At 41.0% G+C, this 72,089-nt stretch overlaps 2 protein-coding genes across 2 annotated transcripts; both read right to left on the reverse strand.

Annotated features, from left to right (window-relative positions):
• Nucleotides 1–19,352: 19,352 nt before the first annotated feature.
• Nucleotides 19,353–23,615, reverse strand: IL22RA2 (interleukin 22 receptor subunit alpha 2). Its single transcript, XM_066546113.1, has 5 exons — nt 23,518–23,615; nt 22,356–22,506; nt 21,383–21,561; nt 19,963–20,132; nt 19,353–19,508 (listed from the first exon to the last, which is right to left on the reverse strand). The coding sequence occupies exons 1-5, from the start codon at nt 23,579–23,581 to the stop codon at nt 19,353–19,355; spliced, it is 720 nt and encodes a 239-aa protein (XP_066402210.1). The 5' UTR covers nt 23,582–23,615.
• A 6,397-nt stretch (nt 23,616–30,012) lies between these two features.
• On the reverse strand, nt 30,013–52,365 carry IFNGR1 (interferon gamma receptor 1). Its single transcript, XM_066546875.1, has 7 exons — nt 52,242–52,365; nt 45,477–45,591; nt 44,906–45,078; nt 43,329–43,477; nt 42,481–42,652; nt 41,335–41,450; nt 30,013–35,011 (listed from the first exon to the last, which is right to left on the reverse strand). The coding sequence occupies exons 1-7, from the start codon at nt 52,327–52,329 to the stop codon at nt 34,520–34,522; spliced, it is 1,305 nt and encodes a 434-aa protein (XP_066402972.1). The 5' UTR covers nt 52,330–52,365; the 3' UTR covers nt 30,013–34,519.
• Nucleotides 52,366–72,089: the final 19,724 nt, after the last annotated feature.

A 72,089-nucleotide genomic window follows, 5' to 3' on the forward strand; every position in this document is an offset into this window, starting at 1 on the left:
CACAGCAAAAATTTAATGAGGCTACCAACTAGAAATTATCTATAGGAATCACCTCCCTGTTTTTCAGAGGCTGGAGGATAAGTTTGCATTTATAGTAACAGCAACAACCTAACAGAAATTTTGCTTCCATTATAGTTGTTCAGAAAATGAGCAAATCCCATTGCTTCTGAATAAAGTTTCTGTTACTTTCATCTTTCCTGCTTAACTCCAGTATCAGACTATTAAGCCTTGAAATCAAGTTTTTACAAGTATTTGTTGCTTGACAAAATGGAATGAAGAAACAAATAGCCTATAAAGAAGCCATAATGGTATAATTTTGAAAGCATTAGCTATAACTCATACTGTTAACTTCTGAAGAAAGAAAGCATTGATGCTTTCTATGCAATGGTAAAGAAATCAATATGACCACATAAATGCTTGATAGCGTTAATACTTGAGTCACTATAAATTCTATTAAATCTATTTCCTAAAATGTCAACAATTCATCTCTGTAGAAAAATACAAAACACATTGGAGCATCTTAGCCTTAGAAAAATAAGTACTAAGTTTATATTTGCTGCAAGAATCTCAAAGAGTTTAAGGATAATTTTTATTTGTGTTTTCTTACTATACTAGCTCTAATTTAGAAAACCCTAATGAAAGAATACCTTTATTTTTGACTTAGAGCAGTGTTATTTAGAAAAGTTTTACTCAATGCATCAGCTTACATTTAAAATTAGGTACTAAACAAAGAGAAAATATACAGTCAAAGCTGAAGTTGTAGGTCTGAGTAAGATTAGTCTAAAAATTAATGTCCAGTTAGCGAATTGATGAGGATGTGCAAGCCCTTTGCAGGTCTCAGCAGTGGCCTGCCAAATAGATGGTAGTATTCATCTCTCTGAAAAAGCTAGAATAACTTAAATATAGAGAATGGATATGTGTTCTCAGTTGGCCTCTCTTCTTTGCTGTTATGATGTGAGGAACTATCCATTAATTTGTTTTTCATTTTTTCTTTTCCACATATAAGATGCTTTAATTTTTGACTAATAAGCTTCCTTCTCTTAAGAGTTTAAATGTCAATTTGAGAGTTATTCTTGATTTCTGCTGGATTTGCTGAAAGCCAGTGAATGTGTTGAGTTCACATCTGCCTTACTATGTGCATTTGTCTCTATGACAAAGTGTTGTTTTCCTGTTACCCACTCTATGACCACAGGCTATTTCTAAGCTTCTCCAGCTGTTTACTACTCATAGAGAGTTCACTCATCTGGGTCTTTCTGGGTGCAAATGTTGCAATAAACCTGTCCACAAAGATGTGTTGAAACTCCTTCTGGTGATCCCACATGATGCCATTTTATCAATTACTTTCATCTCATAAAATATTTATTCAGATGGTAGTGGATATGTAGTTAGAAATCATTATAAGAACACAGCAGGACTCCATCATTTATTTTTCCTTTAGAAGGCTCATGTCATAATGCTTCATAATTTTTTCTGGGATGGAATAATTTTCTCAGTCAGAAGGAGTGTTAGAGTAAAGGTTAGAGATTCTTACTTTGCTTAGATAGGTAAATCTTCCCAGGATGGACTTCCAATATGAAAGATTTTTCCCTCTATCAGTGCTCTTGCTCCTTTTCCTCTTTTTCCAAAATGTCCAAATGAATTTAAAAATTTACTAAAATAGCAACTGGATGTCAAAATTTCCTTTTTATATTTACTGCACATTTTACTGCAACTTTACAACTTTTGTGGATGGCCTATGAACCCAGGCTTGAAGTCAAGGCAGATCAAGATAGTGCATCCCTACCAATGAGGTCCTTGGGGGACTCACTTTGAAATTAAACTAAAGTCATTTTCAATATGGAATCATTTTATTGTGTGGGTGCATCTGCGCATGAAGTTTACATTGGGCTCTGAGCAGCATATAAAGGCTTGTGAGAGAAATTAGGCTAAGTAAAGCACTCATCATTAATCAGAGTACTAAACAAGCATGAGCCCTAGAGAATGACCGCAGCTGCCACTTCATTTATCTTGCTGTCAGAAGGTAACTGTCCTACAGAGAGAAGCTCAGAAGTGGTGGCTTAGGTTCTTTTGTGTCTCTCAGCTTGCAGAGAATATATATGCTCATATATCTGAAATGCACATCTACATTACCTACATAAATGTCTTTATATTCAAAAATATACCATATATAAGCACATTTTTCTACTGCTGTGTATACACTGATGTTTGTGTTCTCAGTAGTCCTAAACTCTACTTTGGAGCTAAAAGTGAGAGATATGCCAGTTTATTTCAATATTTATTACTGATTTTAGTATAGTCTGGGTTTAAGACTTAATAACAGAAATCTTTTCTACAGTCTCGCTTTTGAGTTACCTTCTGTGATAACTTTCATCAGTTCACCCCTCATGGAGATGCGATGTGTAAGTAGCTGATATGGTAAATCAGAGTATCTTATCATCCATTTCAGAGTGAATATGTAATGCTGGAAGGTGATAAAACCTATTTTCTCATTTTCTTTGGGAAAAAAACCCGGAAAAGTGAATTACAAGTTAGTAGTGAAAGTCTCCAAGTGTTATTTTTATAGTGGCTGTTTGTCAAAGGATGTTCTGAAGACAAACTAACAGACAGCTTGTCATATACTAAGTTTATAGGGCAACTGGGTGTCTGGTCTTCCTTAGTCTGACCTTTTGCATGACAGCAATAAATCAGTAGCCTTCCATGTCTCTCGTATTTTCCCAAGCTCTTGGGAAAAGGAGGACTGAATAGGAAGAATTAGTGCTGCTGCATAGGATTTAGCATAATGGATAGATCATTAACCTTTTAAGTCTGGTATCCTGGCTTCCAAACTGGCCTACCATGACTGCTTCAAGGAAGCAAAAATCTCCATACAATAGCAGGGGTGGTTTGTGCAACCAGAGTCATGAGAATGGGTTGCTGTGAGGCCGGGTGGCACTGCAGCCACAGTGGGACAGCACTGTGAGTTACACAGATCTCAGGAACATAGGCAGGGACGTGTCACATGTATGGCTTTCTCCACACAGCACAGCCAGAGCTAGGCACTCACTTTGACAGGGTTATGCTATCCTGTGGTGTCACCTAGACCTATATCAGAGGTAGCTGAGATGCCTATAGCAGTGTGTCTGCTATAGAGAATAGAAACTCTGTGTGGGCTGCAAGTAGTCAGGTGGTTTGCTTTTTGGGGCATTTTCATTACTACCTTGCTAAGAGCATCCAAATTAGGTAGTTTCAAGTCAGCCAAGGAGTGGACACCTAAACATTGATGCAGGATCTGCACTCATTTTGATTGCAGTTTTTAGTTTATGTGAAAGAGCGTGTGCAATTTGCTGCTCCTCAGTCAAGAACTTTCAGGAGAAAAATACATGACCACCTAAAAGGACAGAGATATCCATACACAGCACTCTATAGTTGATAATATCAGATACTCCAGTACCATTTCCTTGAGTGTCCAGGACACCTTCAAGAACAGGTATAGGGAGACCTATGTGTTACAGGGAGACCTGAAATCTCTTTTGCAGTGGCAGACGAAGACCAGGCATGATATCCTCACTACCTAAAATGTACCTGCTTCCCTGATTTAGGCAACTACATCCTGTCCCAGATATATGATTACAATGGAGTCCTATTAAAGTTGGAATTCAATGCTGAAAATAAACAAAGTTTCTCATCTTGTGTTGGATATTTGGTCTGAAAGAGCCTGCTCAAATTTATAGTTTCAATTCCATTTGATTTGAAGTTACTTCAGCATGTGCTGCAATGCTTGAAAACGTATGTCAGAGGACTCATCTTGAGAGGGCTTTCCATGAGAGAAAAGAGCTAGATGTAGAGAAAGCTAGATGGGTGACACATAATCAGATTAACCCCAAAAGTACCAGCTAAGCCTATTCTTAATTTCTGGTAATTTTGATGAGACCACACTGAAAATGTGCATCCATAATGCAGTACAAAATTATAAAATCTATTTTAAAAAAAGATTTTATGCTCCAGGAGCTTTAATTCATGTCTTAACAAGACCCCACCCTGGTCATTATAATGCTTTGTGTGTTGTCTTGCCATCTGCCTACAGAGAGAAGTTACAGTCCTATTACATTATACTGTTGGTACTGTGCTAAAGCATAGGAAAATATCTGAGAAGTTTTCAGCTTGGTTGATGCTGTGATATTTTCTAAAATAATGTCAAAGGTAGCAAGTGTGCCAGTTTGAGCTGACTTACACCTCACATTAACAATGCCATAGAAATCTAACTGTGGTATTTTGTACTTGCTCATCTCTTAACAGTGTGTTACTGACAAATGGCAGTAGCACAAGAGGTCAGAGCAACAATCTGACTTTAAAGGAACAGAGAAAAGGCATAAACTTGTTTCCAGTCATAGTAACACCTCCTTCCAGCAAATCACATGGGAAAGTGGGGAATTTACAGGTGGACCAAAGCTGGAGTCTGACTGCTGAGACTGCCTGCTTCACAGATGATCGAGTATTTAGCTAGTTGCTTGGCTACCTGGGTTGTGTGTGTGTACACGAAACTCTGTACGAAACCTCAGAGCATATATTAGGTAGAGATTTCTCTTTTAAGAATTGGCTATTCATGTTTAACCCTGCCCACCAAGTGTTTTACTATTATTGCCTTTATATGGTCCCCTGGGCTTTGCTGTCATTCCCGAGCAGGTATGCTGCCACTTGCCCACTGCCTGACTAATCTCACCTCAAGATACTTTTTCTTTCTTTTCAAGTACTATTTCTGTACTCTTCTCAATTCATGTCCTTACTGGTCTGATTTTCCTGCTGTGCAAAAGTTTTTATTAGTTTTATTTACAGAGTAAAAGCAAATTGTTTAAATAGCAGCAAGCATCACAAAGATCTGAGTTTCTACCAGTTATCTTCTGTCACTGGCATGTGTACTCACGTACACTTGTAACAGGCTTCACCCTTGGGAAATCAGATTTTCAACTTCTAGATTTGTTTTGTGCTCTGCTGATTTCAGCAGATCAGGTGAGGAGTGGGGAGCTAAGTTCGTCCTGTAAACACAAGTGAAAAAAGTCAGAGTGTAGAGCAAGCTGTATGGTGTTGCAATTCGTTTGAGGGTTCCTGGGAGTCCCGGGGGGCCCTAAGCTGTGTGTTCCCTGGTAGCAGCAGCAGGCAAGGAGACTCCACACGGCTTCTGAGGGTGCTCATTAGATGAGGGTTTATTGGGGGTCCCACCCCCGGGAGCAGCATGGTTTCTGAGGGAGAAGGGGGGACAGGGGAGACAGGGAGAGCCTGGGGAGAAAAGGGCCAAGAGAGGCCAGAGTCTCCCCCACGCAGCTTAACAGGGAGATTCCAAGTGGGCACGGAATAAGCCTTGGGCCAATGGGATTACAGATCCATGACACTGCAGGGGAGGATCACAGGCTTGGAGTAAACTGTACATTTCCAAGGGGTGAGACAGAGCATACCGTTTAAATAAAATGTAACACCACAAAGGCTGACCACCCGCGGTTCCACCGTGCCATCAGATCACCACCTGGAGAGGAATTCTGCAGAGTTACTTGGTGCGCCTTCTTTCTGGGCCATGAGAAATGTCTGAAACATGGGACATCTTTGCAGGACCATGCAGACCACAGTCATTGAAACAGCAAGGTAGCTAGAATAGCTCATCTTTCCTAGGCAAGAATAAACATGTTCCTGTGGGGAACACATCATTCAAAAACTGTTGACTTCAGTGGGAGTTAATCTTCTAAATACCCCTGCTTTCAGGGTGCCTTAAATACTTTCATGTACTTATGCTTGTGCTATCCATGTGAAACAGGGAAGGGCACTAATCCAGTTTGTAAAGGTATTCAGAGGTATTTGTAAAGATGTACAAGCAATCCCCTTTGAACTAAATGATTGCTAGGATTACACAGAAAACTTGTGGGCAATGCAGGGAACTGGATTTTGTTTTCTGTGACTTCAGGACCTCAAATACTAAACTGCTGTAACACTGCCTATCACACAAAAATGATTGTCAAAGTAATACATGAATGCCAAATTTGAACATAAGTCTTCCTTTGCAAGAAAGATAATGGCACAGTTTATATCACAGTCAACAGGTTCAGTGGTTAAAGATCAGCTGAGACTGTAAGTGCCAAGTTATTTTAAGGGGAAATATCTATTCTGGCAAGCTGTGTTTCAAAAGATGCAGGAAGTTACAGAACAGCTGGTTCAGCAACAGAAAGTCAGCCCTAGAATGACTAAAGACCATATAATTTTTTTTTTTTTTTTTGCTACTTGGAAGAAAACACCAAAATTAACTTAGTTGGTTGGAACATGGTGCCAATAATGCTAAGGTTGTGAGTTTGATCCCAGCATGGGCCATTCACTTGAGAGGTAGACTTGCTGATCCTTGTGGGTCCCTTCCAACTCAGAATATTCTGTGATTCTATTCTGTACTATTGGGAGAAAAAAGCAACAAGCTTTTTCAATTTTTATTTCCCAAAAAATGTATTCTGTGTTTCAGCAGAAAACATCAATTCATTTACTTCTCAGGCCTGCAAAAATGTAGACACTCAGCCTACAGTTTGAGATGTACTAACCACTGCTATGTCTTGACTTTCTTACTCCTACTGTAATTTAAAACCAGATTCCTATTAATGACACTACTACGTATGAAGACAATTGAATGAAGCAGCAGCACTTTAGACTGTGCTGAACTTTATGTTGAGGTGAAATTAGTTTTGTTTTTCCCTGTTACCTTGCGCAGTACTTGGCTCCTCAGGCACAGAGAATTACACAACTAAAGAAGAGCTGTGACTCCTGTAAAAAACCTGTAGTCCACAGAAAACATGTGGGAAATGCCTGCTGTGCCTACTGAGGAAATGTTTTCTGGAAGTGAATTATTTGTGGTATTATTATCTTTAGTATAAAGGATATCTATAGTAAAAGGAATAATTTTTCTCTGGCTGCTGGAACCTCATAATGTTGTTTCACATCCCTACCACTGTCTTGTGCATAATTCTCTCTGTCCTGACATAAATGTTAGTTATCAGAATAAATATAGACACAAATACCAAATGGCTTGAAATTTACTCACAAGAAAAATAAAAAGCATTGTCTGCAAAACACTCATAGTACACCAGTGGTAAGAAGGTTTAAATCAGTATTTCTTTATTATACTTACAATTTCCTTGGTCAGAGACAAGAAAGTTGAAAGAAGCTACTTCACAACTCAGTGCTTCTGGTGCTCACATGGCATTGGGCTTCCTTGCACTGGTAAACTTTTTTGTATTTTATGTTACTGCAGAGACAGGAGAGAGCCACTCCAGCCAACATGCTGGTTACCACGGCCCAATTTCACCCTCCCACTGTGGACATGCCACTGCCTACCTCCTGGAGAAGCGCATTGGAACACAGCAGGAGTGGCTACTCCTGTCTGGGCACAGCCCAGCAGGTCCTGGTGCAGCCCCTGGCACACACTGCAGTGCCAGCAGCCTGATTTTGGTGACACCCAGCTTTACCTCCCAAGGAGCTGCACAGCTGTCAGCAGTGCAGAGTCCCCTCTCAGACTGTCCCAAAGGCTGCACCTGTAAGGGAGCAGCAGCATCCCTCAAGCATCCATGGACTCCTGATCCTGCAGACAGCAGGGATGAGATGAAAGCCCAGCCCTGTCACCTTTTCCCTTCAATAACTCCATGCATAGACAGCTTCAGACTCCCTCCAGGCTCCCCAGCATGCCAGGAGGCAAAGGCAAGTCACGAAAGCAGCAGTCAGGGTGTGCCAGCAGTGCAAATTATAACAAGAGGCAAGACACAGAAAAATTCCAGTCTGGGATTATGGTAATAAGAAAGAGACTTCTCCCCAGCAATTCAGGCACTTCACTGAAGATTGTGCACTGCACTAAGCACAATGCCTAGAAACCACGTATTACAATACTGAGTGCTGCAGTGCTGAATGTTGCAGGACATGAATCCCATTTGCCTCTCTGTCCCATGGAGCCCTGTCAGAAGTGCAGAATTTTGCAGCCATGTGGTGACCAGCAACTCTTCTGCAGGAAGCAGACAGGAGAATAAAACAGACCACATCAGAGCATCTTGTGAGTTGCCAGAAGAATACATGTGCTTGAAAACAAGAACTTGTTTTGAAAAGCAAGTTCTTGTTCACAAGAACAAGATAAGTTGGAAAACTTGTCTTGTTTTTGAAACTTTGTTTTGTTTCTGTTGGCATTTCAAATGTGGCCATTAGATACCATATCCATGATCTTTCCAGAGAAACCTGAAGAGGCAAAAAAGCCTTGCTTTCCTCTTGAACTTTTTCATCTCCACAAGGTAAAGTCATGGAGAAACAATGTGACAGTCCTCTGGTTTCCTGAAACTCACACCTTGACCATGCAAGGAAGTCTCTGTGGGTGAACTGTGAATTTTAGACCGGATGAAGTTTTCCATACTGTGGTGTTACATTTTATTTAAACGGTATGCTCTGTCTCACCCCTCAGAAACGTACGGTTTACTCCAAGCCTGTGATCCTCCCCTGCAGTGTCATGGATCTGTAATCCCATTGGCCCAAGGCTTATTCCGCGCCCACTTGGAATCTCCCTGTTAAGCTGCGTGGGGGAGACTCTGGCCTCTCTTGGCCCTTTTCTCCCCAGGCTCTCCCTGTCTCCCCTGTCCCCCCCTTCTCCCTCAGAAACCATGCTGCTCCCGGGGGTGGGACCCCCAATAAACCCTCATCTAATGAGCACCCTCAGAAGCCGTGTGGAGTCTCCTTGCCTGCTGCTGCTACCAGGGAACACACAGCTTAGGGCCCCCTGGGACTCCCAGGAACCCTCAAACAAATTCCAACAAGCCTTGGCTCATGTCACCTTTTATCTCCCTACCACAACTATTCACTGGTTACGATGAGTTGGAGCTCTCTGGCACTAAGACTGATTCTTGTGACTCCATAGATGGAAAGGCTCTATAATTCCATGCTTGAGGAGCTTATTCACCGCCACAGTTCTACAGTTCTGTTAATTATTTTCTCTGCATGTCCCTTTTTCTCTGAAAATGTCATGTTTCAGGACACAGCCTGAACCTTTTTTTCCCAAAGTATCAGTGATATAGGAAAGATTATTCAACTGAATTATTCATGGATTTTTTTGATTTTTTTTTTTAACAGAGAACTTTCCAACTGGCTGAAAGCTCAGAGGTTGGAGGCCTCCAAATGCATATCTACAACTGGGTGGGATGAGGGTTTCCAGCTCTGCATTCAGACAGGGAAGCAATCTGCTTGCATCTCTCCATGCTAAGATGTGGAAATGACTTCACTGTTCCACATACTGTGGTTGGAAACATTGGAAGGCTCCAGTGATGATATCTTGCTCATATATTTTCTCAGTTTCCTTGTCCTTGTCTTTGGTCTGGGGCTGAGGACCCCAGACTTCTCTCTGCTCCTCAAGCAGAGGAAAGAGCACAGCATAGCAGCTGATGGTCACAGCTGTGATTAAGGCATTGCATTACTCCTGTCTTGCCACAACATGTCAGTATAATCCCACATATGGTTCACCCACACTTTTTATAGTTCCTTGGTTTACTTAGAGAACATTGCCTTGGGATTTGGGATTTAGCTGTTTTCTTTTCAGCTTTAATTTGTTTTCCAATCTGTGAAGTAACAGCTGCATGCACTAACTAGAAATGTATCTCTTCTGAGAAAAGTAATGCAGACTTGTTTCAGGAATAAATCCCTCCTTTTTATACTTTTCTTTTAAAAAGGAGAGTTCAAGTATTCATCAAAGGCTCAGTTCTGAAATGTACTTTTCCAGGACTGGTTCTGCCAAGCTAGGTACATTTATCAATGAAAAATGAAATTACACCCTATGACTGTGGCTTGATTTTTTTTTTTACTTGGAGTTTTTAAATTGGGATTTTCTTTACAAAGCAATTCTGATTTTTCTGTAGTAGTGAAATATTCACATCTGGTGTTCACATTGCCTGAAATTAAAAATTAAATTAATAACAATTTTCCTGATGTTCTTTTGTGGGTATAACAATTAGCACAATGGCTCTTCATTGTCATCCTGTTCGTGTGTTTAAAAGTAAGGATTCCTGAAGAGTCTGGTCTTCAGACCATGGCTAAAATGCTGTCCCTAATCAAGTGAATGATGATACAGTCATACATTGATGACCTGTATCATTGTGTGAAGTTAGCCTTTGGACTATGAAAGCTGGCTCTGATTTTGGCACAGCCTGTAGCAAGCAGGGAGTCTGTCCCTGCTTCTGCTTCACAGCCTCTCCTAATAGCTGTGATACCACCCCAGACCCACTATGTCCAGTACCACTCACCAGTACCTGCTCACAGCTTGCCTAAAACCATGAGTAATTTGCTTTGTGAGGGTTAAATTGCATTTACTATCTTGAGCCATGACAGTAAATGCAAAATGGCCAAGAGGGAAGAGTAAATCTCTCAATCTTTCCTCCCACTTTGCCACTAGGAAACTGAAACTAGTTTGGGGGAATTCTGTCTTCTCCAAATCCCAAGGATGCCCTAGGACTTGAACCCACTGGACCAGCTGTCCTTCACTAGTACAGTTTGTCCATGCTGTTCTCCAGCTAACTGAAATGCTTTAAGGCTGGAAGGACATGATCTGCAAAAATCTAGGTAAGTGCCTCAAAACTTGCTTCTACTTAAGGAATATTGCATTAATACAGTATGTTTAGTAATTTAAGCACCTAGTTTCACTGTTCTGTTGTGCCTGCTTGTAGCTTCCTACGTGCATAACGTGGGTGTAATGTCTTCCAGTGTCCTCTTTTGGCCTGCTGTTTGTGTCACTTCAGTCTTCAGCTTGCTCAAGTCTTGAAATTCATTAGAAATACTAGCACTGGTGTTTGGATAGTAAACATCAAACAGATGTTTTTAATCTTGGCTGGTTGTGGGAGTACATCATGTTCTGCACTGCTCACCAGCTGAAATGAAGTGCAGGGTGGGAGCTAATACTCAGTTTGCTGCACCCAAACCTCAGTGAGCTCTTTGGACCCTCATGCTTACACAGCAGAAGCTTCTTGGGTGTTGTTTTTTTTTTTTCTTTTCCAGCCAACACAGCAAGGAAACAAGGTGTTGTGAAGTGTAACTTGTGAAAGTTGCACATTGTGAGTAGGAGCAGAGCCTCTGGAGCAGGGAAGAGGCCTAATCCAAGGCAGAGGAGGGAGACTCCTTGTTCTGTTCTCTTGTCGCTGTAATGCTGATCTGTCAGTCTCTGTTGGTGAAATCACAGGGCCTCTTGTCATTTACGAGAAGCTGAGAGTGACTGGAACAACCTCAGCTCCTGAAGTAAGGCTGATGAGTGTGCAGAGCAATGTCCTCTTTTTGCCTCCTGTCTCGGATTACGTGGGATGCTGCACTCAGGCAGGATTGTTGAATATTATATATTGAATTATAATGCCTTCAGAGAAATAGCACCTCACTAAAGCATTCCCAAAGGTCACTGATTGCAGTATGAGCTCTGACTGGATGTGTTAGATAAAGATTGATCAGAGCTGTCAAGGACAATTTTCATTCCTGTCCTACTCCAGGAAATTTAGACATGTCATTGGAAATCTCACAGCCTGGAAAATTAAGGACACAAGGGAATTTTTCCCACAGAGAAGAGAATATTATTTTATTTTTTCACTCAAAAAACAAAATGCTGTCAATGATGTTTTAATACGTGGTACTTTTTCCTCTCAGCAAAATTCCAGTTTTTCATTAGAAGTACTTTTCTGGAAGTGTTTTCGTTGATACTCTCCACATGCAGGGCAGAGGCTTATAGAAAATCAGCTGAAGCTTCTATGCTCTTCAGTTGGCCCTCCCCTGTTTGGCTTATTTCCCCACCTTACACCATAACATAACTGGCTATCCTTGGACCTTGAGAGGTTCTGTTTCTTGCCACAGGTCATCAGCTGTTGGTAACACCAATGCATGGCTCTTCTGTTTGGTCAGATTGATGGCTTCACTCTGAAATATTACTTTTCCTACTTCATCTGGAAGTAGCAGAACCTTTTTTTTGTTGTAATGGTCAATCATGGTAAAAACATGAACAACATAATGTTCCTTTGGATGACTGATGGTAATTTGAGTTGGTTCTTTCAGCTGTCTTTAATATACAACAGGTATAATAATTAGGGAAAGTCCTAGCTGGCTTTCCTCCAAGGCATGACAAATACTGTGTTTGCACACACTGAAAGCATCACACAGCTGCAGTAGTCCTTGCTTGTTTGTGCCTCTGGTTCTTTTTTGAGGTCATAGCACAGCTTGTAGAGCAAGGAGGCCTATGACTGGAATATTCAGAATAACTGATTTAATCACATCTCCCAGATGGATTTCCTAGTTCTGGGCATGTCCTGCTCAGCTCTTCCCATTGCTTGTGCTTGACCCCAGTCTCTTGTGGTTTAAAATCTTAGGCATTCAAAGTACATTGCACTTTATGTCACCGTGTCTCCTGTTATTTCAGGGAATCTGTCTTTTTGTAGCAAACACCAGCAAGGAGCAAATTGGCAAGAAATAATGTCCTTGTGTGCTCAGGGATGGCATAATGATAGATCTTGTGCAGCTGAGAGGATTTTACTATTTATTTAGTAAGTTTCTGCACTTTTCGCATAAATTTTCATGAATGGAGAAATATTTCATTGAGCTGCAAGAAAGTATTCAGAATGAATGTAATAAAAAGAAGTACCAAACTGGGAACTCAGTCAGTTTTTTTTCTCCTCATGTTAATTTTCCAGAGTTTCACTCATTCTACTCCATTTTCCACAAGATATTCTAGTTCAAATTTAAAAGTGATCATTCAAATATAAATGTAATTATTCAAAGGCAAAGAGAAGGTCCTTGGCACTAGAAATGCTACTGTGCCCAAGTACCCTGCAACTCCAGTGTATATATCAGCATCATCTCATCTGTATTTCATCCCCATAACCAGGTCTTCTGCTCATATTTCTTAATGTAATCCTACAAATGAAATGCACATGACTTCAGGGTCCAGCTTATACCTGGTAAATATCCCATTAGTACATTACAGCAGTATTTCAGCGACTGGAGTAGAGCTTCATTCACCCAAGCACAGATGTTCTGTGCATGACTTCAGCTGCCACCCCCAGGATATGAGGATCTCATGCAAATCCCTCACTGTATCTGTCAACCAAACAGGAATTTCTCTCTCTGGCTATAGAAGTCTTCTCTGTAATGTCTTTTCTCCCTCTAAGGTTGCTGCTGAAATAGCTGAAATGGTCTTTCAGATCAGAAAACATCTATGTTGTGTCCTTATAGGTATATCTTCTCCTTGACTGTGGACACATGAAAGAGTTTTGCTCCATAGAAGTATAGGTCTCCTTTTCAAAGGCAGAAACTGCTTAATGTCTGCGTAATTCATCAACTTACTTTGCTCCCATTTTGTATGCTTGTTGAAATACACATTTCTGCTCTAATGCTGCTTCACAGCCCCTGTCTAGGTGCACTTTGTCTTCCTTCCTTTTCTGTCTTTTCCAGCATTTTCTTCTTCAGAGTCTCATTCCACCCAGGACATGATTTTACAGACCCTCTGGAAGTGTTTAGGTTTGATTTAACACAGACAACACTATTGTTTTTCTTTTTGCTGATATCTTTTAGGAGCTTTATTCTTCCAAATATAAGAATTTATATTAAGAAGTTAGCCTAGAAATAAGACCTTAGTCCTATAACAATCATGTTCTTGTCAGCTATTCAACAAACTCACTGTCACCTAACAAGCAATGTTAAAAAATACTCCTCTGCTGTAGAAAATGAAAACCAGGAGCTTTCTTGGAAAATTGTATGATTTGTGATTTCTTGCACCCAAAAAAGAAAAAAAAAAGCATTAGAAAGACATTGCCTGAAATAAATAAGTTAAAATAATAACAATATTCCTGATGCTCTTTTGTGGGTTTAACAATTAGCACAATAGCTCTTCGTTGTCATCCTGTTCCTGTGTTTAAAAGTAAGGACATTTCTGAAGAGTCTGGTCCTCAGTGTGATACTCCTGGGCTGCATTTTTTCATTATTAAGGATATTTAGGCAACTGAGCATCGGGGCCCCAATGCCTTAGAAAAGAGAAAAATGTTTAAAAATTTAACTGTTTTCAGTATTTACCTCAGATCATGGAACTTTTTCAGGTATTTCTTTCTTTGTAAGCATCAGGGATCAAGCTTCCTATTTTTCCCCCTCCCAAGCCAAAATTCTGGTAGCAATGACTCCTTTAACTGGGTTTTCAGTGGAATAAACACATAACAGAATAAAACAACCAGTGACTTCATAATTTGGGGAATTACATTTAAAAGGGTTTTTTTTTTCCCTTTGGAAACCTTTTACAAAAGATTCTGAAAACAAGTTGCAAAGGAGCAAAGGAGACTGTAACTTTCCTGATCATGAACACCAGTGTCATTTGTTTCCCTTCCCTTCTCTCCAGAAAGTACCCTTGTTTTGTGTCCTGTGTCCTTTGTCACAAACTTTTATTCAGGAGTTTGAGATTTCTTTCTTTTTTTTTTTTTTTAAGACAGGTTTTACTGATTAGTATCTTTGATCCTTGTAGCAAACATTGGAATCCAGAGAAATCCCCACCTATTTATGATTAATTTCCTGCAGTCTGGAGTACTTGCTAATGTCTAACAGATCTGTGGCAAAAGCCAAATGTCATTTCACAACAGAACCCCACCCTGGGCCACAAAGTGGTTCTCAGCTGAGATCAAGCCATGCAAGTGTGTAAGCCCCAGGTCCATATCTGATTAAAGCAGATGCACGGGAGGTGTGAATGGGACTGGCCAGATGCTGCACCATATGATAAACACTAAGGACCATGGCATCCTATAAAACTGGCCATTTATATGGTACAGCTGGCTGTGCATAATCTTCTCCTAATTTATAAGGCTGGAGCATCTGGTTCATTACTGGTGCTCTGTCAGCTTTTCTGGAGGCCTGTTCTTGAATTTCTGGTGGCTGAACATTGTTCTTTTGAGTGCTAGTGGAATGGGAAGTTAAATCCATTTATAGCAGGAGATCAGCTCTTATTCTCTCTGGCAGATCAGATATGTTCAAACAAAGTCATGGAAGACAGAAGGGTAGGCCCTTGTAGGATGGGTTCCACTTCGCAACAAAATCCTCAACTGCAAACTCTAAAAGAATAATATCTATTTCTCATTGGCAGGACCCTCAGATGAGGCCATTGTGACAGGCTGTGGCCGTCACTGCAGACATCCCTCAGCAATGTGGCCAGTGAGAGTTCACAGAATTGGACTCAAGTCCTGCTTTTGTTACTGCTTGATCTTTCCCTCCCAGTGCCATGGCCCTAGAAGTCAGCATTTCTCTCTTTCCTGAAACAGAAGCTGGCACTTGGTTAGAAAATACCTATTGTGTAAGTGACTAAAAAAACAAGAGATAAGTGTTCTCAGCTGGGTCTTGAAAACTTTTTGCAAGGAGGAGCCAAACCAACAATGTGAAAGCATCCTGAACTGAATGGTGTGCACATGCACAACCCCCTGTGCAGCTGTGTGCCAGCCTGGGCAGTTCCAGAGGTGTGGACCCACAGCAGATGGTTTGCTTGTGCCAGGAGGAGAAGGAGAAAGGAGGGCTAGAACTCATTCTTCCAGGTATTTCCAAACTGATCTGTCATGGAAGTCCCAGTTACAGTTAAGAGAACTCTTTCTCCATTCCACCCTTGTGGAGTTGTAACCAGCAGTGCAGCATGCAGTCTAAGACACAATAAGTTGGTTTTTGAAGTTACAGCATTACCAAATCTATCTAGAAGCTGTGAGTGCAGATCACTCAGCCTTAGGGGAGAAAAAAATACAGCACCAGTCATTCTATCAAACCCTTCTCCAGTAAAATTACATATCAGAACAGTGCTGAAAGAAAATTTGCATTTCAAATGGAAAGGGAAAATATGCTTTTGCAGAACATCACGGGGTTGGCAGTAATAAATCATGGTTCTGTCAGAATGGAAGTGGGTTCCTGCAACTCTTGCACTGCTTTCTGTAAGCCTGTGTTGTTGCTGAGGAAGTGAAATCTGGTTAGCCCACAACTTAGCACACAACTGTGTGCAAGACTTCTTCAGATCCTTTATTGCTTTTCCCAGCATTCATGCTTCAGATTTTTCATAATTTTATCAAATTGAGAAAATTTCAGGTTTCAAATGTCTTCACAGACCCTTAACATGGCAGCTGCTCTATTTCTAGCTAGGTCTGAATGCTTCAGGTATGCCTATAGCTCTGCCTCTTCTTTTTTATCTCTCTCTCTCTTTTTTTTTTATGTTGTCTATAAAACAAACAACTTCTCTATAAAAGCTTTATCCACAGCATCTGACATAGGTACAGTATCTGGAATTGTCAGAATCTGTTCTCTGATAAAGTTTTATCTTTGTTTAATGATGGCGACATGAGCTGCCCGAAGGAAATAAATTAATTTCAGAAAGAACTTCAATTACTACAGATACTGTTTTCAGGGTGTGATAACCCACTGCTGAAATACCAGATAGACTATTTCTTAATTGTTTGCCTGGACAGTTTTTCTGGCCAGTTCAAGGCAGCAGGATCTCACACTTGTCTTGGCACCAGGTGTTGCACAGAGATTTAAAGGCTTGCTTCTCAAAAAAGTCCTACCTAAGTAAAGAAACTGTGGGATATGAGTGGGCAAAGCAGCTGGAAGAATTGAGAGAGGAGCAAAAAGGGAAATGTGGTGAAAGAAACCTGTGGTTTTATGGACTAGGTGTGGGGATATGGCTGGATGTCTGCAAACCTAGTTGTTCAAAGATACCATGTATTATAATCAGGTGTGGAAATATTTATTATGTAACGACCTCTTTCATTCTGTTAAAGGCAAGAGTGACCAGCATTAACTTCCTTAAACACAGCCTCTTCCCAAATGCCTACTGCCATCATCCTGAAGCAGCTCTCAGCTCCGATGCCTCCAGGGGAGATGCTAGTGACAGACCATGAAAAATGCTTTGAATTTGGCTTCAGAAAACTCAATGTCTGTTACTTAAACTGAATTGATCCACCTTTGTGTACTTGAATTAAGGGAAAAGTGGATAGTGATTATGCAGCAGTGACCTCCATTTTTCCCAGGGCCTTCTTTGCCCTTTTGTGTCTGGGCCACTCTCACCTCCTCTAATTTAGTCTGCAATTACAGAACATAGTTAAGTACCAAGATTCTCATTACTTACAAACCTTGCAGATCTGCAAAAGCTATTTCACCTCTCCCTCCTGGCATGGCTTAGTGAGTCGCTACCCAGACCTTTCCCAAACAATTTTTTCCCTTGTATGATTAAGGGCTAAAATCATCAGAAATCCCAGGTAATGGTCAGCATACAGTCGCCATTTACTATGAAATGGCTTAAATAGAGGTCACAGAATCACAGAATTCTTAGATCTGAAAGGGACCTCTGGAAGTCATTAAGTCCATCCCCCCTGTTCAGGCAGGGCTACCTAGAAGTGACAAAGGAACATGTCCAAGTGGGTTAGAATGTCTCCAGAGAGGAAAACTCCATGACCTCCATGGGCAGCCTGTTCCAGTGCTCTGCCACCCTCAATGTAAGGAAGCTTTCCCTCCTGCTGAGGTGAAAGTTCTTGTGTTTTAGCCTATGGCCTTTGCTCCTCATCCTGTCACTGGGCACCACTGACAACAGTCTGGCACCATCCTCATTCCCACAGCATTCTGGTTTATCAGCCACTCCCCACAGTTCTGTTTCAAACTTGCTGAGGGTCTCTTTCCTTTAACTGTCTTTCACTGAATGGAAGAGAGGATCTTTCCTGTTTTAGTTCACATTAATTCCTGGCTAATCATATACTAGTTTCACTGTCAGAAATATTATGTTGAGGGTCCTACGAAGACACTCTGAGGATGGAATTACTCCTGTATTGCACATTTCTTATTTTAAAGGAAGGACACCTTTTTAATTTTCAGTTTTAATCATGTAGAAAACATAAAATATCTGAAACTTCTATTTTATAGATAGTATTTTAATTTCAAGATGTAAAATACAAAACCCCTAGAAGCAATCTTAAGGATATTTCCACAAATACTTTTTTAATGGTTTCATTTTTATATTACAAGTCTGTTACCTTGGAAAATGCAAATATATACCATAATGAATCGTAATATGGGACATACAAAGACTCCTTCATGTAGCATAAAAGGATTGTGATCAAATTATCAAATAATTTAATGCAGCAAAGTTTAGTTTAAGAAGTATCCAAGATGTATTCCAGACATAGACAGCAGATGTTGATTTACAGCTGGACCTGTGATGGAAGGCATCTTCTGCCATTATCCCTGTAATGGGGAAGAGAAAGAGAATTGCTGCTGGCATGTGCATTTAAGCTCGGTGGCATTAAACTGAACTGACATTCAACACATGCCATTCACCTGCATCTGTCCTGTCCCTCTGCAAGTTGTTTGGAAGTCCAGCTCTAACCAGCTCTTTACAGTACAGGGCAGGCAAGGAAAAAATGCAGGAAAGTCCCCTAGAAAGTGACTCCCTCCTTAGCCTAAACCCACTGACCAAAACTCAAGAGAGACCAATGATATGTATCATATTATGAAGCAGAAGAAAGGAGAACTTCTATGGTTTTAGCGTACAGAACCGAGAAGAGAAGCCCAGGTTAAAACTGACACTTTTCTGGTTTTCCTCTGTTACCCCAAATCTGAGCTTGCTAAGGCCAATTCCAATGAAGTCACGTTTGGGTTAGGTCTTTGTACTCTCTGTTCCTTTGTACCTGCAAGGCAGGATTGATAGCAAATCTTTTGGCTAGGCATATGACATGTGAAAATAGCCTAGCGATTGATGTAAGTAAAAAAACCAGATTTTTCATATCAGCTGGTGGAGATAACTCTTGCATTTTGGCCCATGGGAACTCATGACATTTGATAACTGATTTCTTTTTAAAAACACTACACTGAAGAGTGTCCATGAAAAGGCGACAGGCTCATTTTAGTTATTCCATCAGATCAATTCTTGAGCAGAAAAGGCTGGCAGAGCTTGCAGGAGAATTTCATGTTAATAAAGTTGGAGGTCACTCATTTTTCTAGTTAATTATTACTTGACAGAAATGCATTTATGAAAGCCATGCTACGTATAACTATTTAACTATACTATGTACAGCTGTTTAAAGAAAGGGAAGAAGCAGATATTTCTGAGGCCAGTGCCAGCATGCAAATAATTATCTATCCCATTCCTATAATCATCTTGGCCTTACCATTCTTGCCTGGTGTGCATCTGAGATTATGTAAGTATTCCAGCTAATATTGTCATGTGGGATGGCAGTTTCTATGACACACTTCTTTCTTTACTTTTGGAGAGTATCTGTCTTTGGTGAGGGGAAAGATCTTGACTTCCAGAGTCATCTCCAGTTTCAGACAGTGACTTACCTGTCTCAGAGGTGCCAGCCCTGTCACTGCAGCACGGTACATTGCCTGCTGCTGTAGGCACTGCTGTGGTCCAGCATTGGCATGTACATTTTAGCCACGATGCAGTAGCTGACTCCACGCCTCAAATCTTCTATTTTAATAACCTTGTCTTTCCCTTCATACACCAGGACCCTGTGTTGCTTCGTACAGAGTGGAGAAAGAAGAGCCAGTCAAACACATTTCCCTAGCAAGTGTGTCTGACAGTACAGTTCAATGAGAACAGAGGATGCAGAACAGCACATGAACTTACACAGATCCAACCGCATTAATAACTTATTTATGCTTTTTAAAGAAAATTCCCTTCCCTGCCCCCCCCCCCCCAGATTCCTCTCCAGTACCAATGTACCAATTTTTTTAACTAGGTCATGGATTATGAAGTATTAAGTTGAGGGAAAATAATACAGGGAGGAATTACAAATCAATTCAATCAAATTCAATTCCTGAAAAATAAGCCTACTTTGTTTTCAAAGACTTGCACAGTCATTACTGCTCTCACAATTCCAGAAGACTGTTTCAACAGCAAAACAAATATGGTGTGCCCATACTTTTCTGACTATTCAATGGTAAAGGGTTCATATCTGAATATACTCTTACCTCATCTAACAAGTTGTTAATTATGAAGACTTGATACAGCAGATCATAATAGTTTGTCATTGGTATTTTGCTGCCTCTCTTCCTTCTATAAGGAGAACGTGGAGCCTGGAGCTTTACTGTTATGGATTTGTTGCTATGAACCACAGTGACCATTGGAGGTCCTATCATAGCTATAGAAAAAAACCCAAAGATATAAACACAATTATAGGTTATGAATAATATTTCCAAGAATGCAATTTGAATCCGTTCAATAAATGCTCATGTTACCAACAATATATTATGCTGTATTTACTCCTCAAGTTACACTTTGTAAATTCTTTCTTCTTGGTGTTTATTGGGTTTGGTTATTGTTGTTTTGGAGGTGACATTTCCTGTGTTTGCAAATCTATCTTTGAGCCAAACTTTTTGAAATCCCTTAGAGCTGATGTTGCTATGTACTGACTGGTCAAGAAAAATTTCAAAATTGCCCTGATTTTCTTTTTCCCTCATATTTGTCTTTGTGCTTTCTGCACAAAACATCCATTTAAACCATTTCAGCTGTGCCAAGGATGCAGTTTATGTCATCACTTTCAAATATTTTGCAATTGGCTTGGTTAAACAGAGCTAAGACTTGAAGCCAGTGCCTGCATACATGTGTGAGCAGAACCAGCAGTGTGGGGACACGGGCAGCAGCTGCCACACGAATCTCTCCAGGAGGAGGAGGTGGCACAGGGCAAGATGTTCTGGTTTTGCTGCAAGGTACTTCTTTATGTCAAAGCTTGTGGTTTCATCTGTGCTCAAGGTAATTTGCACTTCGGGGCTGTGGAGTGACCCACACTGGCAATTTGATTTTGCATTAGCCAGTGAGGGAAAACAGCTTAATTCATGGTGAACTTACTGGTAGGTAGACTGCTATTGTTCATTGCGGGCAGTCCTCCATTTCTTACATACTGTGGCACTGTAATGACAGTGCTAACCAAAAGCTTTGCACATGTCCTTTCTGTGTCTTTTCCTGCAGTCGGGATAACACATAAATGCGAGAAGAATAGTGGCCACACACCACGCAGCTCTGTTCTCTCTTCTCCCCACAAAGAAAAATGCTTCCTTTTTTATTGTCTTGAGTCCTGTCATTCCTGCAGCTCCAAAAATGCCTGAAAATTTTTTGTGTACTTCCATGCCCAGAGGAAGAGCTCAAATTAAAGGGATTTTTTGATCTTCTAGTTACTGGTAAATGGCTATTTAGCCATAATCACTTGGCATTCAAGTGTGTCGAGAATTACTCTGGCATAACGCTTCACCTGAGAGCTATTGACTCACTTCTTTACATAGGCTTTGTGGCTAGAAAAGGATAACTCATGTTTGCAAGTTGTGAGGAGAAATGATGTGTTCCATGCCATGGAAGACCAAATTCCTTCCAGGGGACACATGTGTTTGCACTTACTTTCTCGCCAAGGAGTGAATCTGCAGCTGAGGCTCCAGCTGGAATAGACACCAGCCAGGGCTGCTCTCACTCTGCTGTAGTAAGGCTCCTGGATGTCAGAGGTCTCATGTGTTAGGTCACAGACATGGCCTGAAATCCCCCAGCACTCGTCTTTGTTTTGCCATGTGCTCTGCCCATACCTATGGAGAAAGAGGAGGAAGGATGTAAACTTTAGGGATCACTGCTTGTGTCCAGGCAGATTCTCAGCCATCTGTTTTACTCTCGTGGCACAGACAAGCATCCTGCCATGGAAATTAACTGCCTTCAATTTGATAGCAGGGAAGGTTGATTTCATGGGTGTTTGGGAGCTACAGGTTTCTGTCTTTTCTGAAAGAAATCTAAAGCAGAGACAGGGTCACCAGCCCTGTCAGAAGCCACCTCTTAGCTGCCCCATGGGAGAGGTGGGCAAGCTGTGGCTCAGCCAGTGTGCTCACTGATGGGCAGAATGCTGGATTTCACTAAACTGTTCCTCAAGGGCAATAATCATTTCAGGCACTCACCAGTGTGCCAGGGATGGGAGCAGACCCTCGAGACCAGCCCCTAATGTTGTCTCAATCTTTCCATGCAAGGCACCCTGAGACAGTGCTATGGGCAAGGTAGGCCACTGAGATACATTTAATGTTCTATTACAGAATAACTTCACCTACCCAGACCTGCTTGAGGCAGGTAGCTGGACCCAGTGACTTTCAGAGGTCCCCTGCAAACTACATTTTCCTTCAAATCCTTGGTGCAATAAGGGTGCAGAGCATAGTGCTGGAGGTGTTTACTCCTTGCCTGCCTTGTGCTGCTTGACTGCACTTATGGGATTGGTAAGTGCAGAAACAACAAGCAGGACATGGCTGTTGCCCAGGAATGAGAACCTCCTGCCACCTGAGAAATCATTTTATCCCCAGCAGGGCTGAGCCCCAGCCCAGTGGGAGGCACTGGTACTTACACTTTATACTGCACAAAGTAGAGCGCATCTCTGGCCTCTCTGGCCCAGCCAGGCTGCCAATGCAAAGTGGTGTTGAAATTTAACGAATGGAACTCTACCTTCTGTGGCTTAATCGAATCTTGCAGGTCTTGGTTTCCCAAAACTAAAAGCGCTGCAAATAAGAAGGAATGATAACATAAAGTGTTTGTCACAGACACACTCCTCCATACTGGAATCTGAGGGTATTGCTACAGACCATCTTGCTTCATGACTAGCAGACCACAGGGAAATTAAATCTCCTGGATCTCATATTCAAAACTTTCCAAGTCATGAAGACAAGCAGTTACAAAAGAAACACATTTAGAACTATGAAAAGAATACTTTTATGTGGTCTGAGTGTTTGAGGTGGGAGTTTTTGCTGTTTGTTTTGGGTTTGTTTGTTCATTCATTGTTATTTTGTTTTTGTTTTTCTTTTTTTTTTCTTTTATGTTGGTTTATTGGTATATTTTTCCTTAGTGAGTTTGCTGCTGTGAAAGATGCCCCATGATCATCCCAGGAAACAAACCCTTCAGATCTCTTAACAGAGTCTGCAGTGAGCATCCCCATCAATACTTAAAAGTCAAGTGCTCTTTCCTGCTTTACTCCACAACTCACCTTTAACCTGAAGAGATTATAGCTCTTTTAACTGTTACCACAGTCGTGTTTACAAGCTCCTGCCTAATAAACAACCACCTGAAATTCACTTCTTTTCTTGTCTGTAGCACTGGAAAAGCTGTCTGACAGTTTTCAAGATCATCTCTTTTCAAACTGCTATATTACTTATAACACATTCAGTTAACAACCTCTCTGAATCATTCAAACCCTAATATTTTTGTGGGTTTTGCAACCCAGATGACAGCAGCTTTTAAACTGGCATAGCACAGAATCAGATAAGACTTGTACTGGCTGAACTAAAACTGGTAATACAGCCATGAAAAAATCTAATGGGTAACATGTTCATTTTATCTGCATTTCAGAACCTGGAATGATAAAATAACAAACTAATTTGAAAGTGACTAGCTTTTGAAACCCACCAAAAGATACAGAGATTTCTTGACTCATCAAAAAAATTCAGTAACAAGCCCTGTCCTCCCACTCCCCCTTCCCTTCCCATACAGGAAAAGAGCAAAAAGCCCTTACTTACAAGTTGTCTCATCCTGAAGCAGGTGCATCAGTAAGCAGAGGAAGGAAAGCATGATCCTCCTCATGCTTAGGAGAGCAGCTCCATGACTGAAAAGCACCTCTCTTCCTCTTGGGCATGTCCTATGAGGAAGTAATTGTTAAGCATTCCAGAGTTCCCCTTTTTTTCAGTGGTTTCCAAATTCCCCGGTTTGGCTTTGGTTTAATTTAGCTGCAAAACATATGAGTAGCTCTAAATTAAACATGAGCAATTGTACTTTCTTGGCATCTGTGGTCATGCAGAGTTTGGAACTAATTATGAACCAAGCCATTATGAAAAAGGTCATTTCTTTAAGACACTAATTCCCAGATGATGTCTGCCAAAATTGCTTTATCCCATAAATTTGTCACAGAAGCCTTCTTGCTTGCCATGCTAAGATTTTTAATATTATTTATTTATTTATTTTCAGCTCACTAGTTGCTCAGAGCTGAAGAACACAAGAAATTTTACTCCCAAGATATAATACCTACCCATGGGATGTGCTTTGGGTTTGATGGACTGCCTCAGGGCCAAAAGCAAGAGCTGGAGTTTCCAGGTGTGCTGGTGGCAGGACATCATCTAGGGGGCTGTCACTGGAGGAATGAGGGGCTGTGAAATCACTTCTGGCTGCTGGGCAGCACATTCATCCCATGCTGGCTGCGGGGGAGATGCTGGGATGCTGGGGAAATTGCAGGACTGACAGCCTCCAGACTGGGATTAGGAAGATAAGCCCAGCCCATAGGGCAAAGTGCCACTCTGGGTTGGACTTTCAGACTGCTCGGAATCGTATGCCCCAACTGGTGCAGGTGTGCTGCACGCTGCCTGCACAAATATTGGTGTTTGTCAGTGTTCTCCTCTGCATCCTGCCCGCCCAGTATGTCCATCCCTACAAGCTTGACCCCAGGGCTGGGGATGCTGGGGCTCTCCGGTGAAAAAATCTCACTTTGTTCTTGCAAATGCTTTAATGCCACATGCACGTCTGCCAGGTGGGAGAGGAGTTTTGTGCTCCTGGGATGTGTGGAAAGCTCAGACAATTCTGTTGCTGGTGGTGAACGCCGGGCTACTGCATAGGCTTGCCCCTCTCTCTTCCCTCCCTGAAAGCTCCCCGATGCTGACACCCACTGGTACTTCACTGCTCATGCATTAGTGCAACTAAGCAAAAGTCAGGATGCTTTCTCTTTCTGCAAACTCATGATGATAAGCAGGAGGAGAAAAATGCTAATTTTGTAAGACTTAGCACTGCCCTCTGGGACAGCTTTCACAAAAGGAGTAATGGATGTAAAGACTACCTGTCTACTAACAAATAATTGTCATGAAATCATCTTTACTTTGGGAAAACGTGGAAACAGAAGACTTGTCAGGTAAAAAAAAGTGCAAGTTCTGGTTCAAATAAACTTATTTAGAGGCCATCAGTTATATTGAACAAACTGAACAACATCTAGTCAAGAGGCTGATTTTGGTCAGATAGATGGGCACAGGGTCTCAGTTCAGCTATATCTCATTATACTAGCACCAAACCTGCCCCATATATAGTAAAATGCTAATTGTGTAGCTTTGAATAATGAATTAGTCAAACCAATTAAGGGAATTAAAGAACTGAGAAAAAATGAAAAAAAAAACCACCAAAATGCAGGCAGAAGTAAAAAATTCTATCTCAGGCTGCAGATTTTTAAAAAAAATTAATAGTTTATTTACTTTAAATAGTTCCCCACGCCAAATTCAATTAGTATTTCATCATGTTATATGAGCTCAAGTACGGGAATAGGGAACTTTTACAAACCAATCACTAGACTGAAAAGTCATCAGCGTTTAGTCACAGGTCATGTATTTATTTACTTGAATTGTACACACCTTCCCATATCCCGAGAAGCAGCCCATTGCCAGGAGCTGAAGTGTGGACCTTTGTCAAAGTTCCCTTTGATGGTGGTTCCTCCTAGGAAAGCAGAGCTGAGGGCCAGCCTGCCAGCACCAGCGGGTTTTGCTCGGAAAAGGCTGCTGTGCGATGTGGTGAGAGAAATGCCTGTCACATGGGTGCTGGAAAACACCCAGGGTTTCCTGCGCACTGCACTCCGATAGTGCTTTATCTGCAGCCGAGCTGGCGTTCTGCAGTAATCGCTGACTCCTCGCACACTTTCTGCTGTCATTGAAACAGCCGCGGTTGCAGCAGCCGGCTATTAGCACCTGTGCTATTCATCGGCCTCAGCTGCCGCTTCAGTGCTTTGTGGGATACAAATCAGCACAGTCACAAGGAGCAGCTGCACACACACACACGTGCAGACATGTACATGTATGTCTGCAGTCTCACAGAATACCTATATAGTGTGTGTACAGTGTATATACAGTGTATTTACAGTGTATATAGCACATTTCAAAATGTACACTATCAAGGAACACAGGATGATGCACGCTGCAATGCTGTTTAAAATACAAGAACTTCTATAAACAATATTAAGGGTACTCTGAACAGTACTTTATGAAGAAATGGAAAATTGAATTGTATTACTTGGCCCAGGAGAATCCACATAAGTAGTTATGCTGCTAGCTCATCCTAGCTTACACTGCAGCATCTTTCTGATCCAAACCACTGTGAAACAGCAGAACTGATATTTTTGTGACCCAACATAAAAAACCATGGGTATGAGAATTTTTTCCATTGCTGGAATAGAAACCTATCTGAATGCTGTGTAAACAGCTTGCTTTCTCTTGAGGATGCATTATTGCTACACAGAGGTAAAAGTCAAGTATTTTTGCTGAAAGCTGCTTGACTCATTTCATTTGAAAGGACCAACTCCTTGTTACTCTTTTTTATTCTTGTGCCCTTGAAAGAGTTGTTTCCCATACATAAGAGGGGGAAATGTAACCTTCAAACTGCTACTGCAGCACAACCTTTGGTTTTTCAGATGCGAGTCTGACATTTGCAGTGGATGTGAGCGTGGGTTTTGCTTACATGCCTAGATGAGGACGTGGGAGGACGAAGAAAGCATACAGGGAATACTTCTAGTAACTGCCAAAGGCAAGGCAATTCTCTCTCATGTGTGGCATTTCACACAAAAATAAAAAAATGTGAGCAGTTCATGTTACTCTAAAGACTATTCGCAATTGGAGCCACAGTTTTCGGTCTTTTCTAAACAGCCAGTGTGGACTCAGAGGAAAACCTGTCTTGGGAGAGGACTCTGGAGGTCATCCTGTCCAGCCTCAGCACAGGCATAGTGACAATTTTTTCCCACAGTTAACCAGCTTTAGCATGAATTTCCTCCTGCAAATCCTAGTGGGATTCCTCTGCTGCAATTTATGACAGATGCTTTTTCTGCTTTTACTGTGCTTTTACTTCAGATAAAAGTCTGCCATTTCTGCAGATACTACAGTTTGCTGTAGTTCTTAATCAGATTTCTCCCGTGTGCCACCCCTCCTGGCTGAAGGGATCCAGCTCCCTCAGCTTCTTCTGGTGTGTCACATGCAACAGGACAGCCCTTTGCCAGCTCAGTGGGGACTGGAAAGTTAATCACTACAGTGCATACAAAAATTAAAATGAAAGCAAAGAAAACCCCCACAGTCAGGCAGGAGGGACTTTTTGGATCCTTCTTCCCTGCTCTGTAGGGAAGAGACATTGCATCACACAAGTTCTTACAGAGAAGTTTCTGAGGAAGCAACGCAGACTTTCACTGCACACTGTGTGCCTTCCCTGCTTCTTGCACACAAACCTCATCCTCACTGTTAAACAGCTTGGGCCAACATTTTAAAGATTGCAGTTAGAAATTCTAATGCTGTAGCTGCATCTACATAGGGAGACTTTTGACCATAATAAAGATGAAGATCTCCTGAAGGCTCAAAAGTAGTGAGTCATCATTTGCACATGCAGTATTTATTTAACCATGTGCAACACACTGAACTGACCGGGAAGTTAGTAACCAACACTAACATTCACTAGGAACTGAAATTAATACAAACCCCAAGATAGCTCCAAGTCTTTCATTTAAATGACAAGTTCCCTTAAAATTGTCTGGTTTTCTCACTTGAAAAGCCATAGAATTATATTTTTTCCACCACTAAGGAGCGCTGTAGCTTGTTTAAGCCCATTAAGACATACATTTTAGGTTGTGGATCCCTCACCAAATCATCTGCAGACAAAATCTACCAACTTGGAGACATGTGAAATTAATATTCCAGAATTTGTTGGTTTTTCTTAGGTAATCTTCATAGCACAGTAAAGGTGCAAAGTGCTCACTCTGCCAACAGAACCCACAGATAAAACTGGAGAGGTACAGCACAAACATTGCTCATGCTTTCTTGGTCCACCTACTAAAGTAAAGAAAGGCTCAGTTCTGGTAGTGCTAATGCTCTCTGACACACTGCCACCAGAGGCAACTACTATATTGGTAGAATATGACCCACACACTGATTTTTGTTGGTTTGGTTTTTTTTTTTTTTGGTTTTTTTTTTTGGTTTTTTTTTTTTTTTTTTTTTTTTTGGCAGGGAGTGGTTTGAAGCCTCTGCATCTAATCACCAAGTCCAGACCACACCAGGCTGACTCAGCACATGGCACAAGAAGGGCAAGGGGTTGGCAGGCCTGTACTTGGGAAAAGACATGCAGAACTGGGATGTCTGCCTTCACATTCATCATTGAAAATTGGGCTGCAGAAGGAGCAAACACTTCTGGTAGCTACTTTGGACAATAAAACCTGGAAAGATGCAAGTTCCAGGAGTTTCCCTGGCCAAGGGAAAAAAGAAATACAAGGAAGAAAAAAGAGAATCTGCCTTTCACTCATCTCTTCTGCAAGGAGAAATTTGCAAGCATCACACTTTCTAGCCTGTGGCTTAGTTCTGTGATTGTTTTTTGAATTCTCAGTATCATTCTCCATCATCCAAGAAATGCAAACTCTAGACCAAGAAGTCCATTCTTAAAATGATCTTTACCACCACCGTCTCCAAATACCTCCTGTATTTGTATGTAAACTGTTTTACAAGCCTTTTTGTTTTCCTTAATAAATACAGTGTTGCAGATCCTGTGTGGATAGTCCCTAAGCATTCAGGAATCAGTGTTCTGAGCTTTTCAGGACAGGACCCTTCACACTTAACTGGTTTTCACACTTCTCAGAGGTGTTAGTTTCGAGTCTACTGCAACATGACTGTTTAACCAATAAGATCACTCTGTGATTCTTGAAGACAAAAAAGCTTTGTTCCATATTCCTCTTAAATGAAGTTTGGTGTATCTCTCTGTTTGCTAGTTTTGCTGCACACCCTGAAGCAATTGACAAATTAATTCTTTGTAATCTGCCATCCAAATTCACAGTAGTTTATTCCAATTTCTAGTCAGATTTGGGGGGTGAGTGCGAATTAGTACTGTATTAAAAGTTGATACAAGGCCAGACTGATACTTGAGATGAAGCCACATGGAAGAAAGGACTGAGAAATGGCATAGATGCTCTCTACCTCCTTGCTACCACTGCCCTCTAGCCATTCAGACAAGCTTTTGCAACCCTTCCTTCCTTGTTATAATTTATCTCACACTTGATCACATTTGCAGCAGGTTAGCACAGGCCTCAATTCTCCCAAACCTGGTAGCAGAAAGCACTCAACAGTACATACAGTTCCTGTCTTCTGGAATAGAACTGCACATGCCCTCCACCCCTCCTGCTATTAACTGAGCTGCTATAAACTTAGATGTGCCACAAAACATAACACAACACAGTTGTGCCCAGAAAGAAAACAAAGTGTATTTATTTTTGTTCTTTTTGCTCTCTATTTTCAGTCTGAAAGGATTGCATTTACTCTTTTTTGAAAGGGCATTCTTGAAGGGATGTTGAGTCTTCGAGTTTGTTTTTCAAGTGATGTTGGCATAGAAAAAGAAGCTGTATCAGAGTCAATACTCTTAGTGCTGTACTGTGAACCTTGCACGGATGTGACAACTGCAGGATTAATTTTGCAGGACACGTAGCAAGGTGGCAGGCAGAACCTCTTGGTTTGCCTGCTCATTGTTTGCTCTGCTTGTAATGCTTTTCCTCTTTCAAGTGCAGCTAAACAGCAGAAATTAAAACATCACACAAGTAAGACTTCTGTGATCTTTAAACTTCTAATGAACAGTAGTAAGTTCCAAGGAAGGCCAGCTTTCCTCTCTGTAGCAATTAATCCATTCAAATGGTTTGACCATTTAATCCTTTTCCATAATTTTTAAATAGAACAGAAGGAAGCAGCCCCAGGCTGAAGCAATAGGGCTGGACTTAAGTTGCTGCAGGCTGCATCAACAGCATCAAAGGGCAAAAGAGAAACTGCAGTGCTGAGAATGATGATGGTCAGTAGGATCCAGGAACTGCTGCACACATCCACACACACAGATGGGCCACACACATCTCCGCCAAACAGTGTTTTGGTTCTCAATAAAGCTCAAGCATACACCATGTAAGTAACATGAACTGAGAGAGCTTCAAAAGCACATTTAGGCTTCAGAACAAAAGCTAAGTCATAAAGAGGCAAGGACACACATTTTTCTTCTTAGATTTTTTTATTTATATATAAAAACATTTAAACTGTACACTATTTACAGGACTTTCATTACAGATTTCAGCCCAATGATGGCATCCATTTAGAGAATCTAGAAAGAGTATTAATAAACAAGAACTTCATAGTTAAGGGACTGAACTATAAAAAAACACACTAAAGGAATCTACACAGGTCACCTTTTTCTAAGATAAAAGGTGCTTTGTATTTGGTTTGTCATTTTGGTTGTGTGTTTTTGCTTTTTGGGTTTTCAGTGTTTTTAATATGTGCTGAAACTATTAATCTGAGCCAAGTACAACATCTCTTATTTACTCAACTGTTTACATGGAACCACTTCAGAGCAACTGGCTATTCCTAACCCTGAGAAAAACAGGTTTTCTCATGGAAGTTTCTTTTTCTGCAACCTTCTATGAAGGATGAAAAAAAATTAAAAGTATGTGCATCTGTTCCAGGCAACTGTCTTGTTTGCACAAATGTCAGTATATTTGACAATTTTTTTTTAAACTACATTATTGACTTATGTGGAAAACCACACAAAAGCAGATTTGATGTTTCTGTGCCAGTGCACAGTACTGCCATAATATTGCATTGTTAACTGCAGATCTAGTAATAAAAATCACAATGTCCACTCAAGAACAAGGACTGAAGAAGTTCTTAGAAATGTTGGTAGGTATGAGGCCAAAGTTTTGTGAAGTTCTCTTTCATAGGGGAGTCTTACCTCATCACCCAAATCACCTTGAAGTGAGAGAAAGGGAGGAGTGTTATGCAGCCAGGACAAGAGTAAAAATCAGCTGAAAAAGTTTGAAATGGCAAAACCTTCAAAGTGTGTCATATTGGATAGCTGATAGCCCTATAAAAGGCATGAATATTAAATTATTTTCAATGTATAAATGTTAGGCACTTTCATATTCTGGAAAAAGGTGCAATGTATGAATGTTCAAAAGCTCAAGCAAACTACTTAATCACAAGAATATTAATCAATTAAGCAAACTCAATTAGGTGAAAATGTATAGATAAATACTACCTGACAGGTTGCAAATGACATTGCTCAGATATTTGGCATTACAGAACTTGCAAAAGCAAGGCTAACTAGCTGTAGCTGAAAAGGCATTTCCATTCCCATCCCAAGAAATCCTCACATTGCAAGCTGCTGGATTGTATCCAGAGATTAGCACCATGACTTGCCCTACTCTTAGGCTTTCAATACCACTGCTAAAAACAGGACTGGTGGTAACAGAACTTACTGACCCAGAAACACATCTTGTCTCACTGTGGCCTCACATTTTGAGCTAGTCAAAGCAAGTAAAAGAATCCTGTGCTTTGTGCACCCTTAAACTTCTTTATTCCACAATTAGAAAAGCTCTAAGCTGGCCTGAGCAATTTAAACACCGAAACTATCCCTGTGCCACTAGGTAAGTATGAAGCACACAGAAGACAGATTGCAAGTATGGTGCTAGTTCAGTGGCTTCTATATTTACAGCTCAGAAATTTTGATTTTAAAGTATATTTAACCTTGTTTTATTTCAATAGCAGGTCTGTTGTATACATATGTGATATAGTACAAAGCACTCATACTGCTGTTATTGATTCTCAGCTTCTAAAATAACACCACCTTTCCAATACATGTGACTATCTGCCATGACAAATTTTTCCCTTATGTTATATTTTTGTGTCATTTCTTATTGATCTTAACATTGATGTTCTTAATGATAGCCTAGCTCCTGGCTGGGTCCTTTTACTCACACTTGACTCCATGTGATTTGAAAGATTCAGAAGAATGTACAATGCAGTTGCATTGCAGGGGCAAGAGACAAGAACCTCTGATAGTCACTTGGTTTTAAAATGTGTCTATCTGCATTCCTCTTCCATTGTGTCAGCAAAGGAAAATCTTCTGGAACAATGAAACACTTAGCTCACACTAAACTAAGATGCTAAGTCTTAGTTCTAACAGCATCAGGGTTTCCTGATGAACTGCTAAGAATGTAAACCTAATTTTTAAAAAAATAACATGCTTCTGACAGAGTCTTGGTTTTGTGGCAGATACATCAAATGCAACAACTGCCAGAGCTAATTCCTGACCTTTCTTTTTTTTTTTTTTTGACAAAACTGACAGAAGGAAAGCAAGCTACCAAGTGCAAAGTTAAATACTCTGAGCAGTTGCAAAGAAAATACTCAGCAAATTGTCTGGTCAGAAACTTCTTCCCAAAAACAAGACTAACTTTACAGTTTCTAATGTTCTCTTTATCCCTTCAGAGGGAAGTTTAACTTAAGCACTTCTCTGACATTTATAAATTCCTGAGGTATTTACTGCAATTCATATTCATCAATAAACCTCCAAACTCAGAAAGAAATTACATCAGCTCCCATCTCCACACAAGACACAGCTGCTCATCTACTTTGTAGACAGCCTGCTAGGAGCTTCAGTGATGAACACCATCACTACCTGGAAAGTCAGTTTAAATGAAGTTTCAAGTGCAATTAATGCTGATTTTCAAAAAGCCTTCTCGTAACACCAAAAGTGTTATTTTTCTGCACCGCTGCCATGGGGGAACCTACACACTAGTGCATCTGAACAGTAAGTCACTAAGCACTGCCTTCTAGGAACACAACCCAAAAGATGACATTGAAAAAGTTGCTAGGGGGGTCTCATTATGTTTGAATGTAATGCAGAAACAAATCACAGCCAGCTAACAATTACTAATTGGGCTTTCCATGACATCATAATTACAAAATTCACCTGCTTGATTTGGCTTTTCCTAAAATTATCAAAGCCCTGGTAACCCATCTGTTACCCTTCCTTTGAGTAGTGATGGGAAAAATAGCTATTGTCTTTAAATCTTTTGTACCATTGTGGTCAATATCTGATATAGACAAGAACAGAAGCACTCCTGAAACAGCTGTATAAACTAACTTCACATTAAGAATACTCATGTCACTGAGAAATCTAAGGACAGAAGTGGTATGACACTGGTTTTCCTTTAAAACCACCTGCTGTAACAGGCTAACAATTCCGATCATCCTATAGAAATGTATTTTAAAACAAACTCACAATTTTGTGTAAATGGACCAACTTGTACCCATAAAGTGCTCTTTTTTCCTGAACTAAACTTCATTAATAATTGCTATAAATATTTCCTACAAATAGAAAATACCTATCAAACCCTGATTAAAGGGAAATAAATAGATTGCATGGATTTCAATATAAAAAAAAATATATAAAACTCTTATTCCTCAGTTTTCAAAACTACAGCTCTATGATACAAAATTCAGAAGGCTGTCAGATGAAAATAAAACTTATGGAGTACAACTTAATCACACTTTTTTCCTATTGTATTGAGACATATTTTTAGAGGGTGATTTTACGTAGTTCCTGAGTTATGTTATTGAAACAGGGGAAATGGCAGTGATTTTCATCCTGCTAGAAAACATGCTTAGAAGAAGTTCTATTCATTTCTATTTCGAGAACATATTGTTCTAAAAATTAGGATGGAAGTGTCCCAGAAGAAACCAGGCTTTTGAATTTTGAGGACATTTTCTAAAGAATTTGTGCAACCACTCTTTAGACTTTTTTTTTCTCACTGATGATCAGTCAGCTTGCTAATATATTCTGCCAGAATGCGACATGGTTATTCACCCCACTAGGCGATCCAAATGGGTGCTGCTGTACTGAAGTTAACAGCAAAGACTACAAATTCACAGAATTGTTAGAGTTGGAAAGAACCTCTGGAAATCATGCAATCCACCCCTCTGGCAAGGCAGGGTCACCTAGAACAGCTGACACAGGAATGAGTTCAGGTGGGTGTTGAATGTCCTCAGAGAGGGAGACTCCATGATCTCCTTGGGCAGCCCCTTCCAGTGCTCTGGCACCCATCCTCAATGCAAAGAAGTTCTTCCTCATGTTGAGGTGAACTTCTTGTGTTCTTAGTTTATGGCCATTACTTCTTACTTCTTTGACATGGAATCAAATTCTTAAGATACACAGGAAGAGCTTATAGGCATAATCTTATTTAAAAGAAACAAGAGCACTTAATATAAAAATACTCTTCAAAAGAAGAAGATAAGCAAGAGGATACCTCCAGTAATAGTAAAAACTCTCAAATATTTCTTGCACATGTCTATCATAATCAAGTGACGTATTTCTTAAGCATTATGTTCATTGAACTAATTTTGAACAAGATTTGAAGCAGAAGTGAATAATGGTACAGCTGCTGTTTTATAGTTGATGGTATGTTTTCTATAGAGTATTGTTAAAAAACACAGGACTATTCCAAATAGGAAGTAATGAGTTGTATCATATATAAAAGCGCTTAAAAAAATGGTTATTATGAAATTTCCCCACAATTTTATGCCCTTTTCAGGTACTATTTTCAATTGTGCACCGATCAGAACAAGTACAACTTGTAGATGTTCACAATTTAACCAGACTTTCCATAAGCTTTAGTAATGCTGCTCTTTCTGAGTTGTGGTCAAGCACTCCAGCACTTCATCCTGGCTACTCAGTTGGCCTGTAAGCATTCACAGGCTGCTCTTCACCAACATCTATCATCAGCATATCCAATGGAACATGAGGCTTGTCATAGCCAGAAAACTTGAAGCAGCTGCTTGGAACGACTGTGTGCTGTGTTTCTGTGGTAGCAATCTCTGACCCTGAAGACTTACTGCAAATATCCATTTGGCTACTGTTAGAAATGAAGTAACTCTCTTTTCCTTCGCAATTCTGTTCATCAGCATCAAAACAGACCTCCTCTGTGCTTTCCTGCACAGTCACCTCTTCTGCTTTGGCTGGTGCCTCTGGGGAAGGGACAGAAGATTGTCCATCACAGGAACTCACAGGACTAACAGTTTGTTCTTCTGGCTCTATCTCCAGCAAGGTTACTTCACCATTCACTGGCAACTCTGAGTGGCCTGATATTACAGACATATATTTCCCCTCTGATCTTGGTCCCATTAGAGGGCCTGTGTTCAGGTTTCTCATCACACTGACCTAAATGGGGAATAAAAAAGACAACCAACCTTGAGTTTAAAAGCTGGAAAAATATGTAAGTTGATAATAACAAATTTAACATCACTATTACCAATTCTAAAACAAAATTGCAAAATTAAAATCTGGCACAGTCACTGGCCTATGTCCATGAGTTCAACTCTTCCAGTAACACTTGTATGCAAGATCTCAAAAATGCTTACTTTGGGCAAGCATATTTGCAAGGATCAAATCCATTTCATGTCACCCACTACATTGTGAAGTTTCCAATATAGAGGAAAACAGCAAAACAGTAAGACAATGTAATACTCTTCAGCTGGGGAAACCTTTCATACTCTACAGCTAATGAGTATAACTTACAGTGCCTGGCACCTGTCCCAGCCAGGAGGGAAGTGAACAACACACCCAGTAACTGTTTCTATGCTGAAGTCTCTCAGCTTACTTCACAGAGCCACTAAGCAGTCCCTCAATGCTGCAACAAACTTTCATGTTTCACTCTGAAATCCCTCCACAAGTTGATGGTATGAATTCTTTCAAGGGCCAGGCCCCAGCTTGTTTTAAACAATTACAGTATGCCTTCAGGCTGCTTAGATTCTTTAGACTTTTTTTTTAATGTCTTTTCAAGAGTACATACAAATGAAAAACAAAGTAGGGTAAATTTTCAGCTATTTGATGGTGTTCCCTAAAGACAGCAGAATGCCTAGGGAGAAAGAGTTAATAGTGTCCTTTCACAAGTTTTGTAATTCCCCATGTATGTGAATTAAAAAAGATCAAGTATTACAGATCCATGAATTTCTTAACGAAATTTTTTCAGATACTTTTTTTTTTACTTAGTTTTTTTACTTTTTTTACTTTTTCAGATACTTTTTTAACTTAGTTTTTTCAGATACTTTGTATAAAATAATTTGCCTGAAAATTCAAATGGAGGCAAATTTGGAAGAAAGAGATGTGTACAGGAGAAGGAAAGATGAAGTAATATAACATTAAGAAAAATTACAAACAGACACAAAGAACCTCCCCAGTCTGTATTAGTGTAAGAACTGAGAGGGCCATCAAAACCAGATGATCCAATCTGACTCTGCTTTTTAAGAGTCTTCTCTGATTAAAAGGTTGTGAGACTGTAGCTTTACATCCCTACCTTCAGACCATGCTGAATTCCAGAGAAACTACTTTCATCTCTCACTTCAGTCTGATTATCTTACCCCTCAGCAGCCCTGATACCTGTTGATGGTACTCTGTGGCTAAGGCTGGATCAATAAAAGCATCACAATTCAGGAAAACCAACCAGCCAAACAACACCACCACAAGTCAAGCAAACACTCCCTGAAGAGCAGTTACTGGTCATCTAAGTTAGCTTTACAAACAGTTGTGTGAACATCACTAAGGTGAGGCAATCTCCCAGGGAATCAAGGGTTGCCACTGAAAAGTGCATTCAGGTGGCTCCAGACACACTACAAGTAGCTGCCACTGAACCATCAGTGTCTCTGGATCTTCATTTTCTGTTATGGAAACAGAATACTACACAAAGAATATTCAAAGTAATATCCATGAGAATTCATGGAAACCACTCACTCATAAGAAGCAGTTGCTTAAAAGTTAGTTGCAAGTAACAGATTACAATCAGTAATGGGTAGATACTGAAAATGTTAAGAACACCATAAAGGATTAATACACTTTCTGAGAATCTCTTTATACAAGTATAGTGGATATATATCCAGAATATTGGGTACTTATGCTATACAACACTGATCTTGAAGGGACCAGCATCTATAGTTTTTTGGGGTGGGAGTTAGGAAACATCTGTCTCTGACAATCACACACCAAGTGACAAGAGAAGGTAATTCTCTGTGTAAGGTGGAATACTTGAGGAATGTGAATTACAACAAAGTATTACAGAAACCATAGTCAAAAGCTGCATTTTCAGCTTTCCATCTCTCCCCACACCAGTACAGGCTAAACAGAAGTTAAAAACAAAAGCCAGTGAGTTCTTGTTTCTGTCATTTTAGGATTTTCACATAGCTCTAAAAAAATCACAATCCTAAAATGTGTTAAGGGATCACCTTGCATTCTACACAGGTCCAGCATTTCAGAGTGAGCACTGGCAATACTTTGAGACTGGGGATAAAATGCATATTCTCTGAACAAGAACATCCAAGACTTCTCAAGAAAAGAAACCCATTTTTCTCTTGACAAGTTTCTGACCATGGCAAGATGGTGCAAAGACATTCCTATTCCCATTCATGAAAGAAGGAAGCGATCAGAAGAAAAAACTCCCGTGTGTTTCCCGGTATCAAAGGTTTTTTAAAGCCACTGAGTCATAACTACAAGACAATTTAGCAACTCATGCAGTTGTTTCTAGCTTCAAAGATAAGAATCAGTTTATTACAGTAACTGAATGCTTATTACAGTAACATTCAAAAGATCTTAAGTAACAAGGGTAATTATGATACGGTTGCTATTTGAAGAAAAGTATTTACTATAGGTGAGTTAATATTTTTCTTTTATTCACATTACCTAGCAAACTGACAGCCAGTGATGGGTAACAGCAGCATTTCCTGGCATGTGCAAGGTACACATATAACTTCCCATCTCCAATAACAGGACCTGAGCTTTCAGGTCTTTCACTGTCTCAACAGACTAGTGAGACACACTGCTGAAAGGCAGGCTCAAGGACACAGATAAATAACACATCCCAAGGAATCCATAACAGCTAAGGTAATTACTAATTCTTTCTTAACTTCCTTTTCTAATGATGTGTCCACCTATGAGTTCCAAGTAATTTTCAGGTGCACATTTAATGAAGGAGAGTTTGAGAACTCCATTTCAAATCTTATTAGGATGATGGCAAGAATCTTTGTGGTCTTTGCATGGTTCCACAAAATATGAATGCTATGTAACTTTATAAAGAGAAGACTATGTTACTGTCCCCTATAGATGCTCACAGGGGAAAAAAAAAGTTTTCACAAAAGCAATGAAGCAGCTTCTGTCTTCTAACATGACAATTATGTATGGCAAGTGTCAGTCAATATTTACAGGAACAATTAGTTTCTCCACATCAAAAATATATGTTGTATAACCAAAGAGCAAAGCCTTGTCAGAACCAGAAAAACCACTAGCAGAAAACAGAAAAGCAGGTTTAAGCAAGACTCAACTTTCACTTTTCTCTTGAGAGTAAATGTTTTCTACTCCCAAAAATATCTGCCACCATTCAAATGTAAAAGACACTGAAGAAAAAGACAGAGAAGTTAAAGCACAGAGAGATGCCCACAGCACGTCAGAAAATTATGGTCAGGTTCCTTTAAAAGTGGGTATGCCCTTATCATAAATCTTAGAACAAAAAGCTAATACAGGAATAGCCACAGGACAAATATCAATGACTGAAGACAATGGGTGGAAAGAGACAGCCTCCTGCAATACTTTTTATGAGATAAATAAAAGGGAGTTTTAACCACAGCTGAACTGCTGAAAGATCAGATTCCTTTGATCCAGGCAGAAGACTAACATGACATCTTGTAAAGGAATCTGTCCCATTTCACATATGCATGGTCCTGGTAGGATCCTACTGTTTAAACATCCTCATAAACATCTACACAAACATGTTTTCTGATGAAGACAATCATTCATTGCCTGTATCAAATGACAGCTGCACTGTGGAAGTAGGACCAAGACATGACTGATAAGCAATTCCTGGGAGTCACAAACAGCATAGAAAATACAGTATAAAAGCTCTGGAGCTCCAACTGGCAATGGAATTTTTTTCTTTTCTCTGACTATGTAAGACTCGCAAAGGTAGCTGCTCAATGGTTACTCTTTCTCATTTTCCCTTCTGTTGGAAAACTCCAAATTGCTGGAAGTCATTCAAATTATGTTTTAGTATCTACTTAAAGGTGCCAGGAAGGAGATCACAGAAAATTAGCAGTCCTAAAATAGGAAATCTTGCCCAGCCTTTTAACTGATGGAAGAACTCCCTAGATGTTTTATTTTCAGACAAGCTCAGGGAAGACACAATGATGATAACCTGTACAGAAAGAAATGCCTAGAATATGCCTGACATATTCAAAGGTCAGTGACAGGCTCCAAGTGCCACTAAGTCTATAAAGATAATGTCATATAATTAAACTTATCATTTATATTAATTAAATTGTTTGTTCATTACTTCAAATGATTAACCATAAAATAATTATGGTTGTTATTAATTGCTCATTTTACATTCCCACAGTATTCACATCACCTGTATTGAAACTACTTCTATGAGCTCTACAACTTATATTTGTCATTAGAGTCTTCATTGGAAATGGACAGAAATACAGAATACCCTGTTTTGGAAGGAACCAACAAGAATTGGTGGCTACTTCCTGACTCCAGCCAGGGCAACCTAAGAGTTAAACCATACATCTCAGAGCATGGGCCAAATGCTTCTTGAATAGGATTTGGGCAGTGACCACTTCCCAGGGGAGCTTGTCTCAGTGCCTGATCACCTTGCTAACAACATTTATAAACAGTTAAAGGCTTTATTCAGCTCCTTAGCAATAAAATATGATGTAGCATGTGAACCATACTGTGGTAGTGGAACCTAGGAACCACAAAGTAACATCTAGCCCAGTAAAATGAGAATATGGGCACACACAAGTTTCTACAAGGTGAGCTCAAGTGTGAAGTTGGACCATGCATCAGGAGGCTCACAGGTGTTAAGGAGCACACATTCTATTTGTGATATTCTGCTTCCTAATCCTTTAAATCAGGTATCACAGTGCTACTGGAAACCCAAAATAAGTATAGATCCATTGAGTACAGCACTGGATCCATTGATTACAGCACTGTAATCCTGCATGAGCCATCTTTTGCTCATGAATGGTCTTCACAGAAATTACTGTTGCATGTACATAGGACACAAAAGTTACATATTCAGAGAAGTACACAGAGAAGTGGTGTGAACGTGACAAAAAAGTCTCCAATGTCTGCTTTGATATTGGGGCCTAGCTGGAGATGTCAGAGAGGTTTCTCTCATCTGATTTTTCAAAGCCTACAGTGTGAATGGCTACCTCCAAACTAGTCCCCTGGCTTCATCACAGTCAGTGGAAACAGGAATTTTAGAAAGCATTTTGTCTGACCAGAAGTGCATATAATTTCATAACAAGATGAATCATCTTGTGCTGCACAAGCTGGTGGACTAGATCATTGCTTTACTACAAAGGAACCACCTCTGGCTTGGCATCTCCATTTAGTCAGAGCAATCTCGCCTCCTGATATTCTATTCTAAAGAAGACAAATTCCAGAGGAATCTTGGGCATTCACTATGGAGAGGTCATTTAAAGGGTTTTGAAACTGAACACCAGACAATGGAATCGAAGATTATTGTCTACTCTCTATAAATGAGACTTCCTCCATCCATTGAGAAGATACCCTTGCTGTGATTTCTGTTTACTACTGCCTCAGGTGGCAGCTCTTTGAAGTTGTGGTAGTTCATGTTGTGACTAACACGACACCAGGAGAACATTACAACAGTAGTTCTTACATACTCCACTCTGGCCTGACATGAAACCAAGGAGTGCTGCTGCTCTTTAAGGAACATCCACTCTCTTTCCTAAGGATGGCTACGAGAAGTTTTTTAAATAGAGCAGCTGTTGACTTCTTTTCCCTGTGACTGCTCAGCATGAGAACAGACTTCCCCATGTCCTTCTCCCCTCTTCCTACAGAACTATTACTCGCTCCCCTTACCCTGCACATTGCTAAGAATACTGTAACAATTAGGAGAATTGCCAACACTACCGTTTAATGAAGGAATCTCACAGCTCCTATGAGAAGGACAAACGGAAATGGGCACAAACTGAAGCACACAGAATTTTTTCTGAATGTAAGAAAAACTGTGAGGGTGGTTTAACATTGGAATAGATATCCCACAGTTGCTGTGGAGTCCCCTTTCTTGCAGGTATTCAAAAGCCATCTGGATATGCTCCTGGCTAACTTGCTGTTGTGCTTGAGCAAAAGGCTCTGGGTAGATGACCTCAAAAAGTATCTTCGCACGTCAGTGATTCTGTGGCTTTGTGTCTCTGCTACTAGAGTGAACACAAAACTGCCTAGGTATGCACACATGGAGTTTTTAAGAACCAACTTCTGAAACTAGACCAACCACTGCTACTTCAGTTAAAGAGAGACTGAAGTCTAGCCCTAAAAAACTAAGAGGCATCTGGTTGCAAAGGCTATCAGAATAATAGACTGGCATAAATTTTAAATATCTATGAGACCATGGTAAAAAAGCAAAAAAAAAAACCCAACAAAAGAAACCCAAGAGATTGGCATAAATGTACAGTAGTTACAGAACTTACCAAAGACTTAGGCAGCTGTATGTTGTTTTTCCTTAGTTTCTTGCAGCCACAATATACTGTTGGTATTACCGTCAAGATCCCAATAACAACACACAGAATGACGATATCATGTGAACCTAAGAAGTTAAAGCAAAATCTACTAAGAATTTTGGAAAAACAAGCCCCTGCTGTATTATTTAGAATAACTTCAGAAATTTTAATAGCTCAGAGTGCTTAGCTGTAACGTGTGAATTTTTCAATCTACTTTTTTCACTCAGAAAAACTTAATCCATAAGACTTTTATGGAGCAAATAAAAATTAGAATGACAGAAGCTTTTCAGTTTATATAAACATAATCTCTTTTTATTAGAAATAAAGGAATTTTGCAATTAAGTTTTTGTTCCTTAGAGATGACAGATGGAGATGAGATTTGTACACCTTCTATGCGATAGCATATTAACTGACATAACTACACAGAGTTTAAGTACAATAAAAGTAAAACATTTTATCTTCCAAAACACAGAATTGTTAATGACTACAGTAGGACTCCACTAGCCTGACTCTCCTTAATGCCCTCCCTCATCCAGCTGCTCCTGTGTGTTCAAGAAAACTGCTTCTATCTATTTTATCTCTTTGCTGAAATTACAGGCCATGATGAAGTACAACCAAAATGCTTGTAAGATGTTTAGAGATAAAAATTTGGGTCACTATTTGCCTTTTGTTCTCTTTAATTAAGAAAAAGACAGTAATATCTTAATTTCATGACCATAAGTTTATAGTTGCTTCCAGTTAAAAGTATATATGCATTACCCTCAGTGATGAGGCTGAGCAAAAAGCCAGCTGCTAGAACAGACAATGCCTATGAAAACCATATAGCTCAGTGAATGATCCATTTGTGAATTTTTCATTACACCAGTGTTCATGTGCAATAGAAGTAGGTTTTGTAATATCAACACAGGAAAAACACCCCTCAAAAAATTCAGGGTTACTTGAAAATAATACATGATTTGTAAAGGGCAGAACTGTCAAAGTGCACTTGGAAAAGATTCACTAAGCTTTCCCTATTTTTTCTATTCTCCCAAAGGCACCCCAAGCATCAAATACTTGCTAGATCAGATCTGTCTTCAGATTCAGTATGTTCTTAATATAGCATTTGAATCCTCTTACTCAATGTCTGCCTGAGAGCAACAGGAATGCAAATTTCCTCTGATGGAGTGCCAAACATCAGAGAATCAAAAATTGCTATTGCTGAAACACAGTAAGTGGAACTTTGAGGAAGGATTGGGATTTTGAGGCTACACTTATGCATTGTACAGTTGTCGTCTTCGAGCTCTTCAGTCTGAAAAAAAAATGGAAGACATGTTATATCATTTGACTCACTAGAACAATGTTACAGCACCTTCCACTACTTCCAAAAATGTTACAACACTATTAGATGTGTTTCCCACATCACTCATATACCTTGCAAAAGCTGTGTGACCAGTACTGGCTACCTTAAGATGTTATATTTGATCAGAGCATAGTGTTTTCCAGCTAAAATTTCTGCTGTTTATAGTAGAGATTCACATTTATAAAACTTGCACTTGGATGCATATGAAAAGCTAAGTGTAAGTAAACACACTTGTCATAATTTTCCTTGCCTTCACCCTCCATGATTGCTAAATAAACTGGTATAAATACCTTGAAAGGCAATTTTCTTAAGTGAAATGTCTCTTTAGACAAATGAGAGGGGCACAAGTTAAGTTACTAATATTTGCATGTATGCAGAAACAGCAGCATGTGATCCAGTAAGACTAATCTTGTGTACAGTTAATGCGATAATCTAATTTTTGTTGTAAGCACTCATTTGGACAACTAAAATACAGACCTTTCACTCATATATCTCACTGTAATGGGCTCAACATTTTAGGTGTTCAACTACCTACTAGTTCCATGTGCCATAGGTGTAAATCCCTTGTATAGGCATTTAAGGTAAACAAGTGTTTTGAATTTTAACTTTTATTTCTGGAACCTACCTTATTTTTACTGTTCCGAACAGTCACCGAGTAGGCAAGAGATGAATAAATGTCTTCAACACAAGAAAGAGGGAATACAGGATGGTGAATATCAACCATGATTTCATCACCATGTCTTGAGATATTCAGTTTTGGTGGTCCTATTTTTCCTGGAACACATTGCACCATTGCTATTAGGCCAAAACTTTTAACATAAAATACAGTATTTATTGCTAGCTTTCCAAAATTCATCAGAGATTTGAAAAGAATTACATCTTTATTTCCATGCTGTGAATATTGCAGAGCTGTGGTAAGACCTCTCTGTTGCTTAGAAGTAATGGATGCACTTGGATACATTAACTAAGCAGCTTCTAAAATGGAAACAGATTGTCCATGATGAATTTCACTGTTAAGCAATTTCATTTTCCTACACACATAAGATCATAAAAATTCAACTGACAACAGAAAAAACTTACAGCAATTAAACATATACATGAATGAGAACCAAACACAAGATCCTGCTGACTAGATCCCACCATAAATCACCTCAATTAAAAACAATACTGCACTGAAACAAAGGCTATATGAAAAGCTAAACAAATCTCACCATGAGCATCCAAAGTTTCCAAACTTTTGATTTCCCATGGCAATGGCCTATGTGAATTTTTTGTGTCTAATAGTCTGACTGAACACAAGTTTCTTGTTCAATGGGAAAAGGATTTTGTCTCTTTTCTCCATACACGGCTACCAATTTTCTGGAAACTGTCACACTGAGCATTACTACCATGACTTTTGTGTCACTTTTGTGTCCTTTTGTCAAACTATAGAAACCAGCCACTATTTCAAGTAATAGGACTCTTGAGTGTGAACGGAATCATAGCAGAAAGCAAAGAGGGACTCCACTCCTTCAGCTCCAGCAATGCAGAAATCCAGCTCTAGTTAAAGCATAGCCCAAGTCAGATAGAATCTCATGGGCCAGCTTCTCCCTGGAAGCTGTATGTTGGGAACAGAGCAAGCATGGTAAGAAGTCTCTCGGTCTTTCCTGACTCTGTTGCATTTCCTTTGCACGGCACATGCAATGCCAGGGCCTGAGACACTGGACTGTAGACACAAAATTTACTTTTACAGTACTGATGTTAAAGTCTGATTTTTTCCAAAGCAGCCTGAAGGATTTACATGACAAATTAGTAACTTAGTTATCCAGTTACAGCTTTTAGTATTAACTAGACACCTGAAGCTACCAGGACATGGCATTCTAGTGTCAAGCAATAAATTACTACTTCAGTGATGCCTAAAGGTCCATGTTGTCTGGTGACAGTTTCCTACCCTAAACTGGTGTCTGGAGCATGGGAAGGATTCAGAGTGCACCATTAGCATCATCTTCTTGCCTTTAGACATTTTGAAACCTACTCAGACACTCAGTAAGAGCTAGCAAGCACCATGAAGTTCCTACTAAGCAATCATCATGCTTCCTTTCACCCTGAACTCCTGGCTTTAAGATATTCCCAAATGCAATGCAGTAACGGAGCAAAAGGAATAATTACTAACTCTCTAAATTTTTGGAAAAAATTACAAGGTTTAGTTTAGATACAACTTACCATGCCTTTGCAAAATAAACTCATTTGCCTCAACATATTCAGACTGTTGTGACCCAACAACAGCTTTAACTTTAAGCCAATGAGATGAATAAGGGTCACATATTTCCTCTGAGACATCACAAAAATGAGCTGAAGTGTTCACACAGGTTGAGACCTCCTTATATTCACCTAAACTGTAAAACAGATCAAGTAATAATTAATACAATTTCAACAATTCTGTAAAATACACCGCCTGTAACAAAAAAACTGTGAGGATGGCCAGGACCTGTGAGGGCACAAATTGCCCAGGGAGGTTGTGGAGTCTCCTCCCCTAGGGATATTCAAAAGCCAACTGGACATAATCATGGATGACCTGCTCAAGCAAGGGCTTTGGAACAGATGACCTCCAGAGATGCCTGCCAATCTCAACCATTCTATAACTTGAGAAATTTTGCCTTAATTTACACTTGAGCAACCTTCACCCTACATGACTTCAACACATAGAAACAAGAGAATTTACCATGGACTGACTACTTTTATGTGCTTCTAGAGAATATCAGGTATAGGAAATAATGAAATGGTAAGAACTTACTTGTAAGGCTTGATTTCCACAATAAAATGAGGAGTTTCAGAAATAGGTGGGTACTGCCATTGCAAAACTGTTTTGAAATTTTCAGATGTTACTACAACCCCCGTTGGTGAAGGCACTAGAATGAAGAGAACAATTGCACTTTGATAAACAGACCTTTGCAAACACAAGAATAGCCAAATGTACTTCTAAATTATTTGGAAAAAGCAACATGCTAGATATAAATCTCACAAATACTTCCCCCAAATGAGCTCGTCTGTCAGCAGTAAAAACACCTATGAGCCCTGTAAGCTAATTTATTACTCACCTCTCCTGCACAGACAGCTTTTGTCCTCTTTGCAACATCAGATAACCCATGCCCACTGAAAGCAAGTCCCTCAGACAACCAGTATCAGGTCCACAAGCAGTGATGATTATACCCCTATGTTGGTCTTTTACAAATAAAACAGCAAGACAGGTTCTAAGACTTTACTCAAGTTAGAGATTAGCCCAGTTCCTGTAGATTTCTTTTGCTGTTCAGAAATTGAATTGGAATGGATGGGCTGGGAGATGAGAGCTAGAGTATCAAGGCAAAAATATAACAGGCCTCCTAGGGTAAGCCTGGATTCCCTATGAATTTCTAACAGTGATACTTCTACCACTCCAGCAGTCTCTTCAGTAAGCTGTAATGCCCAAAATAAACTACAAATATTTGTAAGGAATTTGAACACTGAAGCTGTAATGTAGTTCCATTTGAAGGAACGCATTTGAATTATACTTAGCAAACAACATCAGAGGCAATGTAGTAAAGCAATCCAAAAATAAAAAGCAACACTGACAGTTTCCCATGTGAAGCAAGTATCTGTTTCAAGCAGCAACCTCAAGAGGGCTATCAAGGGAGTAGCTGCAGGGGAAGGAATATTACAGGATCCTGTAAATGTTGAAAGCTGCCACATGACACTCAGGAAGAGAAGAGAAATTAAGATCACTCAACTGAATTTAACTGTTGCAACTCAGCTTCTGAATGTCTGGTTTGGCACCCCTAGTATTCTCAATATGGCTTTTACAAAATGCTGAGGGAACTCAGCATTTTAGACCTGCTCTTGTTCACAAAGCAAGAACTATAACTTCACTCTGTGATATATATTTAGGGAAAGTAAACAATTTTCACATCCTGAGAACAAGACCACAAATATAACACATTACTGAAAGTGATACGTAGAGGCTGAGATATGCTATTGACAACCACAAAGGTTTGATTTAATACAGGTCATTCTGCAAGCAATACTGTGGTTTGTTTTAATAAGAGTGGTATTTCAGCTTTTGGAAGAAGAGGAACATAATCATCAAATTCACAACCACAAGGAAAAAAAAGGTGACAAGTTGACAGAAGAGGTGTCAAGCACACAGACAGGCGAAAGCACATAAACGTTATCTCAAATATGCACTTTTAAGCCAGTGTAGCTAGCCTTACAAAATTTTAACTTTTGTGCACTATTACACAAAATAAACTGCTTAACAGAAGGAGTTAACCCCAGAGCACTGAAGGAGGTAGCAAATGTTACAGTAGGACCCTTCCATGATCTGCCTAAGGCTTGGGGAGGTCCCTGGTGACTAGCAGCTAGCAATGCACTGCCTAAAGCAAAACTTAATTCAATGAACTGGACCTTTCAAAGATGTAAAAGTGAGACAGCCTTCAAAGCCTGATACTTGCATCTTGTGCAAGACTGAAATTCCTTCCCTCATTCTGGCATTACTGTATACACAGAGGGATTTGTCACCGCTGCTTACACAAGCAGAACACAGTTGAAGTGCAATAATGCACGTAACAAAACAGGGCCTGATGAAACCACAACACAGTTTATGGTACAGCTATCTGAGACAACAGCAGCCCTAACAGCCATAAAAGTTCATTCAAGTCATATGTGACTTTTAAACATCATTTACGCACTGCAATACAGACTGAAAGCACAAACTGAAAGCTTGAAAAGACAAACTGTGGAAAAAATAACCAGTAAAAGGGTATTTTCAAAGTTTGCTCCTTTTTTAGATTTCCATTAGCAACAAACAAACCTTTATATTCCCGAAGTGACACATCATAGGCTTATAAGCCACTTTAACAGGCCAAAAAGGACAACAGTTTGAACTTTGCCACAGTCATGGTTAACTCATCATTTAGACAGACAGCTGCAATAGCACCCAGTCAGTCCCTTCTGGGCCCCTGACTGGGAGAAGCGTGCCTTCCTTGTGCCAGCCCTGTACTTTAACCTACAGTTGAGTGTCAGCTCACAGATTCACAGAATATCCTGAGTTGGAAGGGACCCACAAGGACCACTCAATCCAAGTCTTATGTAAGTGGCCCATAGGGGCCCTGAGCTCACATATCCACTTAAACTGCAGCCAGAAAGGGTAGGAGCTCCGATGACTTCACAAATGCAAAAAAGTCACTCTCCATAGTTTTTGCCACCCATGAAAATGAAGAAAAAGGAAAAAAGATCAGATACATTTGCATTACCTTTGAATGCTTCTGCAGTACTCTGCAGCCATATGCATTATAAAAAAACCCAAACAGAAAAAAAGATGGCAAAAAGGCAACCAATACTCTGAAAGATGGATTCAGAAGGCAGCAGGCTGCATTTCCTTTTTTTTTTTTGTACTCAACTTGGGATTCAAAGGGTTTGAAATAACAGACTTGACTGGGATGTACTAGACTGAATTTACAACTGTTAAGTGTTGTTTAGCTCCTGTGGCTTGCCCTGAGGCTTGCTTTCCTGACTGTATATTCCTTTCCAGACTGTATATTCGAGCCCAGTGCTCCTTTCTCTCACTGCTTGCAGTACTGCTTATCACCTCCCAGTAGTGTGTCTGGGAACATCCCAGTAACACCCATGGTGATACACATGGGCTGGCAAGTGGCCAGAGTATTGCTGCTTTCTTTGTTTTATCACACCCAGTACATAAAGTGGGGGGAAGAAGGAGGAAGCATGGGACATTTGGAGAGATGGTGTTTGTCTTCCCAAGTAACCCTTACCCATGATGGGGCCCTGCTCTCCTGGAGACGCTGAGCACCTGTCTGCCCATGGAAAGCAGTGGATGAATTCCTTGCTTTGCTTACATGCACAGCTTTTGCTTTCCCTATTAAACTGTCTTTATATCAATTCATGAGTTCTTCAGCTTTTACCCTTCTGATTCTCTCCCCAGTCCTGCTGGTAATAGAGTGAACAAGCAGCTACCTAGGGTTTGGTTAAACCTTGACAAAACGGTCCTTCTAATTATTTATATCCTCATTTCAATCTGTTCTAAATAAAAAAAAAAAATGGCCTGCACTAAAAGCAGAGTCCAGCCATCTGGAGGCTGGAGGAGAGTTAGGAGCACTGCCCAGCACTACAGCACCAAAACTGAGCAGGAAGAGGTCAGTGCTCACCACAAGCTGCAGGAGCACCAAGCAGGTGCCTTGGGGAGGAATGGGAAATGTCTGTCAGAGCAGTGGTTCTGCCTTCTGCCACACTCCCCTTCAAGGCAGCACACCTGGGTTAGCATGGCCCCCTCTCTGTGCCCTTCTGCCAGGCCAGGCACTAAACAGGTCCTGCTCCTATCAGACTGCTGGAGGGAACCTGCCTGTTGGCCGTGCTTGGTTGGGAGCCTGGGAGACCGGCAAGCACCCAGGAGCAAGGTAATGAAGAAATTTTGTGCCTGCTAGCTGACTCTGGATTTCTTTTAAGAGGCAGCAGCCACGAGGTGTATGTGAAAATGCTTGCATGTGCTTGCCTTGGCCAACTTTCATTTATTCCTCCAAAAGAAACCCAGGACATGCATTCCTCTTGTAAATGCCACTCCCATACCTGGATGGTACTTCCTTAAAAACTTTACTGAAAACAAGCTTAAATTAATGCTTGTAAAACAATTTATGCAGAAGGTTCTACCAGAAGTTCTCGAAAGACCTCAAAACCACAAAGGAATTGGTTTACAAATTAAATGAGTACCATGACCCGTAAAATTGAAAGCTAATGATTTTTTAACTATTTAGTGGAATGAACTTAAGTATCGTGGATAAACATTATACACAGTAGATAGAGCATTTTTACAGCTTCTATTTACAACAGAATTTTATTTTCTAAGGGCTCAGAGGTTTGACACTGTTCTATGGAGTTTTTAAAATCATTGTTTATGAAAAAAATCTCCACAAGGTTGTAAGCTGTATTATGAGGAGAGGCAGATTGAGATCACCATCTTGAGAAAAACCACAGCAAGTTGCACAAGATGGACACTTAAAAAACCACATATAATAATACAAGCTAAATATTGTTTTATTTATTTTTTGAGTGTCCATCCCTTTTGCTATAGCTGTAAAGTGTTGTAATAGATGATATCTAAATACAGCACTTTCTACCATCTAATTTGCTTTTGTTTACAGCTTGACAGTAAATTGCTATGAATGTCAGTAATCTGAATCATAAAAAACAACTCAAGGCCACCATGATTATCACACACAACAGGAAGTCAGCTACCTGAATGAACTACACACATGCTTGGAAATGCAGCTTACAATGTACAGGAAACACCTGAACCGCTGCCATAGCCTCTAAATCTTCTCCACCTTGACCACGGACCTTGTCTTCCATGATACTAAAATGCAGACTGAGAGTTCCCATCAACAAGTGCCCAGCTCCACCGTGGAGTCAGAGGCCCATCAATGCAGGCACGTTGGGCACCCAGCTGCAGGAAATGTAGATGTTCCAACTGCTGCTGGGTTATCTGGCTTTGTTCCTTTTCTAAGGAAAACAGTGTCCTACAATGGAAGATGAAGATGACCGAACATTTCCTCATTACACACTCAGCCTTAATATATGTATTACACTACTGGCACTTTGAAAGCCCTGTAAGATTTAAGGGAAAAAAAATAATCATACAACTGTTGCCACGGAAGTTCTGGGCTCCTCAGTACAAGAGACATGGAGCTCGTGGAGCAGGTCCAGCAGAGAGCTACAAAACTGATCAAGGAATTGGGACACCTCCATTATGAGGAAAGGCTGAGGGAGCTGGGCCTGTTTCATTAAGAGATGAACAAGAGGGGACTTCATCAATAACTACAAGTATCTGAAGGAGGAGTAAAAGGAGAGAGTGTCTCACTGGTGCCAAGCAACAGAACAAGAGGCAACGGGCAGAAACTAATGCACAGAAAGCTCCACCTGAATATGAGGAAGAACTTCCTTACTATGTGAGTGACCAAGCACTGGAACAGATTGCCCAGAAAGGCTGTGGAGTCTCCCTCACTGGAAATACTCAAGAGGGAGATGCTATCCTGGATGCTATCCTATGCCATGTGCCCCAGGATGACCATGATTGAGCAGGAAAAGGCTGGACCACATGACCCACTGTGCTCACTTCCAACCTGACCCATTCTGCTATTCTATATGTGACAGCATCATAAACACAGTTCAGACTTCCCTCTCCACCTTAATTCTTCCCCTGTAGTTCAGCACATCTGCTTGCATCAATATTATAACAAAGTAAGTTATTAGTTATTACAAATAAAACCATAAAATAAACTACTCTCTGTGTTTACAGAGATAACTGTTGTGCTGGACTAGGCTGGATTATAGCAGGTTTGTTTGACAAGTGATTTACTGGTATTGTGCTTTTTACCCTAAAAATGCTTAATACAATGTAGAAGTGGCATATTTTACTAGCAATTAAAGCATGCCCTTAAAAAGAGACTAAGTCAGAGCAAACAAGACAATATTTAACATATCGAGCTATCTTGCTGGTCCAATGGGGGAAAAAGATAGTGTACCTGCAAAGTTCACCAGTCATAATCAGACACAAAGTCAAATGAACTGGATATTCAAAATGCAAACTATTAAGGGACAGTAATGCAGGCAGATTACTGTTTCTAGCACCACCAGTCCATATCAGACAAAGCTAAGCATGCTCAGGGGCAACCAAGTTCAGTAACTTCACCTGGGCATGGATCTGAACTCCAAGAAATCTCCATTTGCAGAATCCAAGGAGCCTGGGCACACAGCCAGCTCTCAGCAGCCTCAATAAAAACTAAATGCATGTTCCCTTTTGACTATTAAACAGCAACCTCTGTTTTTAATGAACTTTTACAGTTTAAAGTGAAACTAGTAAGCCTATTTTTTTCGTAATTTACTTGCTGTGCAAACAGAGAGAATGCTGCTCTCCGCGGGCAAGCCACTCCTCCCAGGATGCTTGGCCAAAATGTGCGTGTCCCAGGCCACGATCCCGATACCTTCTTTACACTCCCCAGTCCTGTGCTCCCCATTTTCGACCCGAATTTCCCAGTTTCTCTACTCCTTTGGAGATACGAAGCTATAAAATACAGCGCAGCAGGCCTGTCCGACGCACACGCCGCTCCAGCTTTGCGAGCCAAAATGCGCGAACAGCCGAAACAAGGCTGATGTCACCAGCGCGCCGCCGCCGCGCTGCCAGACGGCCTCCGCGGCCAGGCTGAACCGCGCACCCACAGAGCTCGGCCGGGCCCCTCGGCGGGAGCACGGCACAGTCCCGGGCAGCGGGGGCTCCTCCCGCCGCCGCCCGGCCGCTCGCACTGCCCCGACGGCTCCCTGCGCCCGCAGCGGCCGGCGGCAGCGACGCGGGGCCGGCGGCTCCACCGGCGGCGCTCGGTCACGGAGGGTGCCGGGGCAGGAGGGCGCGGCACGGCCGGGGCCGGTGCCGGTGCCGCCGCCCCGCAGGTGACCCGTGCTGCCCATCAGCCGGTCGGCCTGCCCGGGCCGCCCCATCCCCCCGTCCTGCCCCGCCCGTTACCTGCGGGCGGTTGCTCCCCTTGGGAAGCCGCGCTCCGGCGGGGCGCCAGCAGCGCCGCCACAGCCAGGAGGGACAGCGTTACCCGCATGGCGGGGACCGAGCGGAGGCCACCGCCCCGCACACAGAGCCCCGCAGCGCTCCCACGCCTGCTCCCGCCCCGCTCCGCTGCGGCGCCTGCGCCGGGCAGGAAGGGGCGGGATGCCCGGCAGTGACAGTGCGGGGGCGGGTGGCGGCCCGGAGGTCACAGCCGGGCAGCGCCCGGGGGGCGCCGGGGGAAGGGGAGGAGGGGGAGCCGCGGGGAGCCACGGAAGCGTGGGTTGGCGGCTGCGGCGGCCCCGGCGGCCCCAGCTCCGGCCCCGGCAATGAGGAGGATGCTGTGCTCCGAGATGCCCTTGCTGGCTTTGTCAATGCTCTGTTTGGAGTGCTGCTGCTGGGCCATACCTGCCAGCCCCAGCCGCCCGGAAAGCACCGTCCAGCTCGACGTGTAGTGACTTGTGCTCGTTCCCCATTTCTTAAAAAACACGAGGTGTTCACTCTGTGGAGTGTTCCAGAAACAGCGCACTGAGCTCATACACGTAGAGGAATCCTAACTTACACTGGCAGGCTTTATTCTTTCTTGGAAATAACCTAAATGTATATGCAAAAAATTGAAGTTTGCTGAGCGAGATGGAGACTGCAGCTTTTGCCATCTTGCTGTTCCTGTGTATCCCATCCAGTGTCCCAATGCCAGGTGGTTCTGTGCCTTAACCTTTCAAAGTCAAGGCCACCCTGGGCCAGATGAGTAGAAGGACATGGAAGAACCCTCCTCTGCTACATGCCTCTGCAGCTGTGATGAGGATGTGGCAGCTATATAAGCTCTTGTCAGTGGTTTTGCAAATTGTGCTTTTTCAGACCTAAAATGGAGGCACCTTGGTGGATCTTTGACATCCACACGTTTTTTCAGGCTTTCAAGGAGACAGGAAGGAGGAAACAGAGCTACTTGTCAGAGCCATTTCTCTTCCTGTCCCAAGCATTAGTTCACTCCCTAGGGAAAGGTGTGGAGAAATTGATTTTCTTGCCATCTAATATCCACACTGGAAAAACTCAGGAGACAGCACAATTTGCTGTGTGAGAAGAAATGAGTAGCAAGGAGAGAAGAGGCCACAAGCTAGCAATGGATGCTGAAGAAAGCACCTCACTGTTGCTGTGGGGTGTAGGATCAGTGTGGGGTACAGAGCTAACATCTCCTCCCAGCTGTGCTAAGGTTGAAGAAAATGGATTGTGAAACTACACCGACTTTGTGTAGCAAACAGCCCTCATAGAATGAGCTTTGTGCTTATGCAACAGCGAGCTTTTTACAACCAGCAAGCACTGAACTGCCTTGACTGAGGTATTGAGCACTCACTGGCACATGGATTTCAACTGCCTGAATTAGGTCATGCTTGCATGGTATTTTCTGGCACATAATGACAGGATGACAAGAAAACAGCCTCACATTGTGACAGAGGAAGTTTGGATTAGATATTAGGAAAAAATTCTGCATCATTGCAGTTGCCAAACATTAGAACACGGCTTCCCAGGGAAGTGGTTGAGTCACTATCCCTGGATAAAAGAAGTGCATATGTCACATTTAGAGACAGGGTTTAGTGGTGGACTTAGCAATGTTTCAATAACAGCTGGATTTGGTGATGGTGACAGTTTTCTCCAACCTACATGATTTTGTGATTGACATTATATTTTACACAAAACTAAGTAAGAACAAGGCATCACAAGCCTGGATAGACTTCAGGTGTTCTGACACTTGTATCAAAGGCTGACAGTGTACCTAAGGCGGCTGTCACATAAACAGAGCTTGATAAGGTTGTGGGTGTTTTATGAAAATACTTCAGAGACTGGAAAAAACATGAAAAGGGAAATCAATGAATAAAAATTAAGCCAGCTCTGTATGGAGAAAGTAAATATGATTCCACTTATGAGAGCTGTTCCTGGTGTACCCACTCCCTGTGCCACCAGAACCATGTGCACAGCTCCTGGCAGGGGGTGTTCTTAACTGTGCAGTCAATGTAGTCTGTCACCACCAAAACATTGCCAACTTGCTCAAATTTATCCTTGTCTTGAAGTGTTACACATTGGGGGAAAAAAAAATTGGCTAATATGTAAACTGTCTTGTAACTTCCTCCTTTGCTCTTCACACTCTCAGCCCAAGTGCTCGTCATGTGCCTTTCTGCCAGTAAAGGCCCTGACAAGACAAACAAGTTCACACATCATGGGACACATTTTCACAGCCTTTTTGCATGCTTGTTTGTTTGCTTGGCTATCCCTTAGTTGTGTCACAGGGTTACTGTGCCTTCACGTGCACGTGCAGTAGCCCTCCATGTAGTTTTGCCATCCTTGAAGAAGTAGTACAGGATTTTCACCTCACTTAGACTGAAATGCCCGCTGCTTTGATTCAATATCACAGTCATAGCACCACATTTTCTTTAAATGCTATCATAAAGAGAAATCACAGACACAGAGAAGCTATGTCTAACCAGAACTTCCCCTAGTGATTAAAAGCACTAGCTGTGCTCACCCTCCAAAGGTAAAAGCAATTAAACATGTACACAGCCCCAAAAGAAATAAAATTTAAAAGTGCTCATCTGTGATCATTTCCCTTCTATACATCCCATTAATCTGTTGGGAAGTTTAGTAATCTTCTCATGTACACTTACAGTAAAAATACTATGTACATATGTACATGTGTATTTTTACAATACAGTAAAAATACATATTTGACCTTCCAGGCACATCATTCCTAACTCTTCAGCAGTCATTTTAAATGCATGCCCAGTTTTATTTTCCTTGGCTATCCATTCTTTCTAAATTCACAGTTCCAGGAAACAGAGAACTCCATTGGAGCTTCGTTTATTTTAATTTTAAAGTATTTAAAAAAAGATTTTCCAGTTAGACAAAGGAATGCAATGCATTCTCCTTGGCAACAACCATAAGATCTTGATATCTGACTAACTGTGCAACGGCTGTAGAGTGCCTAGCCAAGCAGGAGGTCTATGACTCACACTGGCCACTTAAAAGTGCTGGTTTTGCCAAGCAGGAGGTCTATGACTCACACTGGCCACTTAAAAGTGCTGGTTTTGCATAGTGAAGGTATCGTGGAGCACACAGTGTGAGCATGGAGCTTGGGAATCAGCAACATCAATCCCTAGGAAAGCAGGCTTCATTAATTCTGCTGTTCATGGAAAGTTTTGTTATGTGAATAAGTGTTTGTTGAAGCAAGCTCTGTGATCTGAAAGGGAGGAGGCCAAATAAATAGTAACTGGAATGAGTTGCAGAGGTTGAAGGTGAAGTCAAAGAGATGAAGCAATATATTAAAGTGCCAGTGTGTGTACTGATACCAGCCAAGCTTTCATTCTTTTCCACAAGCTCCCAAAGAGAATTAGGCAACCATCGCAATAGGTGTCCTGCAGTTAAATAGGAACAGGAAGAGGAAAATAAGGATCTTCAGTTACTCATTTGAGCACAATGTTAAGCTGTTACCCTTGGGTGAAGTTGAGATGGAGTAAGGATCAGTTCAGGATCCTACAGGGAAAGGGATTATTCCTGAGCAGGACACGGTTGGGCTTTTCCAGCAACATAAGAGATCATCTTGGAGAAAACTCAGATGGCAGAGACTTACAGAGACGCCTACCTTTCCAAATTTATCAACTTTTTTTTTGTTTCCTTGGCCATTTATTAGATATCATTTGTTTGGCTTACGTTTCTGTTGTTTAAAAATAACAAAAGGATATTTGATAAATTAGTGGTGGGTCAGCAAAATGTCACTTCAGCTGAAGCCAGAACAGACAACTGGTCTTTATTCTATCCAATGATTTATTGTGTTGAGAGACTTGCTGCAATTGAACTGTGTGATAATTAATAGACTATGAAAAATGTTATTAGATGCTGTTTATTTATTAGCAGCAGTCTAATAAATTATAAATGTGTTGAATCCAGTAGAGAGAGGGAAACAGCAACTCCAGCACTTGAGGAAGGAGATATTTTCTGCAGCAGTGCACTTGAACTGTCCATGTCTGTCCCAAAAGGATGTTGCAATCAGGAAAACGGACTGAAAGGAGCTATTCTGATCAACAGTTGAAAGTGGGTATTCTGAGGAGAGGCTAAAAGTGCTTATCTTGTCTAGTCTGGTAAAAGAAAAAGCTAAAACAGAAACATCTCCTCTCTGCAAATACGTTCATTGTTTTTAAACCAAAAAGTAAAGTTTAAACATAATCATGAAATACAGAATGTTCCTGCCTGAATAAAGGCTAAAAATTACAGAAAAGTTTCTGATTTTCATGAGATTAGACCTTGGAACAGCTTCAGACTAAAATTAATAGGAATAAAAATCTAGTTAGGTGTAATAAAGTTTGTTTATATTATAAATAATTATTAAAGAATAGTTATTAAAGACTATTTTACCAGAAAAGGGTTCTGGTAATCTCTCTGGAGATTACCTGAAGAATGTGTATAAATATTAGCTGCTGTATAAATATGAGCTGCTGAGAGTATTGTATTTTAGAGCTTCTTTTTCTTGTAAAGTGTATTATTGATAGCCTCCAAGCCTTTCATTTTTAAAGTTGTAGACAAAAAGCAAACTACATCCCCATAAAAGAGAAAAGTTCTTCTGACAATACTTTGAAATAATGCCAAAAGAGAAATAAAACCCGGTAAAAGAAAAAAAAGAGAGCACTTGATTTAATGAGAAGTCTTTCTGATTTCTACTGGACACTTGTAAGCATACTGAAACAAAATGCCCTGCAGAGCTGCACACAGACTGGCACAATTCTGACATAGTAAGATCAATAAAGGGATGGCATGTCTCATTACATCAAATAAGAAGTTACTTGTTAAAAAGAAAATTGTCAAGAATGGCTTAGATTGTGGAATTGTGCCTGAGACTGATCTGTAACAAACTTACATAGCGTATTGTAGAACATGAACATTGTAGAACATAATTGCTACTCAACAAACAGGCAGCTAACCAAGCAGTTAGTAGTGTTTGTGATTTTGTTTTCCTGATTTTTTCCTGAGAAAAAAACTTTCCTAAACTCTTCTACAGTTGTTTTTGGTTTTGCTGAAGAACAGCACAAAATTTGTGGTGGTTTTCTGCTATTGGGAGGAGAGCCACATAAAGAGGCGTTAAACATCACGCACGTGTCGGGAAATGGAGTGGTGTCCAGGTTTTTGAAAGATAAATTGCTTGGTAGAATTGTTTCATTAAAGTTTAGGGCTTGACATGCTTCAGTGATCTCAGTCCTAGGCAGAGGGTAACAAAGCTTGGAAAGAACAATATACAACTGATAGTGGGCACAAGGAATACAGATTTACAGGTCACAGGGACATTTGGCAGAACTCCTAAGGGTGGGTCGTTACAGTCTCACAAAACAAGGAATAAACTAACAGAACCAACTCAGCAACTGTGCTGAATCCTCTCCAGCTGGGTAAAAAGCAATTCTGGCAGGGAGCGATCATGACCACCAACTCATGAACCGCTGACCCAAGAAACCCACTGACTCAAGAGAAGAGAAAGACTGACCATACCCACTAATTAGCATAAGAAGCAAAGAAATCATTCAACCAATTAAGATAGAATATTAATTAATAAGAGAACTAGGTAACTTGTAGCCAATGAACATTTATGCCTTTGTTTGCTAAAATGCAATAAATGGTGAAAACTTATGAAAGTCAGTGTGCTGATTTTGTGGATTTGCCACCCAGCTCCACTTTCTGTGCAGAGCTGTAAATACATCAAACACCTCAGCCCTATGTGGGGATCAGCCTCTTGCACATCAGGTGAAAGAACCCATTTTGAAACAACAAGAGGATCTCTGAAATGATGTGCAAAGATAAAATCACTCCTCTAAAATGTGTAAAGCTGGCAGGGCCATGCAGGTATGTTTTGTCCAGACTACACGGGTACAGTTTTTTTATTGATTTTTCTCTAAACTATTGATGTTCAGTCACAGAGTTAAAAATCAGTTTTACAGGAGAGAGAATAGGAACCAGACACCACAGAGGAGTGTGTGCATACTGTAGCTATAATACCACAAGGATGTGTTAGGTGAAACTGCAACTTTTGCATTCCAATGTATTTTATTTGGGAGAAAAAGCTTTCTAGAAATCAAACAACAGCCTTGAACCGTGTTGGAGAGCTGCTGATCGCAGCAGTGTGTTCAGAAACATGGACCATTTCACAATTTGGTTCCCTGACCACCCTCTGCCTGAAGGAAAACTGGACACTACATTTTGGCAAATTTGAACCTACACAGTGAATGAGTAAGAAAAAACTATCCACAATCACATCAGAAAATCATACACAGGTCTTTGTTCTCATCAAAGGCATTTTTTTTGTGGAAGTCAACCAGGAAAAAAAATACTTTTCTGGTATCTTTGATAAGAAATGCGCCTTTGAACTTCTTGTTCCAGTACAAATGTTCAGTATGCAGGTACATGCTTTTCTAGAGACACATGAAGGTTCACAAGCATACAGAATAGGTTGTAGAAAAGCAATTATTCTTGGCCTGATGATCCTAATTGGAGTCATCTACTGTCTCTTATAATCATCTGCAGAGGAAAAAGGGAAGAGGAGCATGAAAAAAACACCAGTCAGATGCACAAATCACTAATTCCTTCAGCTGTCTAGAATGGAAGCAAGGTGTCAAGTGATGTTGAGTGGCCACCTCCTCCAGGTAAGGTACTGCCTTCAACAGCTGACATGGAATAGAGACAGTTAAGTCCCCTCTGCTTGGACTGGCAGAGGCAGAAAGTCACTGGTGCAGGCATACACATCACACTCCCCGATGCATAAGCACACATGGATTCATGGATCCCCTAGGCACCAGCATGACCCCTCTGATGGTCACTTGCCTGCATCCAACCCTCCCTTGCCTCCCCCACAGGTCTCCCAGTTGTTGGTTGGTCCGGATGGAGGCTCACTGCAAACACCCATGCACTCACATCTCATTCCACAGCCACCCCTTGTTCACAAGGCATTCAGGCATGGCAGCACTGACTCCCTGTCAGCGTGATGCCCCAGCCTGAGGCCCCCTTCCTCACTGGCTGGTCCAGCTTGAAGTTTGCTGGTAAGCACACACACACCCTTCCCCGACTCTTTGAGGAAGATACAGACACTCGCCCCCAGCAGCTGGCACAGGCTGTGACCCACAGCCCTGCTGCAGCCCCTGGTGCAGAGCCCCTCATTCAGCTCACTCACCCTGGGAAGGACAGACTGCTCATGCACAGGGCTCAGACAGATAAACACACTCATTGGACCTGTTTACATTTAACAGGACTCTTCATAGCTTTTTCTGCCTACTGGCCTCTTTGTTCCTCCATGTACCCCTTTGCCTGTGTTCCCACGGGGATTTGCACACCTTATCCCATTCCTGTAGCTATCCTTGTCCAGGTCTCCCCTGGCCTACAGTCCCAGCTGTTGCAAAACCCAGGGTCTTGGAAGTAGATCCCTTCCAACCCAAACAAAGCAAAAGGTGAGCCAGTTTTCCAACACTTACATAATAAAAAAATTGTTAGCATAGGTAGAATTCATCTGATTTCTCTGTGAGGTTTGTTCAGCTCAACTAGACTTCATGGTGCAAATAAACATCAGTGAAAATGAATAGAAAATTTCAAGCTGTTAGCTGGAGATATCCAGGAGAATTTAAACACAGGAAAGTTACTAATTCAGTTTGGGATAAGACTTTAATAGGAACCAAAAATTATTCTGATAGAGAAAAATAAGAGGCATAACTTGAAGTCTGATTGATCTGTAGAGAATTTTGCCTTCCTGAGATATCAGATAAAAATAAAGACATGAGATTGGACTGGGAAGAAATCAAAGTATGTGTGCCTGCAGCTACCTTTGGTCAGGTGCATTTTGGTCTGTTGAAGGAGGCTGACAATGTATGCACAGGCTCAGGATTGTGTAGAAAAGAGTGAAGATCAAAAAACTTTGAAGAGTGTCCACGGGAAGATGCTGTTTCCAGATATTTTCAAGGACAAAGGGCACAGCATTGATGCTTGCTGGCCAAAAGGGGTATCCAGCTGGGTTGCTGCTACACTGTCACCTGGTATGCTAACAAGTACATAAAAAGTGTAATATTGCTACCAGTAAGGACCAGAGTCCAGAACTCCCCTTCTACTGAAGGCCTCTGATCACTGGCCTTCACAGCCAGGCTTCCTCTCTCCCTGGCTGGGTGCATCTTCAGCATGGGGAACGGGCAGTGGGGAGTGCCACCCTTTGGAATCCTGCATAGATGCCTTCATTGGAGCCCCTGGGGCAACAGCAAAGGTTTTGCTCAGCAAAAATGTATAATGAAGGCTATGTGTGGCAGGGTGTTTGTACATGAATGCTCTTCAGAGTTTTGTCTTCGCTATAATAGTTATATCTTTGCTACTTGCAATCTGTTGTTATCTCTTTTTCCTTCACTTTCTTTGGTCCATACAGAATGTCATGCCTCTGAACTTCACTGGGAAGATGGGCAGAACTGAGGGAGAAGGCATTTGAATTGCTGCGACTGCAAAGCTTCACTGCAGCTGCCAGACACAACTTGCAGTCGTGCACCAAGGGCACGGGCACCTTTTGGGATGGAAACAGCCAGAGCTGCTGCTCCAACAAAGGCCACTGTGCAAATCAGATGAACTTTGTGAACACGGTGGTAAGGGACACTGAGTATTGAAAACAATACTCAGAAGGGTGTGAAGAACAGGAAGGAAAAGTAGAAAACTCCCCAAAACTATGTACAGAGGAAATAATTAATAGGGAATTTAACAAAGAACAGGAACATTTTAGGAAGAGCAGCGCTTTGGAGGGAGCTTGACTGTATTAGAAAACACATTTCTTCTTGTTGTTTGCTTCTTACTATTTTCAGGTTCTGATAGAAAAGAAATGATGCTCAATCTTAACTTTTTGCTTATAAAGGAAACCAAAATCCCTGAAAGTTTCTGTAAGTTAGAATCAAAAGAAGTAACAGTGTGTTCAGTAAATAATAGCAGATTGGAGATAAACAATGAGGACCCAAGACAGCATTTCATACACTGTGAATCTTGTTAATATAAAGTAAAAATGAGCTTTTCTTTCACTTTACAGATTGAGGATAAAATCTTCATTTTCATATTAGTCTCAAAATAGCAATAATATGCTATGAAGGAAAAAAATGAGTTTTTTTTAAATTTTCATCCTTTTTCTCCTAATGCTATGCATTTTGAACAAAATTTAATTAATGTTAAGATATGCAATGAAACTCTGCTCAGCTGTTAAGCCATGACATGAAAGTACTGCTTTTCACAGGATTGTCTGTGTCAGTGATGTTGGGCTAAGTCTGAAGTTTGCCAGCAATTTTGGGCTGCAAAACAGTTCCTGTGCTTTCAAATAACTTTTTTGGTTTCTGGGTGGAAGCCAAAAGTGCTTCTGTCATTTTTAATTTTTTTTTTCCCATGGCAGCCAACCACGTCTGAGATACTTCACCACATCTTGTGCTGCAATCTGAACCTTGGTATATTAGCAATGCGCTGCATGCCCCAGAGTCCTGAGGAGGGACCATGAGGCCTTTGTGCAGTTTCATGCTTCACTGTCGTGACTATTTATACTGTCTAGATGGCTTAAAAATTTAAGTGTGTCCAGGAAAGAGTAATTTGAGATCTGGAAATTGCTCTTTGTGAAAAGAAAGCAAAGAAGTTGGTTAGTACAGTTTATCTGACAAAGGGCAAATTGTGGTCTCCCTAGACATGAAAAGCTTTCTGATAGTAGATCTTCAGTCTAGGGAAAATGTTGTAAACAGGTCCAATTCATAAAAGGTATTTACGTATTTATTAGCAGTACATCCTGTCAGAACAAATTATGCAGAAAACAGACAGGATCTTTAGCACTTAATATTAAATCAAGATCAAGGATCTTTCTTGAAAATATGCCATAGCCTAACAGAAGTTCGAGGATTAGTCCAGAAACTAAGTGTAATGCAGGAATTAAGAAGAGGTCACACTGTACAAAGGGGGACTAGGTGATCCTTATTGTCTCTTCAATTCAATTATACAAGAGTACATGAGAATCTGCAAAAATTACCAACTGTGGTTGGTGAAGAGTTGTGCAAGAATGTTACATGATAGGGAACATTTCAACTACCACTTCCCTTAAGAAGTTTTGAAATCCGTTTTCTGTGTTGTCTGCAGAACTGTAAAAAAAATAGAAGAGAGCCTCAGTTCCTAAATAAACTGAGATTACACACCACAGGACATGCAGAAGACATGAGAACCCTTAGAGATTTCAGCCTTCTTATAGGAAGGAGAACTGATGACAGAGCATGTTATTTTCCTGACAAAAACATGTTTATTTGCAATAATGTCTCATAACTTCTTTATTTTGGTTTGGTTTGGTTTGATTTTAACTTGTTGGTGTGGGGAGAGTGGTAGTCTTCAGATGAAGTTTATTAGAGAAACCCTCTGGTTGAGTCGCGAGGTGCAGAAACCCCCTTGCTTTCTAAATGCCTTCTCAGAGAAAAGTCTAGGTGCAGCTACATCCAATCTTAGCCTTAGACTTTGTCAATGGTTTAAGGAATTAGAGAGGTGCGATCTTTGTACATCTTTGTCCCACAGTCTAAATGATGGCAAATCAGATATATTTCTATGAAAATGAATTATTTCTTATAATAAATGATTAGGCAAAAAGATCTTAGTCAGAATTATTTGCTAGTAAAAGTTAAAATTATTCATAGTGGATAGGATAGTGCACTATATCAAAGCAATTCTATTAAAGCTAGCAAAAAGAAACAATAATTAAAGGAGAGGTTGATGTTACTCACCCGTACCAACAACCAAGGGCTTAATCTTTTTCAGTCAGCCTTGAGGGGTCTCCTTGGGGGATGTCCCCTACCCAAGGGAGGAATCCCCACCCACTCCAAGGAGGAATATGTTAGAACTGAGTCATATTAGAGTAGATTGGACTTCCATAGTATAAAGTGATTGACTTCCAGTTGCAGGTCTCCAGTTGCCTCACTATCAGTACATTGATTTGGGGTTTGAGACCCAGACTGGTTTTAGCATAATCCAACACCAAAAGCAGCACATGATTCCCCCTCTCAATCCTTGCAAACAGGGCATTGTCCCTGACCACATTCCAGGCCAAAGAGTCCTGCTAGACTTGTATATAAATAATGGGCTGGAGAAAATCTTCCTGTTTGTTCCTGGGGTCTTGTGTGTGCATGTGGCATTTTTTCTGAATTCTTAAAACCATTGCAGTTGTCTCTTGAGACAAGAGGGGTGCTGTGGTGATGGCAAAATGGTTGATGATGCTATTTATACTGTACCAAAGGGTTTCATTTACTTCTCTGATGCAACTGACTTTCATGCAGTGTAAATATAGCTTTTGTAGTTCTTTCTGCTGGGAGCTGTGCCTCATTGCCAGGACTGTGGCAATGTAGCTTGGGACACCTAGTCCTCATGCTAGCTTTGCAGAAACAGGGGAGATGTCTTTACCCTTGTATGGTATGTCTTGTGTTGGCCTACAAGCTCAGTCCTACAAAGTTCAGAAGCTGGTTCCCCTCAGCTTCTTAAAGCCTGACTGACCTCCTCCATCACTTTCCTTACCACTGGCTTCTATCCCACAGAACTGAAAGGGGGTTTTGCTCACTCAGGATTAGACAGACATGAGCTGGCACTGGAGTCTGGTCAGAAGTGGCTTCAGAAAGCAGGTTTGGCAGGAGCAAGTTGTGTATAATGTGCCCACCACAGCCATGCACAAGGGTTTCACTGCTCACTGCCCTGCCTGCACATCTCTAATGGACTCAGGGGTCTGGTGCTGCAGTGCTCTGTTCAACAGAGAGGGAGAAGCATCTCATACACACAAGACAGGTAATTTCATGTCTGCATACTTCTTTCCCATGTATCTTTAACCTCTGTCTTCTTTTCTCTCCAAGGCTGATCATGCTGTCTTGAAGATCTTCTCTACTTCCAAATGGCAAGAGCATTTCAAATGAGCATTATTCCTGGATATCCACTTGTTTGAAGTAGTTTATCCTTCTGAATTAAACATTCAATGTGGAAACACTTCTAAGCCAAGATTTATCTCGTTTTAGAAACTAGTTTCTACGCCGTAATTTCTTATTAAAAGTGTTTGCATTTACTAGTATAAAAGACAAATCTTTTCCCCCTTCTCACTGATCAGGCATCCATCACAGATTCCTTCCTTAGAAACCACACCTTGTTTTCTATGGCATGATTTCCATTCTGGTGCCGACTATCCATGGCAGCAAGAAACTTAGTCTGCCTGTATAGGCCTTGGTGTTTTAGATACAGCTATTGCTTAAACTTTTCCCATCATCTTGTGCTTCTCCTTCTGGCTTAAGGAAATGAAAATACAAATGCACCAGTCACCTTTGAAAATTCTCAACCTCACAAACATGTGATAGCCCTTTAGAATTTTTTTTTTTGAGGAAGAACAGCAGAGTTAATATTAGCAGAATAAAATTCAACAGCAGGAAAATATGGAAATTAAATTGATACAGGCTCCCAACACATTTAGCATCAAAATGGCATCACTAAAAGGCATAGGCTGCCAAGTTCATCTGCTCTGGCAACTGTGATTTGTTTTTAATCATTGCAGTACAAATGAGGCATTTCCAGACATCAGCATATCCTTTGTGAAGGCCTACAGGATAATAACATGATTTATATTGAACAGGCACTGTTGTGCCTGTTTTACACCTTCTTTCTTGAAAGAAGCAGATATTTCTGTTCTTGGAGAGACATTGTTACATAATTGTTTGAGAGCCAGCAGAAGCATTTGAAAAAATTGCCAGCTGTTCATTACAACTTTTCATCTGAATATTGCTCCCCACACAGCTGAGCTGCTGGAACAGATCTGAAGGGTGTTCTCTACATTAAAAACTGGACATATTAGTGCAAGTTTCAACAGTGGTTTTGGCTAAGTAAGACTAATTTTTCCAGGAGCAGATTGGGGGTGCTTGTACGATCAGTGCTCAGCTTCTAGAACTGGGTGTTACAGCTGAGCAGGGGGCAATAAAGCAACTGACCTTTAAAGTTCATTTAAAGTGTGGGTGTTGGGATTGTAGCTTTTGCATCCCTTGTCATGAGTGGGGAAATTAAATTTAAAAGCTGTTTGGTTCTGGCCCTTCTGTGCCTGAGAAAAGCCAGAGACTTCATTAACCAACAAAAAAACCTGAGGATGCAGAGAACAACTGGTGTTTATGCATAAGCTTTGATCTCTGCCCAGTCCTTCTTCTATTCTACACCCAGTCCTGTTTTTAATGTCTTTGTTGATGATCTGGGTGAGGGGATCAAGTGTACTCCCAGTAAGTTCACAGATGACACTAAGTTCTGTAGGAGTGTCGATCTGCTGGAGGGCAAGAAGGGGATCTGGACAGGCTGGATCAATGGGCCAAAGCCAACCATGTGAGATTCAACAAGGCCCAGTGCCAGGTCCTGCCCTTGGGTCACAACAACCCCTCGCAGTGCTACAGGCTGGGGGCAGAGCAGCTGCCCAGCAGAAAAGGACCTGGGGATGCTGATTGAAACTGTCTGAACATGAGCCAGAGTGTGCCCAGGTGGTCAAGAAGGCCAATGGCATCCTGGCCTGTAGCAGGAATAGTGTGGTCACCAAGATCAGGGCTGGCCACTGGTGAGGCCCCACCTTGAATCCCGTGCCCACTTTTGTGCCCCTCACTATAATAAAAGACATTGAGGTCCTGGAGCAAGTCCAGAGCTGGTGAAAGGTCTGGAGTACAAGTGACATGAGGAGCAGCTGAGGGAGTTGGGGGTGTTTAACCTGGAGAAAAGGAGGCTGAGGGGAACCTGATCATTGTCTTCAACTCCCACAAAGCAGGCTGCAGCCAGGTGGGGTTTGACCTCTTCTCCCAGGCAACAGGACAAGAGAACACAGCCTCAAGTTGCACCAGAGGAGGTTCAGGTTAGACATCAGGGAGAATTTGTGATGGAACAACTGTGGAAAGGGTTGTTAAACATTGGAACAGACTTCCCAGGAAAGTGGTAGAGTCGCCACCCCTAGAAGTGTTCAAGAAATGACTGTATGTCATGATCTAGTTGACAAGGTGGTGATCTGTTAAAGGTTAGACTTAATCTTAGAGGTCTTTCCCAACATAAATGGTGCTGTGATTCTCTGACGTGCCCATGGTCTGAGGAACAGCACAATAGGAACAGCACATTGTAGCTTGTTTAGCCATGGATCTGCATCTCCTCTGGTGTCTAATAAGGTCTTCCTGCAACTGGAAGAGTCCCAATGTGTATATGTGTTTATGTGCACATCTCTCCCTTTTATCAAGTTCCTGCTGCATAGCAAGGGGAGAGCTTGCATTGCTGCTTTCCTTCCAGCGCAAGCTACAATCTCTTTCTTCCTTCTATCTCTGGGTTGTTTTGTTGGTGGTTTTTTTTGTTTTTTTTTTTTTTTAATTTTCATTATATTTGTAAGAATTCACATGGTATTTAATGAAAGTTGTCTAGTTAACTTGCAAGCTTTTGGAAGAGAGGATGACCACTTGTGCAGAAGTACACATGGCAGGGACGGGGGGACTGTCACTCTTGTCTGCACATACACAAGCACTCCTCCTTAAATGGAAATGAGGCTATAAACATTTTTTGTTTTATCTGTAAACTGTGTGTGCAGCTATCACAATATTTTTAAGACTAAAAAAACCAACAACAAACCAAACACAAACATATGGGTAAAGATACACCAGTTTGGTTTTTTTGCTGATTCCAGGCTAAGTGGGAAAACTAGAAATCAGCGCTAATACAAAAAATAAACATCCATTTAACCTTTTGTTTTTGTTGTTGCTATTCTGTTTATCTGGCATAAATTTGAAAAATAATAATAAATCTTTTGGGGGCTGTGATTGTTTTAACCTGCCAGTAACCCCCTTGAGTTCAGCAGAGCAAAAGACAGAGAAAGCCTGTTTATTGTCCAGCAGGCACCTACACATGTTGTAAGTGAAGTTCCATCTGGTCACAACATCGTGGATCATCTGGGTAACAGCCAGGCTTCATTTGCTTCGTGTCCTGGACAGCATGAAGGCAGCCAAACAGGAATATTTAAATGACTGACCAACCGCAACCAAGTTTGCTCCTGAGAATTCGTTTAATAATGACTGCTCACTATGGAGCAGTAGCGGCTCTGTGAGTTGTTTTCTGTTTTAAATGAGCCAAGCTGGGCTCCATGGAATGATTTAGCCTTTTCATTAGGTGCCAGCGATTTACTGGAGGCACACTCTTGCTCTTACCTTTGACAATCGGGAGATGGACATTGACTGTCCCTAAAATTCTTCATGAAACTTGTTAATAAGAAAAACCTGAAGAAACTTGGACTGCATAGCACAGCTGACAGAGCAGTTGTATGGAGTGTATTTTAGACCTGAGCAGAGGGCACTTAAAGCTCTCCCATATCAGAATTATCCAGGCCTTTGAAATTATTCATACCTATTTCACACAAGGGCAAAAGACAGAATACAGATGCACCACTTGGTTTTTTGTAACCCATGACCTGAGCACCCCTCAGAGAGACTTTTGGTGGCCAGCACTGCCATCCTGATGGCAGTGGTGGATGGGTAAGGACCTCCAGGGGCGTAATGCCTCTGCCTCCAGAGGTTCCCCAGCTGGGCAGGGGTAGCTCACAGCTGGCTGTGATGTCCTGCTACCAGATGTATGTTCCCCTTGGAAGACTCTGGTCTGCAGATCTGGCTTTGGGTAGGGTAGCAGACAGCAGCCTAGCACAAACACCTGCACCTTCAATTACAAATGTTGACAGAGGCAGTGCTTGCTAGGTGAGTAATACCTTTCACCTGGGGCTAGGAGGACACGCAAATCCCAGCATGCTACCTGGACACTAATGAATGCTTCCAAAAATTCATTCTCTCTATAAATACTGGGTTGGCAGTGCCCAAAGAAGCCTTTTAAAGCACAGTGAATCTTGTGAAGTTCTGTAGTTTGCTCACTGGTTGTTTATCATAACAGACTTATTCATAAATTATATGGAGAAGTGCCTGAGTTTACCTCCAGAGGTGGCTGTGAAAGGTATTCCTTTCTGCTTTAAAATGTGGGCATTTTCTATAAAGATATAATTCCTGTAAGATCTTGGAGTAAAAAATATCCAAGAAAAAATGGCCTAGATAGCACCTTGACATCTGTCAGGATTGTGCGTGGGCCATTCCTTTCAGAAAATCTCAGGAAGTAATGAATGAAGATTACAGGGGCAAATTCATGACAAGTTGGTTGCTGTAGAGGCCATGGAGTATTTAGGGGATATCAGTCAGCCCACAGCTGGGCATACCTGTGCCTGCCACCTCCCACAGCCAGTCCTGGTGCACAATCTCAAAGGACAAAGATGTGCTTAAGAGTATACAAAATTAGATTTCAGAACCTCTTTGTGTCTGTATTTCTGTCTACATATAACCTGAATGTAAGGACTCAGAAGCAGGCATGCACGTAAACAAACACTTCAGATCAGTGGGGCCAATAACGCCGATGTCGCCACAGCTGGATAAAGCCGTGCAGGAGCTTAAGGAGGCAGTAAAGTGAAGTTTGGCTCGAATCAAACTGCCCCAAAGTATCCTTTCCTTTCTCGGGCACGGCAGTATCTCCCCGCATCCACTTGGAGTCACTGTAACACAGCGGCCGGGCCGGGGGCGGCGGCGGAGCCGGGCTCCATCCCTGCATCCCCCGAGCAGCGGCACTGACCGCCCAGGTCCGAGCTGCCCATAAACATCGCACCCTGCCACGTACACAGCCTTACGTGATGGGCTTGAGTTTATGGTTATGAAAGCAGATATTGGCGAAGTGCATTTTCCTGGATGCTTGAGCTTCGCAAAGAAGTGTAAAAGACAAGCATTAATTTGTTAAAAAAAGCAATTATTTCATTACTGCTTGTGCACTGAAGTATGTGCTCATATGAGGTGCACAGTCCCGTGGAGGGGATGGGGTTGATCATACCGTCCTGTTTCTGCAGACCTGTGCTTCTGCGGAGCTGGAAGCTTTGGGAGAGAAGGAGACGTGACTGGGAAAGAACCCAAATGCTCTCTTCTCAAATGAAGATTGCAAAAATGGACAGAGATTGACAGAGCACAACTACTGAGAAGAGCATTGTCTTTGGGTTGTGAGCTGTACACAGTAAGCAGTGTATTTCACCTAAGAATTTTAATTTAAAGCTTCCTTCATTTTTTCCGCTACTGTTATACAGTAAATCTCACAAATGCGGCAAAGATTACAAGGGGTTACAACACTGCACAACACTCTAAATTGATACATTGCATTTTTAGCATGCCCTTTAAGAAAACATGCTATATAACAAATTAACATTAAAATAAATGATTTTCAATGGTTTGGTTGGCAGAGAGGTAAGAAAGCATAATAGCTGTAAGGAACAGTATTAAAAGTCTATTAAATTATTACATTACTGTTTCAGTCACTAAAAATTACTTGAATGGACAGGAATCCATTTCAGTTTTGTAAAGAAATCTCGGTGTATTTCAGAGATGGGATGATTTTCCATGGGCAGGAGCAACATAGTCATGTTTCTCATGAAATACTCTGCTATCCTCTGACCCTTCTCCACATTACCATTGCAATCCAGATATTTAGACCATGCCAAAGTATCGAATGAGACATTTACAGTAGTTCTGCTGCCATAGATGCTATGTGTGTTTTTGTCTCGAGCGTTATAATTTCAAAGGTATCTTCTGAACAATATCCCAAGCCACCAGACAAATACATATTGAGTTAGTTTAGCAAAGGATCAAACCAGAATACAGAACTGATGCTGAGCAGGCTGTGGGCACAGGCTGCAATTCTCTGGGCAGTCCCAGAGAGGCTGTGGCAATTGGTATTTAACAGCATTCCTCAGAAGGGTAAACGTGGCGTAAAATGCTGAATAGGAAGGAAGCTACTGCCTTTAGCCTATTAAAAACAAGACATATTTTGAATCTAACTTAAAAAATACACATCAACCCTTGTTATTCTGAATAAAGAATATCTTCTATTTCTGCCTGAGTGATGAAATACTAATAGTTAAAAAGTTATTTCACTCACCAAAAACCAAAAAGCTGTTTAACAATAATCATCACATAATTATATCCTCATATATATTTACTTTATTTTGATGAACATTACAATGTTTAGGAATTATTCATTTATTTGGAGTTGTTTTCAACATTAAAGTTTAAATGATTGTTATAACATTGATCTTGTCAGCAGAATATGCTCAAAGAAACCAGAGGATTCCATCATGAATACTTCTATAAATTTGCTTACTTACCACAGAATAGAACAGCAGTGTTCCAAGGACAGAACAGCCTGCATTGTTGTGCAGGAGGACATCAAAATGGAGACTTCCACAGTGTCTGGAGGAATCTGAATACCTTTTCCATATAACTAGTAGATCTGAGTCTTAAAGATGCAAATGGCAATATATAATTATATCATTTTTTTTCCTTCAGCTATGTACTTGACCTGAATTATGCTTTCCATCTGAAGCCTAATTTGTCTCTGCTGAATGGCATAATTTCCACTATCGGTATAATTAAAAATGAACAAATGCATACTATAGAGTTTCCTCTGTGGCAAATGACATATTTAATTTGGTTTCTTTATCTTCATTCTGTATGCTCAGTCCAGCTCCAGTTGGCATGCAATCCATTTCTACAGCAAACCCTCTTTCCATATATTACATATATGTAGGGGTTATACAGTACCTGTGACTTAGACTTCCATAAAGAGCCTGGAAGCAGAGGAATTGACAAATCTGAAATATTCCCAAGAAATAGAAGTCCAAACAAATGCAGACATTTTCAATGTGAGCATTTTCAAAATGAAGATAAACTCTTCTATAAACTTCCATAAATGTGCAGTCTCTTTTCTAAGAAGTGCTGTTTCAAAAACTGTATTAGCTGCAATTTAGGATTGTATATACTATAAATGTGGTCATTTGGCTCTTTTTAGCAAGTGGTGACAGCTTAAAATTTTCCAAATGAACTGCACCACAGCATTTTTCAAGGTAATTGTTGCACTAATTTTTTATTTCCTAGATAGAAAGTACTCAATGTTCAATAAAATGCAACTTAATGAATTGCTAGATACATTAAGTACATAAAAACTTCCCTTTAACTTCATTAAATAGTATCTTCTTTCTGACATGGAAGGTGAAGAGGGAGGGCAGGTACATTTTACTGTATGCTGCTGATATCTATTGAGCCATGAAGGATTTTTCAGTGCACAGCCTGGAGTTTAGTAATTGGCAGAGAAATTGCTTCAAATTCCAGGTAAATATGTTTAACTCATGCTTCTGTGATACTTTCTGGGTTAAACTGCTGACATTCTTTTGACCTGCAAATTGCACAGGATTTTAGGGGACATTTGAGATGTTAATAATCTTTCTAAAGGGAAACCAATTTCCATTCGCAGTCTTAAGTTTGGACCAGAAACTTTCTGGAGATTTTAAAGCTAAATATGCAACTCCTGCCTAGGACACTGCCCTGGGGCACCTCTGGGGTGATCCCTGAGCTGCTCTGTAGTAATGGGCTGCTCCCTCCTTTCTGCAAGGAGAAAACTACCTCAAGTGAATCCTTCCTGGAAGCAGAAAGAGGATTAGTTAATTAAGAATTAGGAAGTGTCTCCAAAGGGTGAGGACCCTGGTTTTAGCTTCTCATGGTCATATGAAAATGGAGGAGAATTGAAATGCAGCTCAGGGAGCCCTGGGAAAGGGCAGGTCTGTGGATGCTCTTGGAGACATGGCATGGTACAACACATGGCTGCCCTCAAACCCAGTTTGTAAAATGTTGTGGATAAAACTCATTTATATGTGAAATGTCACGGTGCTTCTCA

Source organism: Molothrus aeneus, chromosome 3 (assembly GCF_037042795.1).
Source record: "Molothrus aeneus isolate 106 chromosome 3, BPBGC_Maene_1.0, whole genome shotgun sequence".
Lineage (NCBI taxonomy): Eukaryota > Metazoa > Chordata > Aves > Passeriformes > Icteridae > Molothrus > Molothrus aeneus.

Bases quoted from the DNA above. Each gene is read 5' to 3' on its own strand.
- IL22RA2 (XM_066546113.1), bottom strand. From the start codon at position 23,581: ATGAGGAGGATCATGCTTTCCTTCCTCTGCTTACTGATGCACCTGCTT. The intron at 22,507-23,517 runs GTAAGTAAGGGC...TCTTATTTGCAG, and splicing joins GCTTCAGGATGAGACAACTT to CGCTTTTAGTTTTGGGAAAC. The intron at 21,562-22,355 runs GTAAGTACCAGT...CTTTCTCCATAG, and splicing joins TACTTTGTGCAGTATAAAGT to GTATGGGCAGAGCACATGGC.
- IFNGR1 (XM_066546875.1), bottom strand. From the start codon at position 52,329: ATGCGGGTAACGCTGTCCCTCCTGGCTGTGGCGGCGCTGCTGGCGCCC. The intron at 45,079-45,476 runs GTAAGTTCTTAC...TCTGTTTTACAG, and splicing joins GTGGAAATCAAGCCTTACAA to TTTAGGTGAATATAAGGAGG. The intron at 43,478-44,905 runs GTAAGTTGTATC...AATGTGTTCCAG, and splicing joins GTTTATTTTGCAAAGGCATG to GAAAAATAGGACCACCAAAA.